Genomic DNA, 70,498 nt, shown 5'->3' with positions numbered 1-70,498 from the left:
TGTCCCTTTAACTTGAGTGCTAGCAAGAATAAGCTCACTATTGTCCATAGGCTTGGAAAGACCAAAATCACCAACTTTAGCATTTAAGCATTCATCCAGTAATATGTTAGCTGATTTTACGTCCCTGTGGATAATACGAGGCTCGACAAGCTCGTGCAAGTAGGCAAGACCTCTTGCTGCACCAAGAGCCACTTTAAGTCTCCTCCTCCAATCCAGCCAGATCCCGCTCAAACCTGCTTACATGAGAAGAGGATATATAATTGTGTAGACTTACTACAACCATAGAATGCGTGTGCTTATTTTCGGAACAAAGGCACCAAAGGGTTGTCATGGAAAACTCAATGCTTATAAGATTGAAAGGTTCCATGTGCAATACCTGATAGGCTGTCCCTGAGACTACCATTGCGAACAAACTCATATATTAGCAACTGTTCACCTCTCTCAAAGCAAAACCCAACAAGGTTTACAACATTTTTATGATGTACTCTCGATAAAACTTCTATCTCTGTGTTGAATTCAAGCCCACCTTGCACCGATCTTTGTCGACATCGTTTGATGGCAATCAGTTGTCCAGTAGGAAGCCTCCCTCTATAAACCTGTACACAAAAATGTTGAAAGATTACTTTCAAATACTCATTCTTAAGGTGTGGTATTCCATGCCAGATCAGAAGTTAGATAGTTTGAAGGCAAATTGGAACCAGCAACACCCACAAACATTGTTTATGCAAATGAAACCACCATGGCAGGACAGGAAAAGAGGGAGAGACTTGCCATTCCGTAACCCCCTGATCCAATATGATTGGCTTCCGAGAAATTATTCGTACACTTCGTAATCTCATCGAAAGAGAAGCATCTGGCTCCCTTCAACTGAGGAACGCTGTCACTGTTCTTTAAATCCAAGTATGCTGCAATTTGGCAAAATGAAGAAAAAGAAATAAACACAATTTTCTATGATGAATGGGAAAATATCAGATCTAAAACCTAGAACCTTAAAGTACCAAAATGATTCTTCTGTTCACTTGCTCTTTCTCTCCTCTTCTTCTGACGATAAGCACATACCCCTGCAAGAAGCAATAGTAGCAGGAAAGAGGCTCCTCCAGCCGCAGCCCCAATGATCCTTCCAGTGCTTGATAACTCTTTTGAGACCGTGGGTTTTCCTGCATGACAAAGAGGGAGGGAGGGAGGGAGGGAGGAGGATGTGTCATCAGAAGAAAGAAAGAACAATGCAAGCCAATCTCTCACTTGTGCATGAAATGTGTAAGTACCATCGAAGTATGGATATGCAGAACCCTTAAAATATGTAGGTCCAAAGATATCTGAATTCTCATAAGTCTGAAGGGTTAGCACAAATCCAATTTCAGAAATCGTAGCTGTGTTAAAATGATTTTGGCCCGACGGAAACATAGATAAATTTGACTCAAGATACCCAAACGAATCCTTCGCTGGAAAATTTACTTCAACTGAATCCACAGGAAGTTGATGGAGCTTGAAGGAACGCATCAGAGACTCTTCTTCCAGATGTACATAATAAGTAGAGTTTCTTGACTCTAAAAATGGAGGTTTGAAGACTAGTACTCCAGTGTATGGATACGAGCATTTGCAATTGGGACTGGAAATCTGATCTGAAATGCAGTGGATGGGAACACATTTCTCTGGTAGCCTCGTATACGAAGAATTGGCTTGAGGAACTGTGCAGTAATTTTCTGTTGCTTCTGGATGCTCACAAACTGGGTTGCCCACAAGTCTGCAAAATATAACACATCAAACACTCTTATGCAGGCAAGTTGTATAGCACATCTCCTCAGGATTTAACTTTTCCCACTACTATCGTTGTCACATTTTAACAGTCAAGTGGACAAAATTAAGGAAAAAGGAATTACAGAGACATCTCAAAAGTTTGAAGATACTTTAAAAATGCCGTTAACGTTTGATATATATTGAAGGGATGATTTTCTGTAATATCCGAGAGGGACTATTGTAATTCATCCAAAAAAAGGAGGAGAATGCCTCTTACATTACATCCACGTTATTCCTTCGTTCTAGTGTTTCTGAATAGAATGAAGAAATGAGATTGTTTCGCATATCAATGACTTTCAGTTGGCTGCTAGAGCTTGTTGCAATATCCAATGTGCCACTGAGCTGGTTGTTCCTTAGAATCCTGTAACCATTTGTGAATTTAGATATCCATCAGTTTCCATGAGATGAAAGAATCTATCAATATCCATGAAGTTGACTGCTATGGTACTGAAGAAACAAGGGGAAGGATGCTCACAAAGTCTGTAAACTAGGAAGATCGAAGAGGGTAGGAGGAATCAGACCTTCAAGTCCAGTGTTTTCCATCATTCTGTTATTCACAGGAAGGAAAGAAGGCTTCGCTATGTTGACAGCGTGAAAAATCATAAATTGTAAACTTTTATACACAGGAATGCATAGTCAATAAGAGGTTCCATGGACAAAAATGTCTCTGTCATAAAAACAATGACTGCTTCATTAACACTTACTATATACATGGAGACAATTATAATCTAGTCATGATGCCTGAGCAAAATTTTAAGGGCTAATTGCAAAGTGCGATGGTGGAAAGGGTTTGTGATTCTTGAAAGAAAACAGTCTAGTTAAGGCTTCATTGAGTTGGTCGAGTGTGTGTGATGACAGAGAGAAAAGGAGGGAGGAAGAGAGACATACAGTGTTGTCAAAGCCCGTAAGTTTAAGAATGACAACGGAAAATCTGAAGCGTCAAAACTATTATTGCTCAGGTCCCTGGAGAAAAGATTTTGGTCATAGTAGGCATTTGGAGAAAAGTCGAATTGTATTTCATACTGAGATACCTAACAGACTGGAAATCTTACAAGTAGCTGAGATAAGCCATGCCAGTGAGATTAGGAACAGGCCCAGTAAATTTATTGTTGGACAACATCCTGAAATTTATCAGCAAAAAGCACTCTTAACCGAGTGAAAATCCGCACAAAAGACTTAACAAACAAGCCAAACCATTGTGATATCTTTACTGGCAATGTCGTTTTCTGTATACTTACAACGTCGCCACATTGGTAAGATGGTTGAGGTTTGAAGGGACAGGTCCAGTTAATGAGTTCCCTTCAAAACGTCTGCAACAAAGATAAGGCATTCAATACAAACTAGATCAGTGTAGATTAATCACTTCAGTTTGTCATGTGCTTACACAGCCTCCAAAGTGTGCACAAGTCCAAGGGTAGAAGGAATGCTTCCATTGAGATTATTGTCATGCAAAAGCCTGCATAAAAGTAATGTATATAGAAATATTGTAAACCTTTATTAAAATTGATCAGATATGGATTTATTGTATTCAGGTGGATAGTCTAGCGCATGCGTAACAAAAGGTCTGATAGTGCCAAATGGCCAGTCTGATAAAAAAAATCATAACTTTCAATCTCATGTCTGATCTGAAAAGCATATACAAACTTACACATGAATGAGAGCCATGTCTGATCTGAAAAGCTCATTCGGGATTGCGCCTGAGAACCGATTCCTTCCTAGATGACTGAATAATTTTCAGACCAGCATAAACAGATATCAATAAAGCCGAAGCAAGAGAGCACACTAATCAGCACAAAGAGATTTCACATACAAGTGTTTTGCATTAACTAGCATATCAAGACCAGATGTAGTTCCACTGGAGACAAGGATGGCTCCATCGAGCAGATTATTGAATAGATCCAGCACAATGAGTTTCGAAAGGTTTCCAATTGAATGTGGAATTGATCCAGTGAATCTATTAGAATTCAGGTCTCTGCGGGAAATAGCAATAGAGAGTTTCAGAAAACAGTAAAGGTTGCCAATAGAGAACACGTTTAGTCCATAAGAAAACAGTAAAACACTCACAGAGACTCCAGCAGCTGAAGAGACCCTATCAACTCAGGGATAGGACCAGAGAAACTACAACCAGCCAACTTTCTAGAATGGAAGAAAAGAAAATTCTGTCAGATAATTAGAGGATTGGTTTCAGTTAATACTAACATCATATTATTCCCTTACAAGTTTTTTAGCTTCTTCAAATTCACAATTAATGGTGGAAGGGTACCGTTCAACCCCGTGTTGTACGATAGATCCCTATAACCAGACACTGTTAATGAGCAAGGAATCCTTGGAATGGAAAACAATCACTATGTTCACATATCAAGAAAAAGGATGGAAGCAGTTCTGGGAATGAGGCCTTTTCTCAATATGTGCCTCATGCCTTGAGATCCGGACGCTAGAGCAGCCCAGTCTAGACATCTGGAAAGCCAAAGAGTATCGTAGCACTACATCTTAATTTGAGGCTATGACTACTTGAAAGTTGGGATCATTTATTATGTGAAGTGAAAACTCAAGACTTACAGAACCTCCAATTCTGATAAGGAGGAGATGTCTCCAGACAGCTCACCCGTCAATCCCACAGCTGCCAACGTTCTGCAGTTGAAAATAGTCAGCTAATCTCGAAACTTGGAGAAGGAAGAAGGTGCGAGGCTTAATTAACATTTGAAGCTGAAAAACTGCCTATAACTTACATCGAAGTCACACGTGAATTGTAACATGAAATGCCTTCCCATTTGCCTCCACAGGGATCTGCACCCACCCAATTACGTGGTGTGTTTTCCCAGGCATCCTTGAGAATACTCATTACTGTAACTGCATCAGGAATGGGGCAGAACAATAAAAAATTTCCATGATTCAATCACCATCAGAGTTGTCTAGTTACATGGAGTATGGAGGATCCATTAAAGCTAGCAAAGATCTCTACTAAATCTAATCTAGCCTAGAACTTTAATGAGTGATTTTTGGCCCAAGTGCAGGCAATTCAGAATATTCATTCTGCAGTTCATCTATAAAGTTAAGAAGAACCTTAAGCACTTGATTCTGATTAGCATAAAAAGCTACATCCTACATGAGACATGGCTCAAAAACTCTTTGTAGTAAATGGGGAATGTTAATTTATTGAACTTACAATCATCACCATAGGTCTCTGTATAAATCTGAAAGGAAGCAACCAGCAAAAACGTGAGAACTTTGGGACACATTTCTCAACAAAATTGCAAAGCTCTTTGTTATGAATGTTGCTAACTCCAAAACCCTTTAATAGCAGAAATAATATCTAGAAGTACAACTCTTAATATGATAAAACATGGAAGGAAGATCTTTACATATCCCCATCGTTTACTTATCTCAAGATTTATCGTGAAAGGACATGAATGGGACAATTTTGTTCGTATGAATCACATACTAAATACAAAGACAATTGACCTCCCATCTCTAGTCATTTTCAAGTTTACAGTCAATAGAAGAACCCACCAAATGGTTTCTTGCATATAGTGTATAGTGATACTTGCAGAGTGAATAGTATTTCCACATTTCCTAGAACAGGGGTCATGATTGTCTGCTAAAGTCATTATTGAAGCGATGATCAATACAGAAAGTTATCAATTGTTAATGAGATGTGTAGATGATTTTACCAAGTCTACTAATTAGACAAGTAGAAAGAAATGCATGTGTGACATATGCAGTTGGAGTTTGGCTCATTTAATGATTTTGATTTTTCAACTTTGTAAAAGTTCATTATTAACCTATTTAAGGATATTAATTTGGATATTAATTAAATAGGGCCTCTGATTATTCTTAATAAAAATCAGATACAGAATATACATCAATGACTGAGCAAGCTGTTCATATGCGCAAGCTGTTCATACCTCAAGAAAAGAGAAACCGTAAAAGAAGGGTTTAAATATTTGACAGAAATAAATTTTGGTCAGTCAAGAGATAAGAGACAAAGAAAACTCCACAAAATATTCGAATTTCACTCGTGGAAAGAATGCTTGCATCAGTCCCGTGCTGATTTGCTTGACCAATCAGCACTGTAACCTGATTTGTTAGAGGAATACATCCCAGATCGACGGAGAACGTGTTGCAAATATGTTTATGGATAGACAGATAAGGCCTGGCTGGAAAAGAAGTTCTAAAGAATCATAAATGTATCAAACATGAGTGGGGTTTATTTTAAATTAGAGCATTCTACAGTCCCAGATGTTGTTATTTTTCTAGTTAATTTTAAATTTTAATTATTTTTTTTTATTTAGCTTTGGATTCTTTGGTTCAGCCAGTTTTAAACAACTACTTGAATAATTGTTGTGTTAATTTTTTTTTGTTAGATTATTATTACAAACTTTCCAAAAATATTAGAGCTTTTATCTATTTCTCTACAATTTAAAGTCTGCAACCTCAGGGTTTGGAAAGCTTAATCTTTATCTATGCAATATGATTTGTCAACCTCAACCCTAATGCAACAATAATATTGGGAAAAAAGTATTAAAAATGCCAATTTGATTATTACTTGACTTGCTGCTGCCATTGTTATCAACAAGCAGCTGGTTGCTACAAAGACAAAAACTTGTCTAGCTGACAAGAGTAGAAAATGATTCATGAAGATATCAGAATTTCTTCCAAACGAATCATTCCTTGTAATTGCAAACACATGGATGGGTCCCCTCCTCTCTATGAATGCTTACAACAAATCATTCTCTTAGACTTGACAGCGCCTGGCCTAATCTTGATCCGTGGGGAAGACGGCACTCCTCATTTTGTAATTAGGACAGTACACAAGAAAGGTAAAAAAGAAACCAGAGATTTAACTGCACTCCTCATTAACAGTATCATAAAAGGCAAACAGTATGCTACAAAGTGCAAACAACACAAGAAAAATGGCAACTCGTACTCTCAGGTAAGAAGTATCACTGAAACATTTGCCAAGCCAAGCTCATACCAAGGATTCTGAGCTCACTCATAGTGGCTCTACCTTTGAAACTGGGAAGTCCCCTCTGTAATCGAAGGCATCCCTTGCTTGCATCGTCATAGTTGTTTGCTAGTCATTGAAATTGACAGAAATAAATTTTGGTCAGTCAAGAGATTAGATATTTGAACTCAACCTCTAGCATGAAGTCAAGGCTTCTTTTGGATTAGCTTCGTTGTTTGAGTAAGCTTCGAGCCAATGAGAAACAAGTGTTATTCCTATATCTGTCCACCTTGACATGACTAATACAATTTTTTTTGGATTTATATTTTTTCCTTTTTTTTTCTAAAAACATTTTTTTTTTGTTAGCAATTCTATGTGTTTGTAAAAGGTTCATTGGTTTCTTTTATTCCTAGCTTATCATCTTATTATATAGTTCTCAATCTTGCCTCAGCTTTTCTCTTCACATGTTATTCATGTAATCTCGAATTAGACTTTTCCCAATTTTTTAATAGTTAGATTTTATACATAAATGACTAGCCATCGTCAACACTTGCACTCATCGCATCACCATACAGCTCAGCACACCAAGAAAACGAATCTTATATTTGCTCGGTTAGTATCTGTTTGTTTACGCGGCTGTGGCTACATTTTAAATAAACCACAGATTTAAACTGTTTGGTAAAGAAAAAAACGGGATTTACTATTCATAGGCCCCATTGTTTATTGCATTTGCAACGCAGGGGTAGAAGAAGCAGCTCCAAACTGCTTTTTGTTGCAAACTGTGTTACAGCACAGTAACCAGAGGCGCTCAACTTTCTTCTTCCAGTAACTAGAGGCGCGCAACTTCTTCTTCTTTTGCACTTCCATGTCTCCACTGTTCACATGAACAGTGGAGACATGGAAGTGCAGAAGAAGAAGAAGAAGAAGAAGAAGGAGAATGAGGGGCTGGGGAAAACAGGGAAAGAGTAGCTAGCTTCGTCATCCAACTCCAACCCCAAGCAGACACTAAGAGGAGAAGGAGCAGGACAGAGGAATAGCTAGAAAAGTGCTCAACTTTCATCTTCATTCCCTCCCACTTTGCTTTTATCAACATTACATTGTTCAAGTGAATTTTAATTCACTTGAACAATGTAGCAACACATGTGAATTTAGTACACGCATGTTGCTTTGCCTAGCTAGGTCATTGGCTTGGGCCAGTGACCAGGCTGAGCTGGCTGGGCTAATAGGTCAGACCGGGTCCGATCTAAACCTAAATGCATTGACCTAGGTCCGTCCCAAACCTAAATGCATTGAACCGGGTGTGACCCAGTAAAATAAAAAGAAATCAAGAAAAATTTCACAGATATTGTGTTTTATTTGAAAAATTAATGTTTAACATGATTCAATGGCACTACATAATTACATTTGAAGGAGATCATATGATGATGTAGCATTTACAGAATTTGATCGCAATCCTAATTTTGTTTTTTATGATATTTTACTTAATGTTATTGCATGCTCATGAAACTATGCATTGACCTAAATGCATTGAACCGGGTGTGACCCAGTAAAATAAAAAGAAATCCAGAAAAATTTCACAAATATTGTGTTTTATTTGAAAAATTAATGTTTAACATGATTCAATGGCACTACATAATTACATTTGAAGGAGATCATATGATGATGTAGCATTTACAGAATTTGATCGCAATCCTAATTTTGTTTTTTATGATATTTTACTTGATGTTATTGCACGCTCAGGAAACTATGGAAACTATAGTCCTTATTGGATAGATTTTATACGTGATGAAATTGCACATAGTTTAATGCAACAATAAAATATTATTTATATAAAGTAGTTAAATCGATAATAATTCAATGAAAAACCACAAATATTAATATATGTCTTTTTTAATTATTTTATAACCTTAGTTTGAAAAGTATTCTTTAACCAAACATATTAAACTACTTCTTGTTCAACCTCAATTTCAACCACAGTTTTAACCAAACATATATTTTTCCAAACCAACCTCAACTAAAAGTACTTTTTATAAAACAACTTTTTTCAAACCATAACCATAACACCTACCACAATACCAAACACAGTCAGCCACAAATGTGACCTTGGTTCATACAGCTCTGATCAACTTTCGCATTCATATCAAGGAGAAAGCTCATGTTCTCAACCTTCATTATCTTTTCATGATCATCAACATGATGAATCTGTGTTCAAGGATCTTATCAGTATGCTTGATTCAACTAACTGCTTAGTTGGGTTAATTATTTCATTAGGCTTCACAAAGATTGATAAAGCGTAACAATCCTGGATATATACAAGCTTTGATTTTTTGGTCAAAGAAGAATACCATAACCATGTATGTCTTTACATTATGTATCACTGAATATTGTTGTTGGGTTGGAATTTCATGAGTTCTAAACTGTAGACTTCAAATGTGTGGTTACTTGTTACAAAACTTTGATTTCATACATGAAAACCATAATTTCAGTTACTATTATTGGAATTCAAATGTTTGGATACTGAACTTTGAATGTTAGGTTTAGGTTGTTGAAATCAAAATTTTCAGTTGGGTTACATAATGCTGACTGGTTGGTTTAATGCATGGAAACCAAGATTGATGCTTGTTGTTATTACACTTTAAATGTTTGGATGCCTAACTTTGAATGTTAGGTTTAGGTTGTTAAACTCAAAATTTTCAATTGGTATGATACTGTTAGGTTACATGCTCTTGAAAGTCAAGTAACTGATTTGGAATATTAGTTTCATGTCAACTGTGTATTTGTATATAAATAGCAGTAAGTATGGGAAGACAATATCACTTTTATATTGTCAATTTCCAAGTAGAAACCGAATGTTATAGTACCTGAATCAGGTGTGGTGGTTTTTAACGGGTCGTATTGCTCATTGCTAGTATTTCTATAGCTGTAATATGTAAGTTGCATTTAATTTATTATTAGTTACAGCCGATTACTTTGAATGTTATGAAATTCATTATAAACAAAATACATTCTTAGGTTTGTAAATGTCTATTCATTTGCATAATTGAAAACGAAAAGGGCAACAAAGTTGATAGGCAGTCAACAATAGGAACAAGGCTTATGTTTATGGAGTTCATTGGGAGAGTGAAGGGGTAGAAATTCGTAGCCTTTATGATAGAGACCATAATAGGACTATCAACAATGAAATGCTAAAGGAAAGTCTTTGGATTTTTCTTTTTTTTTCCTTTCACCATATGGTTGAGTATAGTATAGTTTACTCCCTGTTGATGATGATTTTGAGAGTTAATTTTTCTTTTTTGAAAATCTCAGCTGCCTAATGTTAATTGCTAATTCTTTCTTAAATTCCCATTTTGATCTCTGCAAATACTATTTTTTTAGTTTGTTTTCGGCAGGTGGAATTGGAAATTATGATTAGAGATAAAAGGCATTTTTGAAAAAAAAATTACTTAAAAGCTAATAAAAGGACTGTTACGTAAACAAATATATCATCCTACAAATTGCAAGGCCAGCAAAACTACATTATACTTATAGAAATGGAACAATATTACTAGTCTTATTTACAAATCCAAGATCATTATTAATTGATTTTGATGGAAATGAACCTATGTTAAATGTTATTCATTTTTTATGCTAATGATTCTATATTTCAGGTTATATAAAAGTGATGTTGAGGGTAAGATAATATTTTACAATACAGTATTCCGGTCTCTATAATCCATTAGTTTTTGTTTTAACAAGTCTTAAGCTTTTTAATTATTCATAAAAAATTTGTATGTCATGATATGGATTCGCACTAGTTGGTAATCACAATTCTAATAATGACAACAATGACAACGACGATTCAGATGAAGAAGGTGAGTTGTTTTAAAAAAGGGAGTTTGATCGTCATAAATTGGTTCTATGCACGGTGGGTGCCCTCGCATTATATTATAATACTTATATATACAAGGAACCCTGTATGGATTCGTACAACACTGGAATACGATGGTTGAACAAAATATTACATGGATATTGGACACGCTATGTAAACATATTTAGAATGGATGCGACGACATTTCAAAGTCTTTGCTTTCAACTTGAAAACCAATATGGGTTAAAAGCATCTTGAAAAATGTGTGTTTTTGAAAAAGTTGGAATATTTCTTTATACAATAGCATTAGATGCTTCCAACAGGGAAGTTCAAGAGAGATTTCAACATTCATGAGAGAAGATTAGTAGGTACTTTAATGAAGTTCTTAAATCAGTTTGTTCGCTCGCTACAGATTTAATAAAACCTGCAGATCCCGGGTTTGTAAAGACACCGCGTGAAATTATGAACAATCCAAGGTATATGTCTCATTTCAAGGTAATGTAATTAATCGTATTTATTGATGGTGCTTCGTATTAAATAACTTTACGAAATTTATTTTTTTAGTCAACTCAAATTGATGCTTGTTGCTGGTGTCTCTTATATTAAAATTTTATAGGAGCTATCGATGGTACACAAGTGCGTGCATGTGTTTCTTTAGAAAACCAAATTTCATTTATCGAAAGAAAAGGTGTGCTGACCCAGAATGTTATAGCTGCATGTAGCTTTGACATGCAATTCACATTTGTTTGGGCGGGTTAGGAAAGTAGTGTACACGATACACGAATTTTTCTCGAGGCAATTGACAATCCACATATAAAATTTCCTAAGCCATCAAAAGGTAGTAACATGTGTATGTGTGTGTATACATATAATGATTAATGTTAATTTTATTTTTTTTGCATTTTTCAATTTAAAAAAATTATATGTATTTACAGGGAAATACTACTTGGTTGATTCGGGATATCCTAATGAATATGGATTTTTAGATCCATATAAAGGTCAGAGATATCATTTGCAAGAATTTAGGAGGCGAGGGCAACCACAAACTCGTGAAGAAATTTTTAACCGTGTGCAGTCTTCATTACGTTGTGTGATAGAACATACATTTGGAGTTTGGAAAAAAAAGTTAGTGAATCCTACAGAATATGTCATCTTGTAATTACAAGGCACAAGTTCAAATTGTTGTCGCATCCATGGCAATTCATAATTACATTAGAAGAACTTCAATGTAAGATGTGGCATTTATGGAGTTTGTCATAACTCAATTTTTGACATTTTTATTTTAATTATTTTATTTACTAAAAAAATGATGAAAAAACAAGTAAAAATAAAATAAATGAAGAATGAATTAAAATTTGGGTTAAGGGCAACATGATTGGAAGTTTTTGGGGTTTAATTAAACTTTGGAATTAATCTAATTAAGCTTGGAATTAATTTAATTAATCAAGTCAAGGGTTTAATTGAAGAATGGATAAGTTTTGAGACTTAATTAAGCTTGGAATTAATTTAATTAATCCAATTAAGGTTTTAATTGGAGAATTGATAAGTTTTGAGACTTAATTAAGCTTGGAATTAATTTAATTAATTCAATCAAGGGCTTAATTGAAGAAATAGCAAAGTTTGGGGTTAATTGGGGGCACGATTGCAACAGATTAAAGTCCAAGGATTAGTTTGTAAAAAACACCGAAATACAGGGGTCCAATTACAATTTATCCAGGGGCTTGATCACACGATTTCAGAACTTCAGTGACTGGATTGCAAATGGCCATTCCCATCACACAAACGGCACCGTTTCTAGAAATCAGTCGTCGCCTTCTTCGTCGCCTTCCACAGGAACGGTTTCTGCAGTAATGGCTTTGAAGCCGTTTCAATTGTAGAGGTGCTTGGCATTCTCTGGCTATAAAGCCAGAGAAGATGAGAGAGCGCGGGGGGGAGGAGGAAGACAAAAAAAAGACCCAGAGGCTAAAAATCCCAGACGGAAAAAAACCAAGGGAGAGGGGAAGCTAAGCCCGGACACGAAAAAGCCAGGCAGAGCCGAACTAAAAAAAAAGCAGAGGAAGAAAGGGCAGAACCGAGGGGCCAATGGAGAGCAGGAGCGAAAACAGAGAGGGGACCTAAAAACAGAGAAATAGGGAGAGAGCAAAAGGACAGCAGGCCTGCTTTGCCTTTGTTCTCAAAACGCAAGTGAAGTGCAGGGAAACTGCAAGCGTTGGTCAGCCTAATTATTCGTCTCCAGCTACACACTCCAAACCATCAGAAAGAAAACTGGAAAAAACCGAGGAAACAGAGGACAGACGAGCAAAAGAACCAGAGGAGAAAACACGAAAAAAGAAAACCATTAGAGAGAGAGAGAAGCCCAGGAAATAAATACACAAGAAAGAACCAACATTTCATCATCGTCTTCGTCCCTTCCATCTCAATAACCGGGGCGACGAGCAGAGTTAAAAGCAAAGGAAAAAGTCTAAAACAGAAAGACAGGGGAAGCAAAGGGAAAACGCAAGCAGGAGACACAGAGACCAACATCAACATCCTCATCGTCTTCATCGCCTCCAACAACGTCTGCAGATCAGGTAAGTTTGTTTTCGTTCCTTTCTCTTCCATTTTTCATTGTAAAGTTACTGTGCAGCTTGGATTTAATTAACTTTTGCACGCACGCGTGGTGCGTGCCTTTGCCCAACCGGGTCACTGGCTTGGGCCAGTGACCAGGCCGGGCTGGCTGGGTCCAGCCCAGCCCAGCCCATGTGGGCTGAGTTGGACCAGCCCAAAATAATAAAAAATAAAAATAAAAAAAAACAGAAAAGTAAAAAAGGTAGAAAAAAATAAAAAAATGTGTATGCATAAATAAAAGTAATATAAATTTATTGGTTTATTCACTGACGCCAGAGTCAGGAATAAAAATACTGGTTTAAATTTATATTATTTTTATTCATTGTATTTTATTTAGCTAGAAAATAAAAAAAATATGTGCATGCGTAAAAAATAATTTTTTGTGAATATTCACTGACGCCAGAGTCAGGAATATTATAAGCAAATTATCATAGCATAAACTAATAAACATTTAGCAATTTAAGACAAAACCAACAATGCAGTCTGCCTCAGGCAGAACGTTTAAGAGATGATAATATCTTTCCTTTTACGTAACCAATCCCGAGCCATAGAATCTCTGATGACCAGTTAGGGTTCCTAGTGACCGTAATACTAGGTGGCGACTCCTTAGACAAGACATTTTCCCTAAAAGAACTAGATGCCAGAAATCTGTTCTTTTTCCACAATCGAGAATTTATTTGTGGGCCGCCGCGATGTTGGGTGCGACAGAGTTCAATCGTCTTCTTGATTTTGTGCCCGATGATTTTCTAACTGATGTGACTCCACATTCACAAATCCAAGGACACCACAAGCCTCCACGAATGAATTACGTTCGTGATGATAAAATATTGTTTAATGATACAATTATAAAATATTGTTCTAATATGTTTAGATCTCTTTGCAATATTTTATTGGTTGTAAAATTACTTTTTATATAATTGGAAATTAATATTATAAATTAAGTCATTTTAAGTGATTATACTATAACATCAAATTGAACCACAATTTTTAACCAAACATATTATATAATTTTTTGTTCAACTTCAATTTCAACTACAGTTTTAACTAAATATATATTTTTTTCAAATCAACCTTAACTAAAAATATTTTTTATGAAACTATATTTTTCAAACCACAACCATAATAGTTACGACAATACAAAACACATATTTAACATAAGTGGGTGCTATATTAGATGAAATCAATCCATTCTCTATTCTTTACTTTACCTTAAATATCCATCTTAAAATTCCCAAATATTATGGCCCAATTCCAAATATCTTAATGCAAAAACCATTCGTCTTGCCCAATTAGGGCTCTCATTGGCCCACTACAATTGTATCAACCCAAGCCCACGAAACAAACATAAGACCCCATAAATTTGATTTATGCTCTCTTAGTATACCAGAAATCACAAATCAATTACTGCTAGAAATCGAAAGAAGGAAGAAGAAATGGCAGCAACACCAGATCATCTGTTCAGTTTGCGTAACAACTTCTACTTAGGAGCCTATCAAGCTGCCATCAACACCAGCGACCTTCCCATTTTTTCCCATGATGACTCTGTGGAGCGTGACTGCCTTGTTTATCGTTCTTACATTGCCCTTGGCAGCTACCAGGTTGGAAATTCTGTTATCTTTTTGGTTTTTGTTTTTGGATTTTCGATCTGAGTTTTTTATTTTGTTGAGGAAAGTTAAGAACTTTTTTGTGTTTGGCAGCTTGTGATTCATGAGATTGATGATTCCGCTGCTACTCCACTTCAAGCTGTGAAATTGCTCGCTTTGAATCTCTCTAGCCTGAAAGCAAGGTCCCATTTTTTTGGATCCGTTGTTCTTTAATTGAGTTGCTTAATTTTGTGATTTGTTAGGATTCTTGCATTATTGATTTATTTTTTTGTTTACTGGTGAATGAGATCTCTTTTGATTTGGTTGATTTTGGTTAAGGAAAAGGTTCTGTTTTTTATTGCACCTATGTTTTTAGGAAATTGTGAGTGGTTTAGATGGGAATTGGGTTTGAGTAAGAGTTTGATGTGTTTTTTGAGTTCTAGCGAATCGGGTTTGGATCAAACGATCATGGTTTTATTTGTTTTTCTTAGTTTGGTTCCAGTTGTTAGTCGAGTTTAATATGAGAGTTGCTAATTAGTGTGTGTAAAATGGGATCCAGGTTAAGTTTCTAGTGATTCGATAAGAATCTGAATACGTGCTAGTAATTCAAGAGTTAATGCTCTTCAAGTCCTTAGACCTGCACGTTTGAAAGAATGGAAGAAACAAATAAAATTTCCCTGCCACAAGCAACGTGATTCTCACACTCGTGTTATTACAATGGATGTTCTTATATGTTGATTCTTGTGTATTAGTGTGTTTGTGTATGCTTACTTTGATTGCACATGTAGAAATTAGAGGGGGGGCTGTGTTTTAATGGTCTGTGTATTCTTGGTTAATCAAAATTTTCCATGCCAATTGCAGTCTGGATCTTACACTCATGTTAGTACAATGTATATTCTTATATGTTGATTTTTGTGTGCTTGTTTGCATGTCTACAAATTAGAAAAAAGAAGCTGCATTTTAATGACTTGGTTTTTTGATTGCATGTAACCTAAATTAAAAGAAATAAAGCTCAAGAATATGTAAAGTCTCACCAAGTGATTGCTTGTAAATTAGACAGGAATCCACAATTTCAAGCTTAAAAGAGTGGTTGGCTGATTCAGCTATTGCAAATAATTCTATCTTGAGGTTGATTGCTGGAATCATATTAATGCAGGAGGAGGATTACAATGAGGCTCTGAAACACACTAATGCTGGAGGCACTATGGAACTGTGAGTTCAATTTAATCTAAATTTTTGAAGCATATTATGTAATTTTGGCTTATCTACACACGCATTTAAGGTTGTAGTTAATTTCATGATTTTGTAAAAGTCACTTATTTGTTTCATGTTTGAATTGAATGAAAAATAATAAGGACCAAAATGATGGGAATTTTCACTTTCTCAGACAAGTAAACTTTCATGGAATGTACTTGAGGAGCATAACATGAATTTTAGGAACTGTTATGTTCTGAGTAAATCTTTGTGACTGGGTGTGTTTGGCACTGTGGTAGCTTTTGTAGTTATATATGGTTTGAAGAAGTAGGTTTAAAAAAAGTTATAAATTATAGCTTTTTTTGTAACCAAGGTTTCAAAAGAGAATGGGAAAGCTGTTTGTTGCATTCACATGGGTAATTTTGATGAAGCTGAAACATTGTTGCTCGAGGCCCAAAACAAGGTGAGTTTGAAATATGATCCCTTTAACTTCTGCCGAGATCATGACTGGCAACTCCATGTTCAGTTTGTCTGTAACACTGACAAATACTTTCTGTTTATTAAATGGTATACTAATACACGACTGGAGTTTGTAATTCCTGTAATTGACTGGGGTCTACCTTGGTACCCATGACAGGATGCAAAGGATCCAGAGACTCTAGCCAACTTCGTTGTATGCAGTCTTCACATTGGCAAATCTTCTTCACGTTATCTCAGGTTAACTCTCTTTTTCATGCTCAATTTTAACATTATTGTATACCTTGTGTGTGCTTACAATGAATTCTTTTATGAGGTAAATCACTGTCCTAAATTCTTTGGCCAAACAAAGAATTAATGAGTAGGAAATACGGCCAGCCAGAAGGTTTGTCAACATACTAGTACTTTTGTAAGGTCAGCACGAGCCAATGGAGTTAGAAACTTTGGAGTAAAAAAAAGAACACAAAAAAAAGTTGAGCTTACCTTTGTTGTGACTTGTGATAACTTAGGGAGAGAGGGGGTGCTTAAAACTGAAATTCAGAATCAAAGCTGTTTTAATGCTGCTTTCAATTAACTGTTCGCGCAACACTGGGCATGCTATGTGTGTTTATTTCAATGATGCTTGTCTTTTCTCCATGATGAAGTAAAGAGGTATAGAGACCCATTGCCTTTTGATTCAGCTTCAAGAAGTGAGCCTTACATATATATCATCAAGGTTGCATTTTTTTCAAAATTAATTACCCAGTGCTTACACTAAAAACTTTTGCACCCTTTGGAACCATTTTCATACTTTCGACGACCAAATTTATGATTGTTGATATTGAAGGGAGAAATACAAAATGTTTTATCTCTGTATAAATTGGATTTCATCTTTCTCCAAAGCATAATAAAATTCTCTTTTATCCTGGCTTGAAAATTCTAGCTTTAACATGGTTTATGTACCAACTGTTTGAGTAGATCAAAGTTTCTTCGTCTGTTTGATCTCTCCAAGTTTCATCTCAAGATTCTCATCTAAAATCATATTAATGAATGATTACCTCATGTTCTGCAGCCAGCTGAAGCTTTCACATCCAGATCATATGCTTGTTAAACGTGCATCATCTGCCGAAAACAATTTCAGAAGAGCAGTTCAATCAGTTGCTTGATGTTTTGTTGGTTTTGGTTTTAGTTAACAAGGTGAATCCTATTGCTTCACTTTTGTCGCAATTGTTTTTAGGGGATTCCGCAAAACCCCTCTATAAGCTAGGAAATATAAAACCGAACCGAACTGGAGTATTTTTTTTGATGTAGAGCTCAGATCTAATTAGTGGCATTTCCCATGTCTTGTTGAACGTCTCCTTTTTTTTTTTTTCCTTTTTTTTTTTTTAGGTTAGATGATAGTTATCAAACTTGGCCTGGGTTCATTATGTGATCAAAACTAACACGAGCTGTGTTTGTATTTTAACATGTATAGGAATGCAGTCAAATTTGATTGGTCAATTAAGTCAATCTTTAACTTAATTAACCTGGTTAAATTTAATTAACTCTAAAAATATTTTTAATATTGTTTAAAATAACTTTGTTTTAGTGTTTTTATTTTTATAGTATAGAAATGAAAAAAATAAAACTTGAAAGTTTAAGAATAGATTGGATTGAAAGAGAAACTATAGTTTTGAAACCCGGTCCGGCCTGGCTGGTCGATCTAGGGCTGGAATCGGGCCAGGTTGAAGAAAAAAATAAGGGAAGGAAAAACCCGGTGTGATCTGGTTGACCCGGTTACTTGGTTGACCTGACAAGATCTGGTCAAAAATCCAGTTGTAATTTGTTAATTTTTTTTTAAACTAAAATGATATTGTTTTGATTTTAAAAAAAAAATTGACCCGATAACCAGTTAAAACTCAAAACTCAAACCAGACCGGACACGGGACTAGATATGAAAACCATGAGATAAATAACAACTTGGGCCCTGATGTGATAATGCCATATGTCATTCACACTGTTAATAACATGTCTCTAAAGCAAGCACCAACGAACATGGTTTATATTGTTAATGCAAATAGTCAAAACCAATCCATTTGATTATGGAAATTTCCTGCAGGAAGCAGGAAGTTTCATGTCAATCAAACTAGCAGCCTAAAAGTAAACGAACATACATAACTCCAGAACAAAAAAAATCAAGCCATCAATTTTTTCCCCACAATTCTTCTCTATTGACCAAGACAATGTTATCAAAGCTGGAACCGGAACCTGTTATTCAGACTGTTCTTCAGAAGTAGCATATTATGGACTATGATCCAAGGTGTACACATTTGAAAAATGGATTGTGTAAAATAATATTCTAAGTCAACAAAAAAATTCATACTGTAGGCACACCTCATATTAGTCCTGCAAATATGTTGAGCTTCTCGTTTTAATCCCCAACATCAGAATTTTATCCATATGGTTCCCCATCCATATACCTTTCCTCAATCAGATCTTTTTTGTTAAAATAATTGGAAATGGAGATAAACATGCATATCTTCTCTTACTGAACATAATTTCTCCAAATCTTAGGTAAGAGCATACCAAACCATAGCTTGTAATTAAAGATAAGTTGGGACCAAGTAACTACGCATGTTCATGCTCATGCTGAATGGAGGGAAAATTGGATATTTTCACATCTAAGACTTGGAAAAATCAGGGTCAGTTAGAAAAAAATAAAAATCGGAGTTGGATTGTGAAAATGTGCATAGATAGAGGGCCTAATTTATAAAATTGATAGTTAGATGACTCGATCAAGAAATAGTATATATATCATGTGGGACTAATCTAGCTAGGGTTTTCCCATGAACTATTCATGTATAGATTAAGCTGGCACGCGGTTTTTGATTTACACACTTGAATTGTTATTACAATAGCCAATCCTTGCAAGAAGCTTCTTGTGAATCAAACAAGCCGCCTAACCACAGAAAGTTTTTTTTTATTTTTTAATAATCCAATAAGTTTTATTGATGAATCCAGAATCCCATTAAATCAATGGAATTCTAGTAGAAAATAAAAAAGAAATTGACATCATACAAATAAAATAATCAAACTATAGCAACCTAACCATATGAAATTTGCATTGTACTATCGATAAGTATGCCACTCATGCATGCCTTAAAAAAAAAAGCTGCAAGTCCATTAAGATATCATGCATGATAGAATTGCTAAGAATGTGTTTGTCTACTCTTTTGTTTTTGGATTTTAAACTGTGGTTCGAAATCAAAAACTTGATTTTAACTGCTTTTCATTTGAACAACAATTTGAAATGTACAAAAAACGTAAATAAACGGGTTCTAAGAGCACATTATGAATAGTCATACATTACTCAAACTATACGTGTTTATATTCGCCATGTTTTTCTAGTTTTTGACATTTTTGCTAGATATACATAATTTTCAAGGAGTGACGAGTCTAGCTTCGATAAGATTGTACAATTTGGAATGGGAAAAGCATGCATGCTTTGATTAACATTGATAGAATATGGTTTGGATTACTTGCCCCAAAAGAAACATAACTTATCTCTCTCCCATTTCATCTATAAATACAGCCATGAATTCGAGGTATAGCAACGCCTAGCTCTGAAACGTTGCATGAAAATGAAGGTTTCAATGTCTATAATTCTCTCAGTATTTTCAGCTCTTCTTTTGTCAGTATCATTGGCAACTTCTGATTCAAGTCTTGAAAAATTTCTACAATGCCTTCCTAACAATAGTCTTCCCTCTTACCCCATCTCCGAAGCCATCTATACAACTGCGAATTCCTCTTTCGAGTCTGTTCTGCAGACATATATCAACAACAAAAGATTTTTGACCCCAACAACACCGAAACCAATTGCCATCGTTACGGCCCTGCATGAATCCCATGTCCAAGCAACAGTCATTTGTGCAAAGGCTAGTGGGTTGCAGGTTAGAATCCGGAGCGGTGGACATGATTACGAAGGTCTTTCTTACGTATCCGAGGTCCCATTCGTCATCCTCGACATGTTCAACCTCCGATCCATCGACGTAGATATCGCCAACGAAACGGCATGGGTTCAAGCTGGGGCAACTCTTGGTGAAATTTACTACAACATTGCGAACAATAGTAATGTGCATGCCTTTCCAGCTGGTGTTTGCCCTACTGTTGGTGCAGGTGGTCATATTAGCGGAGGAGGGTACGGGACTCTGATGAGGAAATATGGTCTTTCCGTCGATAATATAATTGACGCGAAAGTAGTAGATGTCAATGGTAATATCCTCGATCGGGAGACAATGGGGGAAGATCTGTTTTGGGCCATCCGAGGAGGTGGTGGAGCAAGCTTTGCAGTGGTTCTTTCTTGGAAGATGAATCTGGTTCGAGTTCCGGAGAAAGTGACTGTTTTCAAGGTTGATAGGACCTTGGAGGAAGGTGCAACTGATATTTTCTATCAGTGGCAACAAGTTTCTACTGAGCTAGACAAAGACCTTTTCATCCGAGCAATGCCACAAGTTGCCAATGGAAGCCAAGAGGGTACTAAGACAATCAGCATCTCTTTCTATGCCCTCTTTCTAGGACAAAGTGAGGCCCTTCTTTCCATGATGAACAAGAGCTTCCCTAAATTAGGTTTGCAGCAAAAAGACTGTATTGAAATGAGATGGATAGAGTCAACACTTTTCTGGTTTGATTTGCCGATTGGTACATCCATCGATGTTTTACTCAATAGGCCTCAAGGAGCGCAAAGCTTTTACAAGAACAAATCTGATTACGTGAACCAAATTGTTCCAAAGGAAGCTTTGGAACGCATATGGAAAATGATGATCAAGGCCGACCCAATGTGGATGCAATGGAATCCTTACGGAGGAAGAATGAGTGAGATTCCAGATACCGCAACTCCATTCCCTCACAGAGCCGGATACCTATTCAAACTCCAGTACTCCATAAACTGGGATGAAGAAGGGACTGAGGTCACTGAGCGCTATATAAGTTTGATAAGAGAAATGCATGATGCGATGGCTCCATACGTCACCAGTTACCCAAGGGAAGCATTCCAAAACTATAGAGATCTTGATATCGGTAGCAATCCGAGCAATCAGACCGACTTCGAGAGAGCTAAAGTTTATGGCCTCAAGTACTTCAAGGGTAACTTTCTAAGATTGGTGAAAATCAAGGGGAAGGTAGATCCAGATAATTTCTTCAAGCATGAACAAAGCATTCCACCACGTTGGATATAGAAAAAGTCCGAAGAAAACAGGAGGATGTCTATACAAGTAGTATATATTGTTTAAAGATTGTTTAATAATGTGCACTGTGTGGTTTATGTTTGTGCACAATCTGTTGACTGATGTATTTGTTCCCCTAATAAAACTGTATTACACCGATTTCTTTAATCCGATTATCATTTTCCCAATTGTCTCCATGGCGTGCCTGTGATCGCAATCTCTTTGTCCAGCACCAAACTTATTTCTATAATCAGATTGAGAAAGTTAATGGTCAAGGAAATTCGATGATCACTGCAAAAATCTTGCATTACTAATTAATGTAGATGTAGATGTGCAACTAAGAATTCAGAGATCAAGTATCATTTCATTCCTGTAAGAGTACTAATGCTTGAATCCATGAAGCTAGAGAAGTACTTGATGGATGAATCCAAGCCCTTCTTGATTAGAGAGTGATCTTTACTTATTTTCCTTCAGCATATATACTCCTCATCACCTAATGGTCATTCTCAGGTCATACATAATACTTTAGGTTCATCGGCCGGTCGGTGTGATGACAGCTTCTATGATTACGAAAGTTGTGGGGTTCTTAAGAACCCGTTGTTATTTATCTGCCGGCCGGAGGAAGGTTTATTTTAGTAATCAATGAAGAAACTCGAGCAACAGTTGTTTCATCATAATTTTCCTTTATCTTTCACCATTGTGTCTTGTAAATTCTGCTCTTTCATCCAACTTTGGTATACCTGTAAATCTAACTTAAATTCCCTAATAATATTAACCAAGCTTGATGCAGCAACACACATCCTCTAAAGAGAAGAAGTCGATACTTTATTGATCCTATTCAATCAGGGTTTTATTACATACTAAAGATGTACATTCAAGCCATTGTACCGTGGAATGAATGTAATTTTAAAGTTAAAACTATTGAGTACAGTGGACAATGGATAGCAGTTTTTAGCTTCCATGTTAAAATGAATTTTTCCTGTGTAGTTATAGGTGTTTATGCAGGGAGTTTAGTTAGTGAGAGGCGTATATTGTGGGAGGAGATTATTACTTTAGAAACATCTTTTGGAGTTCTTCTGTTCATCCTAGGGGATTTTAATGAAACATTGCACCATACTTGGCACTATTTTGTTGCCCTAGGGGATTGTCGGACCACTTTCAAATGCTCTTAGGGATACACAAGAAATATTGGGGGTGTAAACCATTTCAATTTCATAATTGTTAGGTTGATCAGCCGCTATTTAAAGAGAAGCTTAAAGGTTTTTGGGCTGTATGTTGCAGCAAGCACATGGGAAGATAGTTTAGCAATGGTGCTTAGGGTTATGGAATGATAGTCATGTGAGATGGTTTAGCAATGATGCTTAGGGTTTGGAAGGTGGTCTGCTTGCTATGTGGAATAACTCTAAATTTGAAGTTTCTAATAGTGAATATGGCTACAGTTGGATAGGTCTGTATGGCAAAAACATGCGGCAGTGATTTTCACTGTTATGTTATTGGCATATATGCTCCTTGTAATTTACAGGATAGACAACAGATATGGGATGATCTTTGTCTTCTTAAAAGTGCTTTTGAGGTTCCCTGGATAGTACCAGAGGATTTTAATAAGACTCTCTCTCGTAGAGACAAAAGTAGTGGAATTTGTCATCAAGCAGGTTCAGCTTCTTTTAGCAGATTTATAGGCTCCTGTGAGCTCGTCGAATACCCTTTATCATGTTGGAAATAAAAGCGGAAACAAAGAAGGAGGAATTGAGAGGATAAATGGTAGAGCTGCAGCAGCAATCTTAGTTATATATTTTTTTTTTGTTCTGCTCACTTTTTATAGTACAAGGATGAGTAAAAAAAACTACAAAGCGTAATTAATGAAGAAGTAAAAACACTTTCTCTTAAAAAAAAACCATAAAAGCTAATAAAAGACATTGAACGTTACAAATTATATTTAACACCCCCTCTTAATTTATAATCTTTAAGAATTCCTTGAATTGCTAAAACTTCTCAGCTGGAACAGCTTTGGTGAGGACATCTGCAGGTTGATCATAAGTGTTGATAAACTCTAGTTAGATCTTCTTTTTGTGGATCATCTCTCTAATGAAATGATGCCTTAACTCTACATGTTTTGATCTTGCATGAAAAATAGGATTCTTGGTCATAGCAATGGCTGGCATATTATCACCGAAAATAATGGTAAGATCAAGAATATTTTGCTACAAATCACAAAGGATTCTTCTCAACCAAACTGACTGACAAACTGACTGACAAACAACTTCATTTGCTGCAATATACTCTACCTCTACAGAAGATAAGGCTATAGAACTCTACTTTCTTGAACACCGAGAGATTATATTTGTTCCAAGACAAAACACATATCCATATGTACTTTTCCTATCATCATAGCTTCCTGCCCAATCACTGTCAGAATAGCCAATCAACCTATTTTCATCTTGTTGTTGATACAGGATTCCATGATTCTTGGTTCCTTGAAAATATCTCAAGATCCTCTTAGTTGCTACAAGGTGAAGTTTGTTGGGATTCTCCATAAATTTGGAGATAATGCTGACAGAATAAAGTATATCAGGTCTTGAATTTGTGAGGTAGATTAAGGACCCAACGAGGCTTCTGAAATACTTTGAATCAATCTTTGGTGCACCATCATCTTGCAATAATTTCTCATTTGCTACCATTAGAGATGCTACTAGTTTACACCCTGACATGTTGAATTTTTTTAAGAGATCTGTTACATATTTTTCTTGTGAAATAAGGATTTTTCCTGGAAATTGCTTCACTTGAATGCCAAGAAAATATCTCATTAAGCCAAGATCTGACATCTCAAATTCTTTCATCATAGAAGTCTTGAATTCTACAACCATATCCTTTCTTGTTCCTGCATAAATCAGATCATCAATATAGAGACAAACCATTAGAAAATCTTCTCCCTTCTTATTTATATAGAGTGATGGTTCGGATTGACTTCTGCTGAAACCATTTTGATGAAGATAAAGATCAATTTTATGATTCCACGCTCTTGGAGCCTGTTTTAATCTATATAGGGCTTTATAAAGTTTGTAGACTTTATTTTCTTCTCCCTTTAATTCATATCCAGGAGGCTGCTGAACATAGACTTCCTCTTGCAATTCACCATTAAGAAACGCTGATTTAACATTAAGCTAAAACACCTACAACTAAAGTTGTGCATATAAGGCAAGAACGATTTTGATAGTTTCCATCCTTGCAATAGGTGCAAAGGTCTCTGTAAAATCAACTCCAGGCTGCTGAGAATAGCCTTTAGCAACAATTCTAGCATTCTGAATGTTCGATACTTATCATCTCTTCATTCATAGCTTTCCTCCATTCTTTCTTTTTTATTGCTTCTTCAAAATTTTAAGGTTCACTTGAAAAGAAAGCAATATGACAAGAGTTGTATATGTCAATTAATGAACAAACTCTTATGGGAGGAGTTTCTAAGTCTGATTCATCAATAGAACTTGATGAGCTTCCTCCATTCTATGAAATTAAACTAGTTATGATTTGAGAATTGGAAACATCAGGCTGCTTTGAAACTTGAGGCAACTCCAGAATTGTTATTTCAGGATTGACAGAATCTTCCTATTTCCAAGTAGTAGTTTCATCAAAGATAACATCTCTGGACAACAGTAACTGATCCTTTTTAGGATTAAAAAGTCAAAAACCTTTTGACTCAATGAAGATAAGCTTCTCCCCTTTCTCATCAAACTTGTCTCTACTTTGAGAAGAAATAAGAGCATAAGCAATGGTCCCAAAAACTTTAAGGTGGCTGACATCAGGCTTTCTCTTGTGCCATGCTTCAAATAGAGTTTGATTTCTGACTGCCTTTGTTGGAGAGCGATTGAGAATATAAGCTGTAGTATTAACAACTTCTACCTAAAAATTGTTAGGAAGTCCTTTCCCTTTTAGCATGCTTCTTGCCATTTCTTTAATAGTTATGCTCTTTCTCTCTGCAACTCCATTCTGTTGAGGTGTATATCTGAATGTAAGTTACCTTTGAATGCCATTCTTTTTGCAATAATCAAGAAAAGGCTTGTAAATGAACTCTCCTTCATGGTATGTCCTTAGAGTCTTCATTTAGCACCCACTTTACTTTTCTGCAAGAGCTTTGAATTGCAGAAAGACAGGGAAAGCATTTGATTTGTTGTTAAGAAAATAGGAAATTCATACACACATAGGACCACAAATAGAAATATCTCTTATTATTTAGAGATGGTGTACATGTAGGACCACAAATGTCTGCATGAACCAATTCAAGTGGTGTTTTGGCTCTCCAGGCTATTTTTGGAAAGGGAAACCGATGCATTTTTCCATACACACATCCTCACAAATCCCAACTTGATTCTGGATATAAGGCAAATCAGAGACTAGATCCTTCTTCTTTAATAACTGCAAGTCATTGTAATTTAAGTGCCTATATCTTAAGTGCTAAAGTTGAGAATCATCAAGATGTTCACTCCTCATAGCAACATGATGAAGCGATTTCATGTTAAAAGGAAAGATATTATTGGAACTCATCTTGACCATAACTATTTTTTTATTTGTGTTCTTATTATAAATCTCACACTGAGCATCATCAAAAACCAGTCTATAACCTCTTCTCATCATTTGAACCACACTCAACAAATTCTGACCAATGCTAGAAGAGTAAAACACATCATGAATGCATTTTTTATTACCTTCATTTGAGTGGATTGCAACATCACCTCTTCCTTTGATCTCCACCCTTTTATTGTCACCAAGTTCAACATGAGAAGAAAACTCTTCATCAAGAGTATGAAAGCTTGAGCGATGACCAGTAATATGATGACTACAACCACTATCAAGATACCAGACTTCTTCTTCTTTGTGTTCTACATTCATGCAGGAATAGAACAACTGATCTTCTTCCTTTGAAAAATTTATCGTATTGTTCTCTCTATAGCCATCTTCCTTATCTTTGAGCCAATAGTTTCTGACAGAGTGAGTGGAATTTTTACATCTGGTACACTTGAAGAAACAATCTTGAGTTTCATGACCATTTCTTACAAATAGAGCAATAGGAATTGCTGCCTACTCTTGGTTGAAAATTTGTTATTCCTCTTCCTCTGTTCATGCTTCTGCCTCTGCTGTGATTCTGACTTTCTCCTGCTCTTCCATATGAGTCTCTTCTGTAAAACAATCTTTCTCCTCTCTAATGATGAAAACTTGCTCCCCTCCTAAATTAGCTTTGATTTGAAAAGCCTGCTCCATTGGTTGCTTGCTATATTGGTTAACCCTTTGTTCATGCGCTTCTAAAGATCCCATCAATTCATGAATTGAAAGTCTTGATAGATCTTTTGTTTCTTTATTAACAACAACTATATGTTCAATTTTTTATGGCAAACTTCTGAGAATCTTCTCTGCAATTCTTTTATCTGAAACATTGTCTCCACAACTTTTGATTTGATTGATAATTTTAGTGGTTCTAGAAGAGAAGTCTTTAACCAACTCACTATCCTTCATTATAATATTTTCAAACTCTCTCCATAAATTCTGTAGCTGAATAGAAATGGCTTTCTAAGAGCCTTAAAATTCATTTCTCAATATCTTCCGTCCTTCTCTTGCCTTCTTAATAGAGAAGATCCCGGGATAGATGGATTTGCTTACTCATTGCTGTATTATTCTCAAAGCAGTTGCATTTCTCTGCACATTCTCCTTATAATCTTTTGCATCTTCTTCAGACCAGGAAGTAGAAGATCCTTCCTGGGGTGGTTCTGCTTTGCCCTTCATCAACTAATGTCCATAAGTCTTGTGAAATAAAGATAGTCTCCATTTGAGAACTCCAGTATTCGTAATGATCTCCATCGAAGATAGGAATCTGCGTAGTTGTATAGGAGAAGGTAGAAATGCTAGATGAAGAAGCTATAGAAGAAACCAAATGCCTCTAATACCAAATCTATTGGAAATAAAAGCGAAAACAAAGGAGGATTTGAGAGGATAAATGGTAAAGCTGCAGCTCAATACCAGAAGCAATCTTAGTTATATTTTCTTGTTGTTCTTGTTGAAGTTTGGTACCTAAGCTAGAACAGGATTACTTAGCAGTAATCTACTACATGATTATCTAGTTGTTAGCTGAGATTACTATCTAGATTAGGATATGTTTTTTGAATTCTTTTGTTAAGTTTATCTAGGATTAAACTAACTTGTAAACATCTCCTTAAAATAAAGGAGAAGTTGGCTGGTATGTTTCTAGAGTTTGTTTTTCTTTGTAATTCTGTTTTCTTTTCCTATAAATAAAAGGGCATGGGATGGCAGTAACCAACAACTCAATTCTGCTCTTTGTTCTTTATACTTAAATACTAAGCTCTGTGTTCTTTCTGTTTTGTTCTTTCCATCATGGACTTAGTTCTTTGTTCTTTTCTCTTTTATCAGCAAACATAAGGTTGTTCTTTATATTACTACAATTGGTATCAGAGCATCCTTAGGATCTTTGAAGGCTTTTTTATGAGTGAGAAACACGAGAGTACGGTGAGGATAAATCAAAGTCTTTACTTTGAGGGTTGGTGAGTGAAAAACACGAGAGAATAAAGTGAGTTTTTTTTTTAATGGATTCTGCAAACTTTTTACCAAAAACACCATTGTTCTCAAAATGGAAACCTATCTCAAAGCTCTTGATTTATGGGAGATAGTGGAAAGTGATAAGCAACCTACTCCTTTAGGTAACAATCCCACAATTGCACAGATGAAGTTCTTTAATGAAGAAAAGGCAAAGAGATTCAAAGCTCTTTCTTGTCTTCATAGTGCTATAAGTGAAGACATCTTCACAAGGATCATGGCATACAAATCTGCCAAGGAAACATGGGATAAATTAAAAGCAGAGTTCCATGGTGATGAGAAGTCAAGAAGGATGCAGATTCTGAATCTGAGAAGACAATTTGAAGGTCTGAAGATGAAAGAAAATGAGAGCATCAAAGATTTCTCTTCTCAAATTTCAAAACTTGTGAATCAAGTAAGACTTTTGGGAGAAGATTTTCCAGACTCTAGAATTGTAGAGAAAGTCCTGGTGAGTCTGCCAGAAAAGTTTGAACATAAAATCTGTTCTTTAGAAGATTCTAAAGATTTTTCTGAAATGAGCTTGCAAGAACTGGTAAATGCATTGCAAGCTGTGGAGCAAAGGCAAGCATATAGACAAGAAGGATCAAGTGAAGGAGCTCTTGTAGCAGTTTACAAGGATAAAAGTCGGGCTAAGAACATTTTCAGAAATAATCAAGAAGGAAAAAGAGCAAAAGGGAGAAGCTGGAAATCTGCTAACTGGCAACAGAACATCAATAACAGCTTCATGAGGGGGAAAGAGAAGAAAGAGCATTTTCCTGCTTACAAATACTGTCAGAAAACTAATCATCTTGAAGCCTGGTGTTGGCTCAAGAATGCTCAATGCCGAAACTGCAAGCAATTTGGGCACATCCAAAGATTTTGCAAAAATAAAACAAAAGCTGAACAACAAGCTCAAGTAGCCGATTGTTCAGAAGTCAAAGAAGATCTTTTATTCATGGTCACAATTCAGGACATGTGTAATTCAGCAGAGCTAAAGGACTCATCATAGCTCATTGATAGCGGCTGCACTAACCATATGACAACAGACTTAAGCTTATTCAAAGACTTGGATAAAAGCTACCTATCTAAAGTCAGAATTGGCAATTGAGACTTTGTGAAGGTTGAAGGAAAAGGAGCAATTGCAGTAGAAACATTGTCAGGTATAAAAATTCTTAAAAATTGTCGCACGTCAAAATCCGTGCGGCGTCCGCTGGCGATTTTTATTTTTGTTATTTTTTGTGTTTCGCTTGGTTTGTTGGAGTCGCCACCTAGTATTATGGTCACTAGGAACCTATGGTCTGCGAGAGTCTGAGTAAGGGACTGGTTGTGCAAGGGGAAGACGCATCACCCCCAGTGCACCCTACCTAAGGTAAGCTGCATTGTTGTTTGATTGTTTTTCTAGGTCGAGTTTCTATTCGTTGGTCTTTTCTAAGGTTCAAGGCAGATCTCCCTTCATGAGGGAGTCTCTACCTTATTGGGTTCAATCCTAACCATTCTAAAGTCTGAATTTTAAAATTGCTTTTATTTACACCTTGTATCTTTAATACCCGAGGGTGTACTTTATCGTGTAATTTTACACCCCACAAATATTAAAGTCTACATCTGGATCCTAGAAAAAAAAGTTGAAATAAAAGTTTTTGACATTTTGGCCAAACCCTAACGGATGATCATAAACTAGTTATGATATCCATTTTTTGGATTTTTAAAACATGAGAAAGATGCAATTTTTTTTTTATTTTGTTTTTGAAAACAAACATGCTTGGAAAATTATTTAGGACTTGGCCATATGCAATAAAATATTTTTTTTCTTTTTGAAATTGTTCTCTTTTTTTTTTGAAATATTTCGGAGAAAACCGGGTATTTAAATACCGAACTTGTATCTTACAATGTAAGTATACGAACCAATATTAAGCAAACTTGGTGGAAAAATATTTGAGAAAACCACAAAATTTTTTAAATGATTTTTTTTTGAATATTTTTGAAAAAAAATTTTCTACAACGTGAACAGTGACGGCGAAGAAGAAAGGGAAAGGGTGCGGACCACCTGGCGTGGCGGCGATGGCTGGCTGGAGGAGGAGGACCTGAAGCTGGTGGTGGAGACGACGGTGGAGTTGGCCGGAGCGGCTGCAGCCGGAAGAGGAAGAAAAGAAAAAAATCTGCAGCAGGAAAAGGGAGGAAGGCTGGTTTTTTGGCTTACTTTGGACCCGATTTCCTCCTCCTACTGAGCATGAAATTGGCTCCTATTTATAGGGCTGGAAAGAGCGTAATCTTGTCTTCAAAGGGGAAAAAGTCTCAGGCCTTGATTCGACTCGAGGAATCCAAGCCGTTGGTTCAAAGTGTGCACCTCGAATTGCCAAATTTTGGCAATCCAAGGCTGCAGACTGAACCACTTTGGGCCAATAAACGAAGCCGTTTCAAAGTTTTTCGACCCGACCGGACCATTCTCGAGGATAAAGGGGTTTCAGGTGGACATTTTGGTGCATGCGTTGTCGGATTTGGAGGCCAAACGAGGTAGAAAATGCGCCTGCAAAGCTGCTTCTCGGGCAGTTTCGTGGGGAAGAAGATGAACAGTGACCCTTTTTTTTTTTTTTTTTTGCAAAAACTTGGTAAAAATTAAATTTGGTCTTTCAAAATTCTGATTTTTCAATTAAGTCCAAATTAAGCTCCCAAACTTAATTTTGACCCGCTTAAAGTATAATTAAGTCCTTGCACTTAATTAACTCCTTCAATTGGACCTAAATTAATTCTTAAACATAATTAAAATTCAATTTGGCCCATGATTAAATCAAATTGGCCCATTAAAAATTTAATTATGTCATTGGACTTAATTTTTATGCAAATTCGTCCAATACTCATTTAATTTGACCTTTGAATTTGCATTTTTCTATTTTTGGGCATAACAGCGTACACTTGGGCCTTGAAATTCTTCCGAAAATTGCAGCTTGATTTTCACCTATTTTTGCAGCCTTTCTTGGTCGGCTTTCTCCGCATTGCCAGCCTCTATTTTATTTTTTTGATTTTGATTTTTTGATTTTTTTGATTTTTTTGGAAAAAATGAATTTTGAGGAATCACCCAAAATTGGGTGATGACAAAAATGATCTTTATGTGCCTAAGATCAACCAAAATCTAGTTAGTGTGGGTTAATTGATTGAATCTGGCTATTCAATAGTCTTTAATGATGGAGTGTGTGACATTAAAGATAAAAATGGAGTACTTTTACTTTCTGTAAAAATGATGAACCGAAGTTTTAATGTTAACTGGAAGGAAGTATGTTTGAGTGCCAATACCTATGAGAACAATGAATCTGTTCTTTGGCACAAAAGGTTGGGACACTTCAATTATGCAACTCTAAAAAGAATGGTTGACCAGTAGATGACTCACGGGTTACCAGATATTCAAGAACAGCAAATTATTTATGAAGCTTGTCAGCTGGGAAAACAAACCAGAACTGTGTTTCCTGACAATGCATATAGGGCAGTGTCAAAACTCCAGCTTGTACACACAGATGTGTGTGGACCTATGCACAATCAATCATTAAATGGTTCAAAGTATTTTCTTCTATTTATTGATGATTTTAGTAGGTACTGTTGGGTTTACTTTCTAAAATCCAAAGCTGATGTGTTTGCTGAGTTTGTTAAGTTCAAGGCAGCAATTGAACTAGAAACAGGAAACAAATTGAAGATATTGAGATCTGACAATGGAGGAGAGTATACCTCTCGACAATTTAAAGCATACCTTGCTAAAGAAGGGATTAAACACCAGCTCACTATTCCCTACACACCACAGCAAAATGGTGTAAGTGAAAGAAGAAACCGAACATTGATGGAGATGGCAAGATGTTTGTTATATGAGAAGAAGCTGCCATTGAATTTCTGGGCAGAAGCAGTAAACACATCATCATATCTTATAAACCGAATGGCTTCAAGAGTTTTAGCAGATAAAACTCCTTATGAACTCTGGTATGGTTTTAAACCTGGTATTGATCATTTAAAGGTGTTTGGTAGTATTTGTTATGTTCTGAAACCTGAAGTTAGAAGAAGAAAACTTGATCAAAAGGCTGATATAGGGATCTTTATAGGCTATAGTACAACATCTAAGGCTTATAAAATTTATGATCTGAATTTTAACAAAGTTGTGGTTGCTAGAAATGTCAAAGTTGTAGAAAATGCTACTTGGGATTGGAAAAATTCATCAGGTGAAGGATCAAAACAGATACAAGAAGATGAGTTGGATGCTACAAACATGATTGATCAACAAACAGATGTTGCTGGGAATATTGAGCAACAAACTGAGTGGAATGCTGCAGAGAATATTGATGATCAACCAGTAAAGGGGACAAGATCTCTATCAGATATCTATAGCAGGTGCAATGTAGCTGAGGCAGAACCTGTAGATGTTGAAGAAGCTATGAATTCTCAAGTTTGGATAGCAGCAATAAAGGAGGAGCTTGCAATGATAGACAAAAATCAAACATGGATGCTAGTTGACAGACCAACTCATAAGAAGGTAATTGGAGTGAAATGGATTTTCAAAACAAAATTAAATGCAGATGGTAAGATCAACAAGCATAAAGCCAGACTTGTAGTGAAAGGATATTCACAAGAGGCAGGGATCGACTTCACAAAAACTTTTGCTCCAGTTTCCAGACATGAAACAATGAAGCTCCTGCTTGCTCTAACAGCACAAAACGGTTGGTATATATTTCAATTGGATGTTAAATCTGCATTTTTGAATGGTGTGCTAAATGAAGAGATTTATGTTGAGCAACCTGCTGGTTTTGAAAAATCAAATTCAACAAAAAAAGTTTATTTACTGAAGAAGGCATTATATGGATTGAAACAAGCTCCTAGAGCTTGGTATAGCAGGTTGGATAATCATCTTTTAAGCCTGGGATTTAACAGGAGCATGAATGAGGTAACTTTATATATGAAGCATGTTGATGGACATAAACTCATTGTATCAGTTTATGTTGATGATTTGCTAATCACAGGGGACAAGGAGCAACTTGTAGAGGAATTCAAAACCAATATGAAAGACATGTTTGAGATGAATGAACGTGGTTTGTTGACATATTTTTTAGGAATTGAAGTAACTCAATCTGATCAAGGTTACTTTCTTTGTCAAAAACGTTTTTCCTTGAAAATACTGGACAATTTTGCAATGAGCAAATGCAAGCCAGTAAGCACACCTATGATACAGGGGCAGAAGCTAATGAAAGAAGATGGATCTCCAAAAGCTGATGGGAAAGTCTACAGGAGTCTAATTGGGAGTTTGCTATATTTAACAGCCACACGACCTGACATTCAATTTGCTGTGAATTATCTTTCCAGGTTCATGCAAGAGCCAAGTAAAAACCACTTTGTCGCAGCTAAGAGAGTATTAAGATATTTGAGAGGGACTGCAGGTTTTGGCATACATTTTGTGAAGTCCAGCTCAATCAATCTTATTGGATTTTCAGACAGTGACTGAGGAGGAAGTGATTAAGGAATGATGAGTACTTCAGGCTACTGTTTTGCTGTGGGAAAGAGTGTGTTTTGCTGGAATTCAAAGAAACAATCGGTGGTGGAACATTCTATAGCAGAGGCTGAATATATAGCTGCTTATGTAGCAGCAAAACAACTTATATGGCTGAGAAAGATGCTAAGTGACTTAGATTGCAATCAACAAAATCCCACAACATTGTTTTGTGACAACACATCAGCTATAGCCATTTCTAAAAATTTTATTTTTCATGATAGAACCAAGCACATGAAAATCAAATTTCATGCAATCAGGCAGTTTCAGCAAGAAGGAGAACTGGAACTATGCTACTACACTTCTGAAGATCAACTAGCAGATTTTTTCACCAAACCGTTGGCTAAAACCAGGTTTGAAGATCTGAGGGCAAGAATTAGAATGACTAGCTTTGGAACCAAGGAGGAGTGTTGAAGTTTGGTACCTAAGCTAGAACAGGATTACTTAGCAGTAATCTACTACATGATTATCTAGTTATTAGCTGAGATTACTATCTAGATTAGGATATGTTTTTTGAATTCTTTTGTTAAGTTTATCTAGGATTAAACTAACTTGTAAACATCTCCTTAAAATAAAGGAGAAGTTGGATGGTACGTTTCTAGAGTTTGTTTTTCTTTGTAATTCTGTTTTCTTTTCCTATAAATAAAAGGGCATGGGATGGCAGTAACCAACAACTCAATTCTGCTCTTTGTTCTTTATACTTAAATACTAAGCTCTGTGTTCTTTCTGTTTTGTTCTTTCCATCGTGGACTTAGTTCTTTGTTCTTTTCTCTTTTATCAGCAAACATAAGGTTGTTCTTTATATTACTACAGTTCTGCTCACCTTTTATAGTACAAGGAAGAGTAAAAAAAACTACAAAGCTTAATTAATGAAGAAGTAGAAACACTTCCTCTTAATAAAAGAATATAAAAACTAATAAAAAACCATAAAAGCTAATAAAAGGCATTGAACGTTACAAATTATATTTAACATATCAGATGGTTTCTTTACTTGGTTCAGAGGAGGATCCATGAGTAAATTGGACCGTATGTTTACAAGCTCATCCTATAATCTCAAATTCTGCCTGACTTCCCCAGCTCATCCCAGGTTATCTCTTCGAAGACTTCCAAGAAATTTCTCAGACCATTGCCCTTTAATTCTGCCTAACTTCCCCTGGGAATATGGGTGGTATGGCGTCCATTCTATTTTCTTAATTGTTGGCTACAATTCCCAAATTTCAAGAACATCATTGAGAACTTTTGGAAGGATGCTTGCCTTCTTCACCCAGACCATTTCAAATTTCTAAAAAAACTTAATCATCTATCAGTCAAATTAAGGCAATGGAATAAACTAGAGTTTAGGCATCAAGAAACTGCTCTTTAAAGGATTCTTTCTACAATTAATGTTTTGGAGAACAAACGTGAAGAAGAAGGTATTACCTGTTCGGAATAGGAATATTTAGACACTTTATTGAAAGACCGTTGGGTTAATTTGTAACAAGCTTATTGAATCTATTTAGAGACAAAAGTCAAGGCAAATATGGTGTAAGTTGGGTGACCACAATAACAAGTTCTTTCACTTAATTGCTAATTTCAGGAAGGTTAAAACATGTATCTCGAAAATCCAACATAATAACGACACTATTAAATTTATGCATGGTATTAAAGAGGTTGTTGTCAATTATTTTTTAGAGTTGTATGATTCCTCTTCTGAAAGAAGGCCTCAATTGGGTCCTTTGGGTTTCAAATGCCTTTCTAAAGAATCTTCTGAATGGCTTGAGCAGGAAATTACAATGGAAGAAGTGAAATGTAGTGCATGGGATTGTGATGGTTCAAAAAGTCCAGGACCAAACGCCTACAACTTTAAATTCTACAAGCTAGCTTGGGAATTTATTGCTCAAGATATCTTGGATAGTGTTTTGAATTTCTTCAGGATAGGAAGGCTGCCTAAAGGAGTCGATACAACCTACATGACCCTGATTCCCATGAAAGCAGATCCTTCTGAGTTTAAAGATTATAGGCCTATCAGTATGATTCATGGTACCTACAAAATCATTGTTAAAATTCTTGCGTTCAGATTGAAGTCAGTTATGCATGACCTCATTAGCATCAATCAATCAGTATTAATAACAAACCACTAGATAGTAGATGGCTTCATGGTAGCCAATGAACTGGTTTGTGATTTGAAAAAACAAAAAGGTTCAGGTCTAATTTTCAAGATTGATTTCCATAAGGCTTTCGACTCAGTCTCTTGGGATTACTTGGATGATATCATGGGCTATATGGGGTTTGGTAGGGAATGGAGGACCATGATTTATGAATGTTTATCTTCCTCAAAACTCTCAATTCTTATCAACGGGTCTCCTTCAAAGGAGTTCTCAGTTCTACGAGGACTACATCAAGGAGACCCTATATTCCCTTTTCTTTTTTATTTAGCTGATGAAGGTCTCTTGGTTCTTTTCCACAAGGCATCCATGAAAAATATTTTCAGAGGTTTACAGTTTGAATCAGGAGCTTTCCTTAGTCATCTGTAATATGTAGATATATTGCAGATGACACATTAATATTCATCTTGGTAGAGATTGATCAATTACTTCAAGTTAAAAAAATTCTGAGATAGTTCGCTCTAAGTTTAAGTCTTCACATTAACTTCCATAAAAGATCTATTTTTGGTGTCAATGTAGAAGATTGTTTCTATTTGAGTTTGGCTTCAACTATTTTCTGCAAGACTGATTCTCTTCCATTCAATTATCTTGGTATGCCACTGGGTGCAAATCCATCTCACATCTCCACTTGGAAACCAGTTATAGACAAATTCCATAGAAGACTTAATCAGTGGAAGGGTAGGCTGTTAAGCATAGCTGGGTGGCTATGCCTCATCAAAAGTGTTATCAACTCGTTACCTATCCAAGACTTTGAGATTAATGAGATTCATATCTTTAACAAGCATCCCTCTAAAATCTAGAGGGATATTATGAGCACTCTTCAAACTGATGAACATTATGCTTTCACAAAACACTACAAGTTTTTTATAGGAAATGGCAGGTTAACATCCTTTTTGCTGGATAATTGGATTAGAGATATTCCTTTAAAAACAGCCTTCCTCAAGTTATTTCTTTTGTCATCTTCTAAATCTTTTGTGGTTGCTAATATGGGTAACTGGATCAATGGCATCTGGATATAGTCTCTACAATGGCGTCGCTCTTTGTTTCAATTTGAATAAGAGCAGTTATCTATTTTGCCATCTTTATTGGAATCAAAGATCATGCTTTACTTCAGGTTGAACAGGAAGATCTAGACGCTCAATACAGATGGTCTTTTTATAGTAAAATCTTGTTCTCATTTGTTAGATTGTTTGCTTTATGGTGATGCCCAACCTTTTCAGTCTTCAGTTTGGACAAAAATGTGCCCCACCAAAGGTGCAATTGTTTCCCTGGCTTCTTGTCCAAGACAAAGTCTCCACTGAAGATTTCTTGTTTCAACATGACTTCTTCACCCTTCATCAAGCAAGATGTGTGTTTTGTAAAAGAAGCCTTGAATCTACAAGCCATCTCTTCATCCACTATGATTTTGCCTGGAATCTATGGATGAAATTCCTTTCTCAGTAGGGTATTAGTAGTTGTTTCCCAAATTCTATTGATGATATGTGTTACCAATGCGCAGATACCAGCATCTTTCATGGCAGCTTCTCTTCTCTTGTATTGTGTGGAATATGTGGCTTCATTAGAATGATGTTATCTTCAATGGTGCAGCTCCAAACCTTCAAAGTTTTTTTTCCTTGATCCTCCATAGTTTTTCCTTATGGTTGAAGCTTGATAACTTATCTTCAGACTCTACTGATGTGAATGTAGGTATCAACAATGGTATCATTTTTTTCAGAGAAGAGAGAAGCTGACTCTCTTGTATGTTTTTTTTTTTTTTTTTGCCTGGTTGTCTTCTCCCCTTGTTTCAAACTATTCTCCCATTTGCTTTTTCTTAAATTGATCAATCATCAAATCATAATAAATACCCTAGACACTTCTTTAAATCCATCAACTATCAAATACCTAATAAAAAATAGCAAAAAAGGTAGTAAGAGTACTTGTTTGCTTCTTTAACCATTCTTAAAACCCAAAAGCTAAAGTTTAGATAGAGCTGAATCTTTAGTATATTTGAGAGAAAAGTTACTATAAGGGAGGGAGAAGAGAAGAAAGGCAAAACAAATTCTCCAAAAAAATCTTTTTTATATACATAAGTTAAATTGGGTTTATGGGTTTGGGCTAAACTTGAGTTTGGGTCTAATAGGCCAAGAATGTAGGTCTTGGGTCAATGGAGCATTTGACACGTAGGATAGCGTGATGCATGACTTTTTTTAGAAAAATAAATATTTTTCTTAGCTAAGTTTATTTCTTCCTACTTTTATTTTTCTCTTCTTTACTATGATACTTTTCTAGTTTTTTTCTTATTTGAATAGAATATTTTTTACTAGTTTATTCTTTTATATTCAATATTATTAGGGTTTTTTAGTTTTTTTCCTAAATAAAAAGTTGTGCTAGCTTTTTAACAAGTGGAGACATGAATAAATACAATTAAGTATTTTGAGAACCTCCATATACTTGTGATGTTTTTGGTTTTAAAGGGTTTTAATATACAATAAAACTCTTTGTCTTTGCTCATGTCAAAGCGCCTTCATTGTCATGGCCTTTACCATTGATTTTGATTTGCAAGCCATTAGACTTCACACAAATAATCTACTTGCTTTTACATATGATCACAAACTAGGTTCGAAAGAGAAATTAAAAGTTTTGAAAACGGCACTAAAGATAAAGAAAGAAGGATGACTATGACTAGAAAGGCATTATAGGAAATTGTTAAGAGGTGTTTCTTATGATGCTAAGAACCATAGAACTGAAAATATTGATACTTTTAGAGACATTGTAAGACCCAAACTTTTATCCCAAACACAAGCCTAATCCCAACCTAAGTTAACATAGGTAAGGAAAAAATTACAAGAAAATTGTTTTTCTCTCTTCTAATTTTTATGGCTGTTATGACCCCTCCTCTCATCAAATGAAGGATTTTAGTTTTTGATCTTGAGTTCTGGGTTCAAGAAAGGTGGAAGTAATAAGTGATTTCCTTTTATGTTACTTTTGATTATAGTTTGTTTATGGAAGGATTAAAAAAGAGATTAGGGTTTATAAAGATTTGAAGCTTATGTTGTTAAGATTGATTCATGATTACTATAGGTTTAAGGTTAAGTTATTGAGTTTGAGTGTGTTGATAGAAATAAGGATTTTGTGAACTGATTTGTTTAATTAATTTGTTATGGGTTAAGAAATTCATTTCAACTTTGTTGGAAAATATGGATAGAACAAAGGTTGACCATTATAATCTAACCCCTAAATATATTTTGGGATTCTGGGAAGTATTATTATGAGGTTAAGGATTATGAATCTCATTTTGATAATTGATTTGTAATATTTTCAGTTTGGTCCTTTAATTTTGAGAATTTTCATTTTAGTCCTTAAACTTTTAAAACAATTACAGTTCGGTCCCTGATTTGTTTTTGGACAGAATTGAAGATGGTTTATGGATGAAATTTCAGTATGGTTATGTGTTTATAGTTTGGTCCTCCATTTTTAATGAAATTACGTTTTGGTCCCTGTTTTTGGAAAGTTGTAGTTTTTGGTCCCTAAAGTTAGGAGACTAAACTTGGTTTTCTTTTATGCATTAGAATCTTTTATTTGTGTTGTTTTGGGTTTTGTTTTAGTATATTATGTATATTTATTGTAGGTTCTCCTAACGATCCTCAATAGGATTTTCAGGTTTTTCATTTGATATTCCTTTTAGTTTTATATTTGTTGGGTGAGTGTGATAATCTTTAATGTGCATTTAATATAAATAAATAAATATGTGTGTTGATTATATGATGAGTATGACTAGTTAATTTCTTGAATATTTATATTTGTTGCTTTATATTCCAAGTACTCCTCTATTCTTGAATTTACACATACATTCTGTTGAACTAAATTTTATTCGATATGATATACATTGCTTTGATAATTATGCGAATATCTATTATACATTGATATAGAATTTGTCAATAACTCTATGTTAATAGAGAGTAGTTAACCAATATGTATATTGTATTCTGTATACCTAGCTGGTGAGAGAAACATCAGCATGTAGCAACTAATCCTTCTATAGTGGTCATCTTTGGGTATCATCTGGTCATCTTCGGATGTCATCTAATCTCTAACATGTATTCCAATACTTTATGATAATATGGTTAGCATGTATATGTATATTAAGATAAATCGACTTACAAACTATTAAAATTTAAAATGTATATTAAATATTATTTCCTCGTTGAGTTGATTGAACTCACCCCTTATTTTTAATATTATTCCCGGTTTTTAGTTTCTGTTAGCAGGTGGACTTTGTTGAATGTTCTTGTTTTTTCAGTTTTGGTTGATATGCCTTGCTTGTTTTGCGAGGCTATCATTTTAGTTTTGATTCGATATCTTAAATGCTTCACTGTTATCCTATTTTAATTAAATTTAGATTTAATAATGTAATAAATATTATAAATTATTGTTTTTGCTTTAATAAAAAAGAACTAAGAACAAAGAGTTAAAGACAGTGAAGGCTCGATCATTTTGAGGAAAATGCTTCAGTTCGAGGCTACCTGTACAGACAGATTTCATGCATGGCTGTTCTAATTATATAATGAGAATGGAGAGGGAGCTGTTCTAATTTAAAAAAAATGCTTCATTTTTTTTATTCAAAGTTTTCTAGATAATGTTGAAAACCTTGTATGGTTGAATTTTCTACACTACAAATGTATATTAAAGTAAAAGCTGGTCCTAATTCCTACAGTGACTGCTTGCACGATTTTTGCTTAGATAAACTTGCAATCATATGACCTCAGACTTCGAATATTAAATAATATCTTAGTTGAACATTTTTCATAGTCATGAGTGGCGTGCTTTTAATGTTGATCACAAATTCCCAATACACACATTAGTCATATAAGATATATTTTAGGACAAGCTGAATATCTTGCTGATATCGGTTAGATTTATTTTTTTCAATTAAAATTTATTTTTTAAGGTAATAATGAGGTTTTAAATCTACGAACACAAAAATAAATCTATTTTAGCTGTTAAAAATAGTCTAAATAATGATCTTTTCTCTCATCATCAGAATCCAACGACTTTTTTATCTCTTTTCTCTCTATTCCATCTCGTTCTATTCCTTCTCTTTTTATAATTCAGAAACTAAAAAATAATATAAATAAATATATATATCAAAAAATACATGGTGCCATCCATAGTATTTTATATGTGTGTGAACAATGCTGCTCCATATTACCTCCCAACACATTTTAGATTATAAGTAATATATATATATATATTGCAATCATGTGGGTATATATGATATTGTGGATCTTGGAATATTTCTTTGAAATGCCTTGCATCGCGTGACATATACATGAGGTATATACATAGAATATTTTGCATAAGATATTGGAATTCTTATAGTTGAGATGTTTTTAAAAAACTTTCAATTAGTTTATTTTTACGTTAATGTTCATCAATATTTTTATCAAATTTTCTTCAAGTTGATGTTATTTTAGTGCAAAGAATATCACACAACTAGACTTAAACTATTAAAAGAAATTAATAAAAAAACACAAGTAAGAAATGTAGAAAACTTTTGGAACCGAATTGATAAAAATTATAAATTTTAGATGCAACTGAGAATAAATATATAGATTTTGAGAATAAATTGATATTTTCTTTATATTTTATTATCATTACTTGTTATTAATATTAATTTAGTCAAAGAAATGTAAATATAACTCGTAGCATTCTACTTCATGACATATATAATCAAGAAAACAAATTATTATGACTAACAAAATTCATATATTCAAAGCACATTATTAAATTAATGGATGACAATGATCTTCTAACCATGAAGTCAAAAAACTCCACTCAAAAATATGCATTAGTTATTTATAACTTATCTGAAAAGAAAATTTAAAAAAAAATATTTATTTAATGGGTCAAACTAAAAGCCCTTAAGAAATAACAATTCAATGACACAACGACACCCCCAACACATCTTTTGGATATCTATACATGTTATATCCTAATTGTTATTAACTTGATTAACTCAATTGACTCAAAGGTTAAATAAAAAAATCTAGAATATATAGTTTAACACATCCTTAAAAAAGAATTGAAGAAAAAGAGATTTAGATTGCCTTATTTTGAAACAACTTCTAGATAAAAATAATTAATCTCAACAAAACAAATTACCAATATTATTTGTTAACTTCCATCAAATGAAAAAAAAAAAGACTCGGATGGTAAAGAGCTCGAGAAGCTATAGATCTATCCGATTTTCTTTTGAGCTTCTTTTATATTTACAAGAATCAAATGTAACTTAGTTCTGGAAGATGGGTACACAATATGTGGATATGAATCTAGTTCGGATGGAACTATAGCATATTTTTCAGCTGAAATTGCTCATGACGTGGGGCTTGGTATAAGGAGAAAATGAAATCTTTTTCAAATTATGAAGAGGCGGCAACTACTAAACCACATCTAGCTGGTGATCCAGGTTATAGGAAGGCTACCTATTCGGTTCCAACTAGTCTCCAAGACCACAGCTCTCTTGTCATCATAAATGTACTGCAACAACTAGGGGGGTAAGTTCACTTCCCAACAATGTCTACAGATCTTTTCCCTGAAATTTTAGGATATACTCAAAACTTAAATCATCACTTCAGCACCACTAGCAACAATACTGTAGATGTTAGCAAGGTGCAAGACTCTAACGTTCAAAAAGCAATATAGATTTTTTTTTCTTCCATTTTTTTTTTTTGAAGGATGTGTTAAATTAAATATTCTAGATTTTATAGTTTAACCTTCTAGTCAACCGAGTTAACCAAGTTAACGATAATTAAGATATAACATGTATAGAGATCCAAAAATGATGTGTTGGGGGTGTCATTTTTCTAATAGTTGTGTCATTAAATTGTTATTTCTTAAGGTCTCGACCTATTTCATAGATAATATTTTTTTATTTTATTTTGGATAAGTTATAGATAACTAATTCATTTTTTGAGTGGATTTTTTTGTACTTCATGGTTGGAAGATCATTGTCATCTGCTTTGAATATATGCTTTTTTTACTCATAATAATTTGTTTTTCTGGTTATATATGCCATGAAGTAGAATGCTACTAGTTATATTTACATTTCTTTGACTAAATTAATATTAATATACGTAATGATAATAAAATATAAAGAAAATCTCAATTTAGTCTCAAAATCTATACATTTATTCTCAGTTGCATCTAAAATTTATAAATTTTATCAATACGGTTCCAAAAGTTTTCTACATTTCTCACTTGTGTTGTTTTATTAATTTCTTTTAATAGTTTAAGTCTAATTGTGTGATATTCTTTGCACTAAAATAACATCAACTTGAAGAAAATTTGATAAAAATATTGATGAATATTAACATAAAAATAAACTAATTGAAAGTTTTTAAAAACATCTAGTATCTAATTAATAAAATTTATAGGTTCGAAATCAAATGAAGGTCTCCTCTCAACTATAAGAATATCTTATGCAAAATATTATATGTATATACCTCTTGTATATGTCACGCGATGCAGGGCATTTCAAAGAAATATTATAAGATCCACAATATCATATATATATATATATATATATATCCGCATTATTGCAATATATATATTACTTAATTATTCCTATAATTAAAATGAATTTTTTTTTAATGTTTATAAATTTCATAAGATGAAAAGGGTTTGAAAGTATTTGTTTGAAAACTCAATAGATCTAATTCTGACCACCTTGCCTTAAAAAATATCTCACGTGTATTGAGAATTTGTGTTCAGCATTAAAAGCACGCCACTCGTGACTATGAAAAATGTTCAACTAAGAGATTATTTAATATTCGAAGTCTGAGATCTATGATTGCATGTTTATCTAAGCAAAAATCGTGCTAGGAGTCACTGTAGGAATTAGGACCAGCTTTTACTTTAATATAAAATTGTGGAGTAGCGGCCCCCTTCAGATTATCAATAGAAATTCCAACCATACAAGGTTTCCAACATTATCTAGAAAACTTTGAATAAATAAAAAACTTTGGACAGCTCCCTCTCCATTCTCATTATATAATTACGACAGCCATGCATGAAGTCTGTCTGTACAGGTAGCCTGGAACTGAAGCATTTTCCTCAAAATGATCAAGGCTTCAATGTCTCTAACACTCTCTATGTTCTTAGTTCTTTTTTTATTCGTATCATTGGCAACTTGTGATACATCTCTTGACAATTTTCTACAGTGCCTTCCTAGTCATAGTCATCCCTCTTACCCTGTCTCCAGAGCCATTTACAGGAGAAGCAGTTCCTCTTTCGAACCAACTTTGCGAGCATATGCCAAAGCCAGCAGATTTTTGACCTCAGCAACCCCAAAACCGCTTGCTATAATTGCTGCCACGCATGAATCCCATGTCCAAGCAACTGTTATTTGTGCAAAGTGCACTGGCTTGCAAATCAGAATCCGTAGTGGTGGCCATGACTATGAAGGGCTATCGTACGTATCTAATGTTCCATTTGTCATTCTTGACATGTTCAATCTCCGCTCCATCGACATCGATATTGTGAGAAAGACAGCTTGGATTCAATCTGGGGCAACAATTGGTGAACTTTACTATAATATTGCCAAGAAGAGCAATGTGTTTGCCTTTCCAGCTGGTGTTTGCTTTACTCTTGGAGCTGGAGGACACATTAGTGGTGGAGGTTATGGGAATATGATGAGAAAATATGGTCTTTCGATTGATAATATCGTGGATGCGAAACTAGTTGATGTCAATGGCAAAATCCTTGATAGAAAGTCCATGGGAGAAGATTTGTTTTGGGCAATTAGAGGAAGTGGTGGTGCAAGCTTTGGTGTCATTCTTTCTTGGAAGATTAATTTGGTTCAGGTTCCTCCCAAAGTGACAACATTTAATGTCGCTAAGACCTTGAAGGAAGGTGCGACAGATCTTGTTTACCGGTGGCAAGAAGTTGCTAGTAAACTAGACCAAGAACTTTTCATAAGAGCCTCGCCACAAGTAGTCAATGGAGGCTCCGGCGGAAGCAAGACAATTAGTGTTTCATTCATTGGCCAATTTCTTGGACCAAGCAGCAAACTTCTTCCCTTGATGAAAAGGAGATTCCCTGAATTGGGTCTGCAACAAAAAGACTGCAATGAAATGAGTTGGGTAGAATCCACACTTTACTGGTTCGGTCGAAGCGGAAGATCTCTTGATGTTCTACTTGATAGGCCTACCGAAACAAGCTTTTTCAAAAGAAAATCTGATTATGTAAAAAATGTGATTCCAAAGGAAGGTTTGGAGAACATATGGAAGATGATGATCAAGGTGGAGCCAGTATGGATGCAATGGAATCCTTATGGAGGAAGAATGGATGAGATTCCGGCTACGGCAACTCCATTCCCTCACAGAGCTGGAAATCTATTCAAGATTCAGTACTCCACAGACTGGGGTGATCAAGAAGGAAGTGAGGCCACCAACCGTCATATAAATTTGTTAAGACAAATGTATGAGGCATTGACTCCATATGTGAGCAAAGATCCAAGGGAAGCATTTCTCAACTATAGAGATATTGATATTGGTAGCAATCCTAGCAATCAGACCAACTTCGAGAATGCTAAGGTTTATGGCAGCAAGTTGTTCAAGGACAATTTTATGAGATTGGTGAAAGTGAAGTCAAAGGTTGATCCTGATAACTTTTTCAAGAATGAACAGAGTATTCCACTTGGAATGGCTTGAGTAATTTATGACAACATGATACATCGATCATATGATTCAGATGCAGCTACATCTTATATTGATTCTATACCTTTTTTCTACTTTTTTTTTTAAAAAAAATCCACAATTATGTTCAATAAAATATCTCGATGTTTGATAAATTTCATGTAAACTCTCGTGTCTATTAATCTTAAAATTTGAACTCAAGAAATCAATAAAGGAGACAAATCTTCGGTTTACCAATGCTACTTCATAGTTTTTTTTTTTTAATTTAACGTGGATGTCTATACATATCTCGATTAATTTTACAGATATTAAAATTAATTATAATTATTTTTTATTTGCTTTATTCCCAACAATCTTGCTAATTAAACTAGGGCGCGGTTCCATCAATTAAATTCTTAACAACTTCCTTTTATTTTTCTGTCTCAATCTTAATAAAAGGAGCTTTAAACTTCTTATAACATTAAAATGCTCCACCACAGCGAAATTCAAAAGTCTTCTCATGATATTTTTTCTTAAGAAGCCCACTAGAGTTTCAACCTTTATATCAACACGTCTACAAGCTCGAGACCACACGCCAAAGTACCCACACTTGACAACACCATTGATTGCAAGTTGTAAAGGCAAAATCTTTCCCAAGTTAATTATTTCTTCCGAGCATTGACTTCTTGAATGCATTTATCATGTGTACAAAATATTCAAAGTTTTGGCATACATGATATAAAAAACATTGAATATTGGTGAATTAATGATAATGGTGTACAGTTACTTTGAACTAATATAGTTGCCTTCCTCTCTCGTATCCAAACAATCATAAAAGGTGTCTGCATATGAAGTTCTGTCGGTTGTTCCTACAATCAAAACATGTTTTTATCTATTAAATTCTAAAATGCTAACCAAACACAACTTAAGAATATCAATATTTTGGGTTCTTTTGGTTCTTAGCATCACAAGAAACTTCTGATACATCTCTTAACAATTACAATGCCTTCCTAGTCATAGCATCCCTCCTTCCCCATCTTTAGTGCCCCCTTTTTTTTAAGAATAATTGGTCCTCTCATTCTACTTGATTACTCAAAACCTTAGTCATCGTCTTAATTCATGTCATATAAAAACATTTGTTTAATTAAAAGAAATATAAAAAAAAACATTTGTTTTTTATTAATTAAAAGAACTATAGAATAAATGACTTCCAAGATGCACAAAATGTTATGTAAGTCATGCATGTGGAAAAAAAAATTAATTACAAAATAAAAAAATAAAATAAAAAGTCCAAGAAGCACAAAATATTGTTTAAGAACACGACTTTTTACTTTTTGTCCGTTTGAACTCTCTACTTTTAATTGAATCAAATCAATCTCATCATTCCCAATCAAAGGTGATTTGACCTTTATCCAGTTCATTATTCATTAAACGACCAAAATAGTTTATCATATCATGATTTAATAAAAATAGAGGATCATAAATTATCTTTAAATGAAAATAAATAAATAAATGAGTTGGTTTGATGCTATTTGAAATTAACTAAATATCCCTTTAACTAATTGGAAATATGGGGTTCGATTAAATGACGATGCATTTGATATTTACCCAAAAAATATATATATTACACTAATGGGATATGATCTTGAAAATTTATGTTATTGGTGGGTGGCAAAAATGCACTAAGTTTGAATTGATGAGTGATATTCACATTTCTATTACGTCCACAAATAATTTTTATATTTTATCATTATATCATTTGATGTGTTAATTGATGAGATAAGATTTTTTGAGCTAGTATATATATTTTAAATAAATATCTTCAACATTAATTATTTTAACACATTCAAAAATAAATTTTCATGCATATTAATTTTAAAATTTGAACTCAAGAAATCAACAAAGGAACAATACTTCGGATTACCTTTAGTGTTAATTGAAGTAGTGTTTTATGTAAATTAAAAGGCTTCTATAAAATGGTAGCCACCTTTCTATAGATATGATTAAGGCAACATGTATCTAATATTGTGAAACATACTATACAAGATAAATCTATACAAGAAAAGTAAAATATTTCCTATAATATAACACATTCCATAATACTCACTCTCAAAATAAAGTTGGATTGTCCACATGAAGCTTGGACCGTAAATAAGCAAAGGCACAGTGAGGGAGTGGCTTAGTAAAAAATCAGTTAATTGATCCTTAGAGGATATAAAATGAATCTAAATCTCCTTTTTAGCCACTCTATCACAAACAAAGTGATAATCAACCTCAGCATGATTTGTATGAGCATGAAAAATCAAATTAGCAAACAGATAAGTAGCATCCAAATTATCAAACCAAATAGTGGTGACAAAACTAGGAGAGAAGCAGAGGTCGAAGCATCAATAGGTTTGTATGAAGACATACCAGTATGATAAAGGATATCAAGAACATATTTGTGTTGACTAAGCATGAGACCCATACTGATAATATTGACTTCAATTCCTAAAAAATAATGAACATTACCCAAATCACGAAGTTTAAACTCTGAGCTCAGCAAAGTAATGAGATGTTAAACCAAAACAGAGTTATTACCAGTGAGTAAAATATCATCAACATAGATAACAGATATCATAATCCATAGACAAAATAAAGAAGAAGGTATCAACCTTGGAAGCCCGAAAGCCAATAGAAAGAAAAAAGTCATTCAATCATGTGTACCAAGACTGTGGGGCTTGTTTTAAGTCATAAAAAGATTTATGAAAGCGACAGACATGAGTAGGCAAAATAGGGTCTACAAAACTCGTGGGTTGTTCTATATAAACAACCTTTATATACTTGAATAAATACAAGAGTTGTATATAAACAACTTTTAGATACAACAATAGTGAGAATTAACTAAACAGTAGTCGGTTCGACCACAGGATTAAAGGTTTCTAAGTAATCAATTCTTTCTTACTGAGTGAACCCTCGGGCAACCAAACAAGCTTTGTAGCAGTCAATACCACCATCAGCTCAGCGCTTGATTTTATACACCCATCAACATCCAATCATATTCATAGAGGGCTCAAACGGGACTAAGGACCAAGTACCATTATCATGTAAAATAGTAATTTCAAACTTTATTGTATTATGCCAACACAGAAACATATCAGCTTTCTTAAAATTTAGAGGTTCAAGGTCAGGAGAAGATGTTACCCAAGAGTCTAAAGAAAATGGAGTGGCAAAAACCAAACTCATGTTGGTAGACTTGTGCTTTCGTGAACGCAACACCATATGGTGCTATCGTGGTGCCAAAGGGATAGGAGACATGATAGGTTGGGTCTACTGTGGAAGAGAATAGCTAGAGAGATCAACAGAGGTCCAAACCTAACAAAGACTTATTAGAGGGACTAGGTGGATTAGAAAGACTCGATGAGGAGGCTAGAGATGCAGCAGCAATGGGTGAATCAGATAGAGACACAGCTAGCACGGCAGAACCTGAACCTGTAGAATAATCAAGAGACATGGTGATAAAGGAACCGAATGGAAGGTGGGGAAAGTCTGTGGGCCTCAGAAGTTTGGTATTGGAAAGGTAGTAAGGGAAGGAAGATTAGAAATGAGTGCATGTGTAAACACAAAGTGAGCAGAGGTAGAGACTCAATCAAACTCTAGAAAAGAAAAATATTGTTCATGAAAACAGAGATGACGAGATATATAAATATGATTAGAGGACAAGTCAAGACAACAATATCCTAGGTGAGATGAGTTATAGCCTAAAAACACACATAAAGTAGAATGATAGTCTAACTTATAAGCATTATAAAGATGAAGAAAAGGAAAATAGAGACACTTGAAAGTACACTAAAAGGTATAATCAGGTGGTTGATAAAACAAACATTCAAAAGGAGATTTATTAAGTAAGATAGGTGTTGGCATGCAATTAATGAGATACACAGAGGTTTCAAAAAATAACTCCAAAATTTTAGATGTGCCTTATAGTGACCAAGAAGAGTAAGACCAGTTTCGAGCATATGGTGATGATGATGCTCAACAACGTCATTTTGTCCATGTGTATGACGGCATATTAAGCGATGATGAATACCAATGGTATTGAAAAAAGAAATTAATTTATGATAATTATCACTCCAATCAGTTTGAACAGATTTGATTTTATGAGAAAACTGTCGTTCAATAAAAACTTGAAATTGGTGAAACACATTGAATACAACAAACTTGATGATAATAAGATAAAACCAAATAAATTTCAAGTGCACATCTATAAAAATGACAAAATATCAAGTACCATCAAAAGATAAAATAAAAGCAAGACCCCAAACATCATTAAAAATTAGCTCACAAAGAGCAAATATTTTGTGACCTGTAAGTCCTAATGAAATATATGATGATTTTCCTAACAGAAACGCTTGATATTGAAAATTTAAATGACAAGAATTACAAACAATCTTTTTATTTGATGTTAAAAGACTTAGAACACATGAGCTTGGGTGACCGAGTTGACAATGTCAAACATCAGCAGAAGTAAACAAACTAGCAGACCAAAAGGCTTGAGGCATAAATGTGGCAGAAGACTCTAAAAAGACATAGAAACTATCTTTACTCTAATCGAAAAGAAGAACTTTCTTGGTTATGAGATCCTGACATAGAAAATAGAGGAGTAAAATTCAAAAATGACATAATTTTCATGACAAAATTGTTGAAAAAAATAGGAGTTGTTGAACAGATAACATGTTTTGTATTTGTCATACTTGCAATGTCTAAAGTAACATGTTAATTTGCATTTGTGTCAGCAAACTAAGTGACAGAGTTTGTTGTTAAAGCATCATTAAAAGAGAAGTTAGTTGAGGCTTGATTTTCATAGTTCACTAGCTGTGAACATTGTTGTGCCAAGTGAGCAAAAATGTTGCATAACTAGCATTGAACTTGTCATGTATGAGGCCATTGATTTGGTGAAGATGTTTGATTGGACTATTATTTCCAATTGCCCCTATAGCCACATTGTTGCTACCAAGAAGAACCACCATTATTGCCATGGTAATTTTGACCATCAAACTGGTTAACGGAGCTACGACTATTTGTCCAGCCACCAATGATAACCATGTTTTCCTCTGCCCTAATGATGAGAGGAACCATTGCAGTTAAAAACAGAAAAACCACACTGAGCAGCAAAAACAGATGGAGACTATGTAAAGGTAGGCAATACCAGCACAATAGTAGCAATTGATTGAAGAGAGCTATTATATAAAAACTCATGGGTAAATAGGTAATTATGCAACTCGAAAAAGGGAAGAGGCTCAGCCTTGGTCGACAGACTTGTAACCAAATCATGAAATTCACTACGAAGGCCTCGAAAAACTTATAAATTGAAATCAGTAAGAGAGATAGGTTTGTCTCCTGCTGATAATTCATCAAATAATCCCTTAGCTTTCTACAAATAAATTGTGATAATATCATCACTTTAACAAAGATCTTGAAGAAGGCCATCTAATTGCATAATCTGATAGTTGAATGGTGAAGCAAGGACATGTTCTAATGTGCTCCAAACACTAGTAGAAGTCAAAAAAAACAATCATAAGATGGAGGACATCCATAGAAAGAGAAGAGATAAGAACATTGAGGATGAGCTGATCTTGTTGTTTTCATGTCAAAAAAGCTTGATTAATACTATAACTGAAGGTAATAGAGGCGGCAGAAGTGTCACTTGGTAGGATGTGGGGAGAAGGACAAGGAAATGAGCCATCAATAAATAAGAAAACACTTTAACCAATCAGATATTATTTCATCTGCATATGTCAATATAGATAGTTCATGTTGGTAAGCTTGAGATTAATTACTTGTTGCGTGTTGGAGAGGGGAATAATGGCTGCTAAGGAACTAACAACTGTTTTTGCAGCAGATACAAGCATGGCTGCAGCAGCTGTAAATGAGAGCACAAACGTTGATGCTACCAAAAAAGATGAAGCAGGAGAAGAAGAATTGGCATTGATTCCTGTCAAAGAACCATCTCAACCTAATAGCTTAAGCTATTAGATGAGGTTCCAAGATATGATTTATATTATTCTCTAACACACCCCCTCAAGTGAAAGACCTTTGGGCTTGAAACTTGCACAAGCTCACATTACCTTGTGCTTAATTTTTATCAAATAAATGGGGATGGTGAGATTCGAACTCGTGACCGCTTGGTCATCAGGGCTCTGATACCATGTCAAAGAACCATCTCAACCTAATAGCTTAAGCTATTAGGTGAGGTTCCAAGATATGATTTATATTTTTCTCTAACAATTCCAACAGCAGCAGTAATGGAGGGATCCATAGATGAAGGAAATTTAGCAGGTTCTTTGGCAACAAAGAAAGAATAAATAAATCTGCACTGGGTTCAGCAATAAAGAAACCAACAATTACAGAGGAAGAAGAAATAAATCTGTTAAGATAGACAAGCTCTGATACCAAATTAAAATAGTGTTTTGTGTAAATTAGGAGGCTTACATAATGTGGTAGTCACCTCTCTATGTATATGACTAGGGCAACATATATATGATTTTGTGGAACATACTACACAAGATAGATTTATACAAGGAAAGTACAATAATTCCTATAATATAACACATTTCATAATAGTGCTCATTCATAGTTTTTTTTTCTTGATTTAATCCCAATAATTTAGTAAATTAATGGTCCATCAATTAAATGAGTAATATTTTATTATTTCATTTAATTATTTTTTTAATAATCAAAGTTTTATTGAAGTTGCAAAAAACCATTAAGCTAATAGGATTATAAGATAGAATCCTATACAATGAATAGAATAAGTAGAATAATATGTTTTGTTTCATTCTAGCCAAATACCCCTATAAGATTCCATAGGATAGCATCGTTAAAGCTTTCCTTTGAAATCTCCCTTTAACCATTGCACTCCATTCCCAAACTAACTCCCTCATTGTTCCAAGCATACACCAACTCAAGACAAGACATTGAATATCACACTGCCAAAACCTCCATGAATGATGACAATGAAGAAATAAGTGTACTATATGTTCAACCTATAAATAAAGCAACATTGGAGAACCAAAGCATGTGAAGCTAAAATGAGAGAAACACAAGAGTGAAAAAGAGAAATCCTATAAATTTTTTGAAGTATTTGTGAGAGAGTGTGTGAGGTGTTTATTCCTATTAGTAGAGAGATTTTCAATTGTTCTCCTACCAATAGAGAATGTTTGTAATTTTCATTACTTAATAAAATCCTTCTATACATGCTAGTGGATGTAGCTAAATTTAGGTGAACCATGTAAATTCTTATCTCTTACTTCTTATTTTATCATATTCTATTGAGATGTGTTTTATTACTTTGCATGCTAGGATCCTAACAGTGGTATCAGAGCAATCTGGTTGGTTTTATTCACATATGACATCGTTCACAGTACTCTTCAAATATATATATATATATATATATATATCATTATCCACATATACAAAAAGTCATAACAGTAAATAAATACAGTTTAAGAAGTTTTGTCTAAGGAGATTGGGTTTTAAACGAGACTGTTTATGATTACTTAGTATAAGTATTATTCATATGATACTTTTTCTGTGTATGTTACAATTCTTAATTGAAATAATAATAGTTGAACAGATCATGATAAGTAAAATGGCAACAAAGTACAAGATTAAGAGGTTCAAGGGGAACAATTTGTCACTGTAAAAAATTAAAAATAAAGGCAATTTTAAGGAAAGATAATTGCCTAACAACAATTAGAGAAAGGCCCGCGGAGATCATTGAAGTTAATAGGAAATTGGGTTAAAATTGGCTTATAATCTTGTATGTTGAAGCGTCACAAGCTTTTCTTCAAATAATTCTTTTGTGATTTTTACTTCTATCTCGATGAATTTGCAACCCTGGAATCCTGTTTGTTAGTCCTAGATCTTAAGTATTTTCCATTTGAACTATTGTAGTTTCCTTTAAAGTGCTATCATTTTTTTCCATTTGTATTTTATCTTCCATAAATATTACATCTTTGCTAATGACTATCTTCTAGGCAGTGGGATCCCATAAGCGATACTCCTTTAACATATTTATCCTCAAACACTTGATCTTCTTCTTAGCTTCAAGTTCTACATATGCTTTAAAGGTTTTAAATACTAAGAGCACATTTGTCTTACTTTTGATTAGATACACCTAAGAACTTCTAAAGAAGTCATATATGAATTATACAAAGTTTCTTCTCCTCCCATCAATATAATGAGCACGCCAAACATCAAAAGAAATCAAGTCTATGATGCATTTATTTTTAGTCGTTGATATGTCAAACTTTAACCTATGTTGTTAACTTATAATACAATCCTCATAAAAAGGTAAAGAAACCTTTGTAAGCCCATAAAGTAACTTTGATAAGAGAGAATTTTCAAGTTTTTCTCTGGCATGTGGCTTAGCTTTGGATTTCACATAATTGTCTTTTATTTTGTAGAACTGGTTGATGCAATTGATGCCTCTACCTTATGATATATTTCTCTTATTAACAAAAATAAGTTTACATTTGTTTATCTTACCTTTTAGATAATCACAAACCAAATCCCCCCAATTACATAACGTACAACATAAAAATCTGACTTGAAACTTCCTCGTGGGATCGACCCCTTGCTTGCTCTATACTATCTTGTGTGTTTTAAGCTAGGGTAATTAATTTGTGCGACCGCGACATTGCAACAAAAAGAGAGGAGAGTCATGCTCTGTGAGCAATTCTGAGGTGGCTGCACAGAGACCGCCCCAACCACCTTATCCTATCTCATGAATGGACAGAGGTAAGGCCCCCTGGGCCATGATTGGATAGGATGGTTCCCCCCTACCCCTTATAAATACCAGGGGAGGACCAAGAGAGAGGGGGATGAAAAAAGATAGGGAGATTATAGAGAGGAGGGAACGAACAGACAAAAAAAAAAGAGAGAGAATAGAAAGAGGACTAGAAGGATGACAAAAAAAATTCAGAGAACATTGAGGAGATTTGAGGGAAAGGAGAACGAAGAAAAATAGAGAGAAACATAGGGGGGAAAGCAGAAGGAAACAGAGGAGAACTAAGGGGAAAGAAGGAGGGAAAAGATAGAAGTAGAAACAAGAACAAGGAAACCAGGGATAAAGGAAATAGGGGAAAGTAAGCGAAAAACAAAAGAAGAGAAAAGGAACAGAGAAGCAAAAACAAAGAAAAACATAGAAGAAAAAGGAAGAGGAAACAGGGGAAGAACAACTGCAGCAACCACCATTTTTCCACCGCCAACGACAGCAACCATGCTCCCTCACTCCAGGTAATCTTTTCCCCTTCTTTGTTCCCTCTTACTTGTTTGTTTTGTTTGCATGCAGAACGTGAACAATTCACGTTCTGCAGCAAATGAAATATAATTAGCATAGTAACCAGCTAATTGTAATTAACTGATTATTATGCTCAGCATAGTAACCGGCCAATTGTTTTCAGTCCAGCCCACATGACTGGGCTGAGTCCAGCCTTGTAGAAAAAAGGTCTTCCTCTTAGGCTAGTTTCAGCCCAGTTTACTTTGGGCCTGTATCAGCCCAGTTTCCTTTAGGGCCAGACTCTGCCCAATCAGGTGGGGCTCAGTCCATATGATTAGGCTAAGCCCAATCCAATATAAAATAATAATATTATATTATATATTTTACAAAAACAATTCTAGAAATCCTAAAAAAAATTTTGATTTTTTTATGTATTTTTCTATAAATTTTGATTAATATTGGTTTGTATTTTTATACTATAAAGATACAAATTCGGTATTAAAATACCCAGTTTTCTCTGAAATATTTTTTTAAAATATATATATTTTTTTTTCATGTATACAGCCAAGTCTCTCAAAATATAAAAAAAATCATATCATATTTTCATATAACAAAAAAAAATTAAAAAAATATATATATTAGCATGTATTTTTTAACTTTAATAACCAGTTTATTAAAGTCATGAGAATTAGGTTAATATTTAAAAAATATCAAAAAAAATTTATTTTGTTTTCTTTTAATATCTGGAATTACAAACTTATACATAAAACGTATTTCTAAAATTAAATAATAGTTAGTTCTTTTTGTTTGTTGACGTTAGAGCGAATAAGATTTACCTAATAAAATAAGAATCTTCTTACTAATGAGGATTTTTCTTAGACTTTAGAGGACCAATTTCTAGCAAAATTGAACCCTAAATTTACAATTCCTCCCTAATTGATCCTCAAAAACTTCCCATTTGTGATGTCTTGACCCAAATCTCAATATTTCTTCATTCATTCCAATTCTTCCATTTCATTTTCTTTTTATTTTATAAAAATCAAAATCAAAAACAAAAATTAAATTATGATAACAATCACTCTCTATGAATAGGAAAATAATTGAAAATCTCGCTACTAATAGAAATAAACATCTCATATATTCTCTTCCAAATACTTCAAAAAATTTATGGGATTCCTCTCTTTCACTCTTGTGTTTCTCTCCTCTTGGCTTGACATGCTTTGGCTCTTTCTATTTAGAGTTTGTTTGGGATTGTGGTAGCGATTATAGTTTAAAGTGTTTTTTTGCTTAAAAATGCATTAAAATAATATTTTTTATTTTTTAAAAAAAATATTATTTTTAAGATCACCACATCAAAATAATTTGAAAATATAAAAAAAATTAATTAAAAAAATTAAAATTTGAGGTAACGCTTTCAAAACAGGAAGTTTGATTGGGAGGTGTAATTGATGTTTTTTCAGTGGGATCCATATAAAAATATATACTTATATAAAAATATATAATTGACGCTTTCAACCGTTGTTTCTGCAACCATTTAATGGTCTTTCAGCTGCCAAAACCCTACCCATCATAAATGGTGTCGTGAGTGTTGCCATTTGTTTCAACTCTCAACATATTCTTCTTCTTAATCTGTTCATAAAACAACAGTACCAAAGCCTGAACTAAAAAGAAGAGAAGAAAATGTCTCAAAACTCAGCTGACCTCCCATGGAAGGTAAGGCTCTTTACATCCCTCTTCTCCTTCACCTTTAAAGTCATGATTCGTCGCTCTGATGGATCTCTGAACCGCCTCTTGCTCAACTTTCTCGACTATAAAACCTCTCCATCGCCTGACAAGCCCATAGATGGTGTCACAACCACTGATTTCACTATTGATGAAGACCGCAGCCTTTGGTTCCGCCTCTACAACCCCGTCTTCAGAACTTCAACCACCGACAATGAAGTTAAAATCCCAGTTATTTTCTACTTCCACGGGAGTGGGTTCGTCTGCTTGGCGGCCAATTCAAAGCTGTTTGATGATTTATGCTACAGGCTCGCCCGCCTGCTACCTGCAGTCATCATCTCTGTAAACTACAGGCTGGCTCCTGAGCATAGGTATCCATGCCAATATGAAGACGGTTTTGATGTTATAAAATTTATTGATAAATCATACCTTGAAGTCCTTCCAAACCATGCGAATCTCAAGCACAGTTTTGTTGCTGGAGACAGTGCTGGTGGCAATCTAGCTCATCACATGGCACTAAAGGCTTGCAAATCTGAACTTTCCAATATAAAACTGACTGGAGTTATAGCCATACAGCCATTCTTTGGAGGAGAAGAGCGTACAGGATCTGAAATCAAGCTTTCTAGAGATCCCTTTGTTCCAATGGATACTACAGACTGGATGTGGAGATCGTTTCTGCCAGAGGGTTCGAATCGGGACCATCAGGCGTCGAATGTTTTTGGGCCTAACTCTGTTGACATTTCAGAGCTTAAATTCCCTGCAGTTCTTGTTATTATTGGGGGGTTGGATCCTCTCCAGGACTGGCAAAAGAGGTACTACGAGGGACTGAAGAAAAGTGGAAAAGAAGTGTATTTAGTTGAGTATGTCAACGCATTCCATTCATTTCACCTTTTTCCTTGTGTGCCTGAGTTTTCTTTGTTTATCAAGGAAGTGAAAGATTTTATGCAAAAACAAATGTCCAGATGAAGAAATTAACAACTTTCTTCTGCTTAGGTGTTTATGTTATCAGCTTGAATTATCTATTTGTTCTGCTTTATTATTTTTTTCTCTTATGAATATGGTAATATCATGGCCCTTTTAGTTCAAGATTTGTTTTTTAAATAGCACTTTCTCATTAAAAAAATAAACTAAAAAAACAGTATTTGAAAAATAATACGTTGTAACTATATAAATTACGCGGTTTCCAACGATTCAATTCAATTTTTTAATTATCTAAATTTACTTGAATAAACTTAATTTAAATCTAATCATGTCAACCCTAAAAAACAAGAATAAAATGCATTTGTTTTAATAAAAATAATCGATCTGCTGATTTACAGGGTAATCTAATAACTTACAGGTTGACCTAATAAACCAATGATTTAAGTCTTTTTCCATGTGCATCTCAGCATTTTGGGGTGGTGGATAGTACGAAATAGAAACCAAATTAATCAACTTGGAGGAATGTCCACCCCCAGATATGATACCGTCTGATGCTTTTTTAACTACTACCATTCAGGCTTTTACTCGTGCAAAATTAACTGGGATGCTTTGTTCATTCTTGAAGAAATTATCAGGATCCACCCTTGATTTCACTGTCACCAGCCTAGGAAAATTGTCCTTAAAATACTTGCTCCCATAAACTTTAGCTTCCTCAAAGATGGTCTGGTTGCTAGGATTGCTACCGATATCAAGATCCCTGTAGTTGAGAAATGCTTCTCTTGGATACTTGCTGACATAAGGAGCCATTGCATCATGCAGTTGTCTTAACAAACTTGTATGGTGATTGGTGGCCTCAATTCCTTCTTCGATCCAGGTTGTGGAGTACTCGATTTTGAACAGGTTTCCAGCTCTATGAGGGAATGGAGTTGCGGTTGCCGAAATCTCATCCATTCTTCCTCCATAAGGATTCCATTGCATCCATATTGGCTCTACCTTGATCATCACCTTCCATATGCTTTCCAAAGCATTCTTTGGAATGACATATTTCACAAAATCAGATTTCTTTTTGAATAAGCTTGCTTGTTTTGGCCTGTTGAGTAGAACATCAGTTGATGTTGCATTTGGAAGGTTTGCCCAGAAAACTACAGACTCTATCCATCTCATTTCCTTGCAGTCTTTTTGCTGCAAACCTAACTCGGGGAAGCTCTTGCTCAGCAAGGAAAGGAGTGCTCCACTTTGTCCTAGAAAGAGGCCAATGAAAGAGATGCTAATTCTTTTAGAACCCCCACTGCTTCCTTTGACAACTTGTGACATTGCTCTAATGAAAAGATCCTTGTCTAGTTTGCTAGCAACTAGTTGCCACTTGTAAAACACATCAGTTGCTCCTTCCTCCAAGGTCCTAGCAACCCTGAATGCAGTCACTGCGGGAGGAACTTGAACCAAACTGATCTTCCAAGAAAGAATGACTCCAAAGCTTGCTCCACCTCCTCTAATTGCCCAAAAGAGATCCTCCCCCATTGTCTTCCTATTAAGGATATTGCCATTGACATCTACTAATTGTGCATCAATGATGTTATCCACAGAAAGGCCATATTTTCTCATCATGGTCCCAAAGCCCCCTCCACTAAAGTGACCACCTATACCAACAGTAGGGCAAACACCAGCTGGAAAGCCATGAATGTTACTCTTGCTGGCAATATTGTAGTAAAGTTCACCAAGAGTTGCCCCAGATTGAACCCATGCTGTCTCACTCGCTATGTCTATGTCGATGGATCGAAGATTGAACATGTCGAGGATGATGAATGGGACTGCAGATACATAAGAAAGGCCCTCATAATCATGGCCACCACTCCGGATTCTAATTTGCAAGCCATTAGACTTTGCGCAAATAACTGTTGCTTGGACATGGGATTCATGGACGGCTGCGATGATCGCAAGTGGTTTTGGGGTTGCAGGAGTCAAAAATCTACGGTTTTTTATCAGTGCTTGCAAGATAGACTCAAAAGAGGGATTTGTGTTACTATAGATTGCTTTAGAGATTGGGTGAGAAGGATGGCTATGGCTAGGAAGACACTGTAGAAACCTGTCAAGAACTGTATCAGAAGCTGCCAATGACACTAGCAACAGGAGGGCTGAAACTACAGAGAGTGTTGCAGACATTGAAGCTTTCATTTTCAGGATGATTTCTCAGTCCCAGGCTGCATGATCAAACAAATTTGGTAGCTGTATTTTGGAAAGGAAAAGACAACTGTATCGGTGCAAAATTATTGCAGAGCACTGCTAGCAGCATTCTAAAATGTTTCCAGATCATGTTATGATGATATAATATCTTGCTTGTCTTCCTATTTCTTTCAATAATTTGAAGAGGGCTACTATTATACATAAAAAATATTGTATCTAGCTGGTTCACACATGATCAAAAACCTCAATCACAGAATATATTGTCTCAGACATAACAAACTCTCGGTATCATAGTTGTTTTATGGAAATCCAATTTAAGAACCAATCCAAGATTCACCGAGTCAACTGTTTTTTTTTAAATTGCATTGCCTTGTTTTTTTTTTTTAATAAAAATAAAAATCCAGCGTTGATCATGCCTAGCCTGGATGAATCAACCAGACACTAAACACTTGGCCGGATTAACTTGTGAGGCCAGGTTCATCAGGTATACTTGGCATGATTCTGGTTTTACAGTTGTCAACAAAACCATCACCAATTATGCATTGAAGCCTTGTGGCTTCAGATATATCGAACAGTGATTTCAATCACCAATTTTCAATGTCTAGTGGGTGTTTTTTAATACCCATAGAAGATTTTTAAATCTCCATGCTGCACATAAGAAAAGGACTTGATAACATCAAGACCAGCAAGAGACAAATTAAGCAAGAGACATAAATGCACACAGCTGACAATGATCTTCCATAAGCTGTAATCATACTTCAAACAATAAAAGAGAAGAGAGAGATAGAGTGAGAATGAGAGATAACCTTTAATGAATATGGATTGTTATCAGCAAGCATAATGGACTAGATAAGCTTGCTTTTCCTGACAAGTTGCCATCAGCATATGGTGGAAAACTTGAGGTGTGCCAACTGACATAGCTAGCTCTCAAAACACCAATCCGCTTGCTGCAATTTACAAGTTTTGAAATAAACAAAAAGCTGGGATTGAGAGAAATTGATAATTTGGAATTGATTGAATGGCCTGCAGAAGCAAAGAATCTTGGTTGGTATCTACTGTTAGACACACCAAAAAGTGGAAATCCTTAGCGTATTTATACATGTCAAACAAGTGCTAGATATTTTGATCTACATTACTTTTTATGTGTACATTTTCCAACCACTAGTTGGGATTTTTATCCATTGTAGACCATAGCTTTCTTTCATGGCTGCTTGACTTTTTTCAGGTCAGTCTTCTAGGTTTTTCAATGGATTTTTATACAGAGACCATAGCTTTCCTTCATGGCTGCTTGACATTTTTCAAGTCAGTCTTCTAGGTTTTTCTATTGAACGATGGCCTTGATTTCCTGTAAAACTTGCTTTGACTATTTCCATTAATCTTCTACAACTTTCGTACAGGGTAAATTATAGTTTAGTCCTTGTTTTGATGATAATTCTAAGATAGTACATCTAGTCTTGAAAATCACAAGTCAGTCACTTGACCAAAGGTGACTGAATTCTTTTTGAGATTTCTTGCTTATCCTTCTAATTTTGTTTATAGAAGGTGAGATTGGAAATTTTGACTAGAAATGAAGGATATTTAGTAAAAAAACTGAATTTTCATGCAAAAAAAACAATAGAAGGACTAAACTACAAACATATGATAATACAGGGACTCAATATTGGCTTATTAAAATCAAATTTTCACTAAAAACACAGGATCAAAGAACAATTCACTCTTTCCTCTTCAAAGATTGCGTTGACATCTGACAGACAAGTTTTGCATATATTATGTGATTGCAGTGACAACATAGTACCATCATTTTCGGAGCTAGATGGACCAGTCTATTCAACTAGGGCAACTTGCCAATTCAGTCAGACAATCTTATAAGCTAGAACCTTGTAACCCTAGCAGTTTCAATGATCTCCTTTGGTGAAACTGAGGTTAACTTGGCTAAATGAAACGATTCTGGAGGCAAACTATCCAGTGTCCATTCTCAGAGAAAGAACTTCGAAAAATGATGGGTATAACCAAGAGGGTAGAATCAATAGAAGCTATACCTGCACCAAGGCATCATGTTATTGAGATATTATCTGTTCGAATACATGTAATGAATTGGCCGCTCCTAACACTATATTTTAGGTGAATAAATGATCTTTCATCTGAAACCCCTCTTCTATGAGAGAATAGAAACACAGCTGAGGTCAGTGCTGCGTGGGGTCTATGAACCGAGTTAATTTCTGCTACGGACTCTTCCCTAAATGTTCAAGAAGCCATCACCAAAGGGGATCCATACCCATTTTGATGTGATTTTTGCCATCTCCAAGCAACCTGTAAACTCTTTTGGAGATCAGTGTATTGTGCTGTCCAGTTCAGCTCACGGTTAATTTTTGATGGGTCACTAAACACTTCAGCATAGTCACCAGGCCGGCGAGGTAAATAGTCTACTTTGATATCTACACCGGTTGCCTTTTTACATGCATGTACAAACTCGTTGACTGATCTACCTGATGAAAAAAAAAAATTCTTGAGAACACAAGACCAATGAAAAGCAGCTCAGTGAACAGGGGAACTGGTTACCCACCCATTCCAGTGCCAACATTGTAGATTCCAACTTTCCCAGGCATTGCCTTTTCAAGTGCTTTAACATGAGCATCGACAAGATCAGTAACATCGATATAATCTCTTATACAAGTTCCATCGTGTGTCTTATAGTCCGTTCCTTTAACCTGCAAAGTGAAAACACCAACATTCTGAGAATTTCATTCATCATAACATAAGAACGACGACAGAGCAGGGAGCATGTTTTTTTGTCTAAATGGCACAACACAGAGGGAAGCAAGCAGATAACAACACAGCCTCTAGGTGTAAAACCTCAATAAATGTCCCAGCAACCTGATTCTAAGACTCCCAAACTGTCTAAATTTTCAGCAACCAAGGAAATCGGGCACCTAAAACTAAACCAACCAGGTTCTGAAAATCAAAGTAATATCAATAACCAAGCAGGAAGACATCGTGTACATTTGTTTTCCATAAGATCGAATGAAGAAAATCTCTTTTTTACCAACTGCAGCACAGCCTTGAAATAACTCAACAGTGAAGTTGCAATTTTGATCTAAAAGGGAAAAATTCAAGGTCAAATAAAAATCCAAATACCTTTAGTCCAGCAACAATACCACGAGCAGCATCAAAACAAGCACCAGAAATTCGTCCGTGCTCACGCAGTTCAGGTCTAGGAGCCTCACCTAACCTTCCATCTGGATCTGATCCAATCACATTGAAGTATCTGAAATTTGGTCAGAAAAGCATTTGTCAATTCATACCTTTAAGAGTGAGATATTCTTATTATTAAACTTTCATTTCAGGACAGGGATGTTGCTTTAAGTTATCAATTGAATTCAAAGCCTAATCTTCTGCAGTGAGTTCAAAAACTGAAAAAAGGGCATTTGAGAAATACTTCAAAAACAACAAAAACTAGAGATCAACTAGTAAATTGAATGACAAGCATTTGAGAAATACTTTCAAAATAACAAAAAAAATTGATCAATTATTGGAAAGTCAACACTTTCAAGAAAAGGGACAAGGGAACTCAATACCAACCTCAATATCATAATTGCCATGTCTGAATTTTTAGAGAAGTCAAGGATGATATCTTCTGCCATCTTCTTAGCTTTTCCATATGGATTAATGGGTACCTGAGTTGGGGGGGAAATATAAATCAGTCACCTAGCATGTAACCTGGTGTGAAGTAAAACGAGTCGTAGCATATCATTCTTGTGCTCTCTTGTCCTTAATTAAGCTTAGACTGGATAGACAGATGAATAAAAAATGCTGGTTAAAAAGTTTTTAAATCAAACCTGTGGAGTGTCTTCAGTAATAGGCATCTTTTCAGGCTCCCCATATGTTGCACATGTGCTTGAATATATCAAAGTCTTTACATCATTTGCAGCCATTGACTCCAACACTACCAAGGTATTTGATGTAATGTTGTGATAGTACCTGCACAGCAAGAACAAACATATCATCATTAAGGACACATACGATCAAGGGTATTAATTTTGATATCAATAGAGAATATTGGATTATAGTTAAGAGGTGATCCATACATCTGTATAAAAATGAAATATTTGATAAAAGAAAATTCAAGTCTCCAACTTGATTTACATTATATCAGTTTCCAAAAGCAATTTTCTTTACTCTATAGCTGCCAGCGGGTTTTCTTATGATTATTGAACTGAGAAACAAAATATGCAGATACAATCAAAGTTCCTACCAAACATGGCTTTCCTAATCTATTATGCAGTATGTTTGTACAATGCCATGTATATTTTGAAAACAAGCTCTGAAGGAAAGGCTGTCAAACAACACAACTTTTTCTATGCCCTGTACTATCAATGACAAAAATAATCTTAACTTTCAAAGAAAGGGATTTTGCTTATGGCTAAAAGTTCACCTAATTCTTTCCTTTCTGCTATCTAGCACATTCACTTCCCCTCTTGTTCCCTTACAGAAGAAAAAACATAGAAGTGATTCAGGTACAAGGTTATGCTTTAAGTTTTGAATCCAAATATCACTCATTACCAGCATTAGAAGATAATTTCTTCCATTCTCTTAATGTTTGTTCACTTCATTAAAGAGAAGCTCGTTTGCCTCTAATTTTATCAAAATAAGGGCATGAATCTGCTACCCTGCTATAATTTAAAGACATTATAATGTCATCTAATCTTGCAATTCTCGAATGCAAACCATATTGTTAAGTTATCAAAGAAATCCCTTATGCCAAAAGAAGTTTCAGCAAAGCCTTTTATTCTTGTTACTACCATTGCCACATGGAAAAAAAATATTTAAACCTGTCATCACCCAAAAAATAATTGAAGCAAGTTCAATAGAAACAGGAAAGGTTTAATTCAGACCACATAGAAAACTTACTTAAGGGGGTACACGGTGCTTTCCCCAACATATGCAACTGCTGCAAAATGCATCACAGCATCAAATGCATTTTGTGAAAAGATGCTGTTAACCTGAAAATTTGGTAAAGGAAACAAGTTGCAATATCCAAGTTCAACTGTCTTTAAAAACAACCTAAAATAGGCTATATATATTATATATCAAATAATAAGGATACAGTTTTAGGCTCTCCCAAGTCAGCATATATAAACTGAAGCCTCCCAGGCTCAGGAAATAACTCATGTAAAACCTTAACTGCACCTAAGTTTCCTCGAGAAAGGTTGTCCTGTTAACAATATGAAAATCTTAAACTTAAAAGACCAAGAAAAAATTAAATATCACAAGCAATAAGAGATCTCAAAAGGATGCTACTACATTTCTTGTGATGAACATACCACTATGGTTACTCGGTAACCATCCTTCAAAAGTCGCAATGCTGCATGGGAACCAATGTAGCCAGCACCACCTGTCACAAGGACATGGATCACCCCATCTTCACGCAAAGAGAACTGAAATAAACAAACCAACAAATCAGAAAGCACATTAAGAAAATATCATAAGCTCAAATCATAACTCAATGGCTGAACTTATTTAAATGCATGAAGTTTTTAAATGCTATTTCTGCGGCTTCAAGGGAAAAACCAGGTATGTTTGGTACTAAATTAAAAATTAACAGAAAGAGAATGAACAAAGGAACATGGAGTTACCGGGCTTGGAGAATTAAAGGTTGGAGATTGTTTCAGCATAATTATACATACAGCTGTTAGGGAAGCGGCCAAAAGAATCTTTCCTACAACATTATTTTTTCTTTTTGGATCTGAAAAATCCATGCCTGCAACACAGAGTGAGAAAAAGAAATTAAACTGAACACCAAGGGAGTTAAGAGGGTGCATTTCAAAATCAAAATGGTGAGCCATAAAACTGACCTCCAAGGGACATAGATCTATTGGACCTTGGCTGAGTTCTGGTCCTGCCAAAACTTAGCATTTGGAGTCCTACGAGATCAAATCCCTTTATCCGTCAAGACTAAGCTTCTGTAACAGTGGCTTTCTGCTCCAGTCTGCTGCAATGAAATCAAATAACAATTAGCAATGATGGAGTTTGAAACAGAAGAAACCAAGAGAGGAAAAGGTACAATCAGAACAAAAGGAAGACCAGCTGGGCCCTATACAAGTATTTGAAACCAAAACAAAACAAAGAAAGTGAAAGGTTAAATACTAAAAGCAGAACAAATTTTACTATGCAAATGTGGAATAACAAAAAACCAGAAAAATTCACCACTCAAATTCAAATCTTTACAATCTAAAACCAGTAAAAAGAGAGAGAAAGGTGGAGAGTTCCAAGATCCAAATGGACCAGTAAAAAGAAGAAAATACTTTCAAACTCCATTCTTCATGTAGAAAAATGGGAATAATAATTAAAGACAAAAACATTGCAATTGTTTGTCAGGGCATGTCTGATACCAGAAATTTAGAGAGAGAAAATTCTGATATCAGAATCTCCACCGTAGAGAACCAAGAAACACAAATGATCGTGTTTCTAACAAAGAGGGAAAAAAAACCATTTTACAGATAGAAGAACAAACCAAATCCCAATATTCAAATTCCCCAAGATCCAAGAACACCAATCAATCAAAACCCATCTCAAAAAACACAGAAAAAATCCTAAATATCACACCTTTATAAAAAAAAAAAAAAAGGAGGGCCAGTCAGTCAAAAAAGGGAAAAATAGCTCAAATATTTGAAAGCAACAATTTACTCAAACAAAAACTCTTTTTAACATCAAAATAGCACCTGGAAACAGCAATAACAATTACAAACTTCCCAAGAACACAAAAGGGTCTATATATACCATACACAAATATACAATTAAAAGGGAAGAAAAGGCTTGAAATCTAAGGACATGCAGTCACGAGAGAAATGAAAAGAACCCACCAAAAGATGATCAAGAAAACGTAAGAAAGATAAAGAGAACTAAATACAAAAATTAATTAAAGATTTTTAAAAAGAGAGAGAAAAGAATTGCCAAAAAATTAGAGGGAGAGAAGGAGAGAAACGTACGAGAAGCGAAAAGTTAAGAGGAGAGACAGGAGTTTCGGTTGTTAAGGTACGTTTGAATGCGAAAGAGAAGAGTTTTGTAGTAATAGGCGTAGAAATCTCTGTGTTTTCCATGTTGTCGAATTTTTTATTATTTTTTTAAAAAATATTTATTATAAAAAATTTTAAAAAGAAATAATGAATTAAAAGTTATATTTTAACTAGATTAATAAATTATCGGATAAATCCAGATTTTTATTAGGATACATTTATTATGAAATTAAAAAAATAGTTATAAAAATTCACTATAAGATTATTTCATAGACATTTAATATATGTTTTCATTTCTATCTCTTTGATTAAATATTTTTTTTTTATCTATTTTGTATGTTTGATTCTTCTAGTATACTAATTAGACATAACATTAAAAAAAAAACATTACCGAATAATAAGAGGATTTTGTTGTACATTCAATTTTTTTAATTAATTTTTATAAATATTCTTCTTTAATTAATTCTTAAGTAAATTGTATATATTTTATTTGATACTTTTATAAAAGTTTTTTTATAGATAAACTCTGAATAATACCTTGAGAGTAAACTCACATGTCACCTATGTAATGATAATATCACATTCACAATATTCATCCTATATTTTTATTTTATTAACATAAATGTTCAAGTCAGTTTGTGTGCACCTCAACTAATTCCACGGGTCTTGAAGTTAACGATCATGCAAGTCTTCAATGGTCTTAAGGTTTGTGGGACTCGAACTAGTGATCTCTAAAAAACAAATCTAAAATCTGATTAGTTGAGTTATACTTCTCATAGTTTCATTCAATATTTCTTAGCTAATGATAATAGTGTTTCATTTAGGTTTTTCCAATATAAGTTGTTCATCGGACACATCTTACCAAAAGATACAAATCATCGTATAGTAACCAACCTAACTAGTGGAGTAACTATCTTTTTTTGTATAATAAAAAAAATTAACTAGTCTTAAATATGGTGTTCATACTTGAATAGATGTATTGATGAGGAATAATTTTTTTATAATCTTTTGTGAAATTTAAATAAGTGATAATAATATAAGAAATATATTCATTTATAAATTAAATAGAGAGTGTTTGTTTTTATGGTTTAATATGTTTTTTAAAGCGATTTTCAAATTTCTTCTCTGCCTAAAATAATATCAAATTAATATTTATTTAGGAATTTTTTGGTTGTGATATACCAATAAAAAAATATTATCTTAATATATTTTCAATTAAAAAAATATATACCGCCTTATAAAATACACACTTGATCTAAAAATATATTTTTTATATCGACAAACAAACATATTAAAAGATTCCAAGCTCTTGAACACACGATAAAAAGAAAAGGAAAAAAGTAAATATTGGGAGACTAAAAGTGCGATTTTATATGAAGAGAATCATTTCGTACAAAAATGAAAATGTCCCTTAAAAAGGGGGAGATTTTTCAAGCTCTAGAGGTGTCTCCCCGGCCCTACCAACTCTAGGCTCCCTTTACAAATTTTATCACGACTACTAGTTATTTTAATTGATAACCATAACAAACAGGGAATTGGTGAGCAGAAAAACTTAGAAAAAAAAATTAGAATTCGTATTTTTTTTTTGTTTTAAGGATTGAGATTGATATTAATTCAATAAAAATTCTTTTTGTCAGGATAAAATAACATAAAATCTGGAATTTAAAACAAATCTAAAAAGATTTAAAAAAAATAACAAAATTAACTCAATTCATATCTTCAAAGCTTAATTCAAGGGTATTTTAGAGTCCAACTAATCTAAGTTAATTGAGTTTTTTATATAACTGAACTTGTAGAATAATTTAAAGAATTTTGAGTCTATACAGTAATAATCAGATTGAAAATTATATTTTTTATTATTAAATTATAGTTTGAGAAAAAAAAAAGTTAATTAAATGATGTTTGAAATTTAAAATGATGTAGATCAAGTAAGATTGAATTATGGTTAAGGTAAATATGTTAATTTTCCAAATAATTTGGTAACAAAATACAAAAAAAGTTAATTATATAGTAGATGGTTTAGTAGTAAGAATTTAAGATTAAAGGATTTGCTTATTCTATAGTCTCATGTTTAAGTCATATAATTGTTAATATGATGGTTATTAAAGATTTATATAATTATTAATTTTAAAATTCATAAAATTAATTAATTAAATGATGTACAAACTGGTTCAGACATCACAATAATAAAATAAAAAAAAACTGCATTATGAAAAGATGTGTTCATTAAAATTAAATGTCGCGTCCTTTGAAAAGCACCCTCTCAATCATGCCCATGAATGTTCTTTTAACGTCTTACCAGTGGTAAAAAACTAATTTTGTTCTAGAAAAAAACTGTCGGTTGTCTAAAGAACAAGTACTATCTCTTTAGTCAAGGTGAGAAGAATTCACTTGTTTTTCTCGTGATTATCTAACTTTATTTAAAGACTTATCTCAAAAAGATTTTGGATTATTAAATTATTAAAAATTAAATAGGTTTTCTCAAGCTTATATTTTATCAGATTTAATTAATAATTCAACTCGGATTAAATTTGGATTCCAGATTTCTTAGATCAATATCCCAAATCAGGCATGGTTTTTCCTCTACCTAATACCAACGCCAAGCAAGTATAATTAATATACTCTTTTTCCTTCTATCCCTCCTAGCAATGGGATCCAATATATAATACCATGTTTGTATTTATATTTTAAAAGTATTTAAAAAAAATATTTTTTTATTTTTTTATATTTTAAATTAATTAGATATCAAAAATAATTTTTTAAAAAACAACTTCAATTACATTCTCATTCTCAGACACCCTCTGAATATTCTAAGAATGGCCAACAAATAATTAATAATCTCATATACAATAATAACAACAAATAATTAATAATAGTAAGTCCGCCTGCTCTACATAAATAAAACATTACTTCAATTCATTTTTGTCATGGATGGACAAGAGAGATGCAATTGTCACTTGGCTTGATTTAGAGAGTGATTTTCAGTATCATAATAGTTGTTTTTCAAATAATTTTTCGTGCTGAAATGCATATCAATGATATTTTTTTATTTTTTAAAAATCATTTTTAATATCAGCACATCAAAACGATCCAGAATATATAAATCATATTAAATTTTAATAAAAAAATTTAAATTTTTTAAAAACCTATTTACATTGCGTTTCCAAATATATTTTTAGAAAAAAAAAAGGACTAATTGCCCATGAATGAACATTATTTGGCATTACACCTTTGAACTTACTTGTAAGTGGGAAATTGTCAGCTTGTAGCTTGAAAGAGTGTCACATTGACACATAGCATCCAGACAGGTAAAGCCGCCATGAAAAGGGACAAAACTCCAATTACTTTTGCAAGCTTCCTCGTTCTCGTGTGCTTTACTTTTTTTTGTTTGTCTTTGGCATTGGATTCATAAAGGAAAGATTCAAACTCGAAATCATAGCACAATAATCTTGGTCCAAGATTAGCTTTGAGCAATATAGGAATATTGCATTTAGCTCATGATAGGAAGACTCGTAGATACTAATCTTACAAATGCCAAAAAATTGAAAAAATATATAAACGCATTTAATTGGGAAAACAGAGATATAAATATAAAATTTATTTTATTATATTTAAATATGGTATTCGTTCTTTAAAGGGATGTTTAAGAATATTAAAACGGTTGTTTTTTAGAGTGATTTTTACTTGGAAATATGTTAAAATAAATTTTTTTTATTTTTTAATATTAATACATCAAAACAATCCAAAAATATAAAAAATAAATTTAAAATAAAAAAAAAAATTAAATTTAACTCGAGATCTAGCTTTTGTTAATTGATATTAAGAGAATGGGCATCAATGTAATAAATCCCTAACGAATAGAATGATGCGCAAATGACACCCTT

At 34.3% G+C, this 70,498-nt stretch overlaps 8 protein-coding genes and 1 long non-coding RNA gene across 12 annotated transcripts in view; 6 read left to right on the top strand and 3 right to left on the bottom strand.

Annotated features, from left to right (window-relative positions):
- LOC133697876 (leucine-rich repeat receptor protein kinase HPCA1-like) overlaps positions 1–5,204 on the bottom strand; it is a 6,012-nt gene extending 808 nt beyond the window's left edge. The window contains exons 1-18 of one of the 2 annotated variants that reach the window (XM_062120692.1): positions 4,964–5,204; positions 4,527–4,647; positions 4,357–4,428; positions 4,015–4,089; positions 3,862–3,933; positions 3,608–3,769; positions 3,446–3,520; positions 3,182–3,253; positions 3,036–3,107; positions 2,850–2,918; positions 2,686–2,760; positions 2,273–2,344; positions 2,015–2,158; positions 1,266–1,744; positions 999–1,157; positions 772–905; positions 377–596; positions 1–233 (exon numbers count right to left, since the gene is read on the bottom strand). The exon at positions 1–233 is cut by the window's left edge and continues 3 nt beyond it. In XM_062120692.1, coding sequence (XP_061976676.1) covers positions 1–233; positions 377–596; positions 772–905; positions 999–1,157; positions 1,266–1,744; positions 2,015–2,158; positions 2,273–2,344; positions 2,686–2,760; positions 2,850–2,918; positions 3,036–3,107; positions 3,182–3,253; positions 3,446–3,520; positions 3,608–3,769; positions 3,862–3,933; positions 4,015–4,089; positions 4,357–4,428; positions 4,527–4,647; positions 4,964–5,036 — 2,379 coding nt within the window. In that variant the 5' untranslated portion in view covers positions 5,037–5,204. The remainder of the gene's footprint in view (positions 234–376; positions 597–771; positions 906–998; positions 1,158–1,265; positions 1,745–2,014; positions 2,159–2,272; positions 2,345–2,685; positions 2,761–2,849; positions 2,919–3,035; positions 3,108–3,181; positions 3,254–3,445; positions 3,521–3,607; positions 3,770–3,861; positions 3,934–4,014; positions 4,090–4,356; positions 4,429–4,526; positions 4,648–4,963) is intronic. The other variant, XM_062120700.1, reaches the window with a different exon arrangement.
- A 9,173-nt stretch (positions 5,205–14,377) lies between these two features.
- On the top strand, positions 14,378–17,781 carry LOC133670861 (coatomer subunit epsilon-1-like). Its single transcript, XM_062091455.1, has 7 exons — positions 14,378–14,794; positions 14,894–14,982; positions 15,836–15,991; positions 16,217–16,233; positions 16,330–16,436; positions 16,611–16,690; positions 17,502–17,781. Exons 1-7 carry the CDS (start codon positions 14,630–14,632, stop codon positions 17,593–17,595), a joined length of 708 nt encoding a protein of 235 aa, XP_061947439.1. The 5' UTR covers positions 14,378–14,629; the 3' UTR covers positions 17,596–17,781.
- LOC133685095 (uncharacterized) lies at positions 16,697–17,129 on the top strand. The gene is made up of 2 exons (XR_009838566.1): positions 16,697–16,864; positions 16,960–17,129. It is a non-coding gene; the product is annotated as an uncharacterized LOC133685095 (long non-coding RNA).
- Positions 17,782–20,036: 2,255 nt separating the features above from the next.
- Positions 20,037–21,798, top strand: LOC133690369 (berberine bridge enzyme-like 17). The gene has a single exon (XM_062110672.1). The coding sequence runs from the start codon at positions 20,044–20,046 to the stop codon at positions 21,640–21,642; it is 1,599 nt and encodes a 532-aa protein (XP_061966656.1). The 5' UTR covers positions 20,037–20,043; the 3' UTR covers positions 21,643–21,798.
- A 6,460-nt stretch (positions 21,799–28,258) lies between these two features.
- On the top strand, positions 28,259–29,212 carry LOC133670787 (uncharacterized). The gene is made up of 2 exons (XM_062091399.1): positions 28,259–28,550; positions 28,647–29,212. The coding sequence occupies exons 1-2, from the start codon at positions 28,259–28,261 to the stop codon at positions 29,210–29,212; spliced, it is 858 nt and encodes a 285-aa protein (XP_061947383.1).
- A 14,672-nt stretch (positions 29,213–43,884) lies between these two features.
- LOC133697746 (berberine bridge enzyme-like 4) lies at positions 43,885–45,769 on the top strand. The gene has a single exon (XM_062120502.1). The coding sequence runs from the start codon at positions 43,959–43,961 to the stop codon at positions 45,549–45,551; it is 1,593 nt and encodes a 530-aa protein (XP_061976486.1). The 5' UTR covers positions 43,885–43,958; the 3' UTR covers positions 45,552–45,769.
- Positions 45,770–56,305: 10,536 nt separating this feature from the next.
- Positions 56,306–57,538, top strand: LOC133689934 (probable carboxylesterase 18). The gene has a single exon (XM_062110051.1). The coding sequence runs from the start codon at positions 56,458–56,460 to the stop codon at positions 57,463–57,465; it is 1,008 nt and encodes a 335-aa protein (XP_061966035.1). The 5' UTR covers positions 56,306–56,457; the 3' UTR covers positions 57,466–57,538.
- A 225-nt stretch (positions 57,539–57,763) lies between these two features.
- LOC133689922 (berberine bridge enzyme-like 4) lies at positions 57,764–60,721 on the bottom strand. 2 transcript variants are annotated; one of them, XM_062110039.1, is made up of 2 exons: positions 60,408–60,721; positions 57,764–59,643 (listed from the first exon to the last, which is right to left on the bottom strand). In XM_062110039.1, the coding sequence occupies exon 2, from the start codon at positions 59,590–59,592 to the stop codon at positions 57,994–57,996; it is 1,599 nt and encodes a 532-aa protein (XP_061966023.1). In that variant the 5' UTR covers positions 59,593–59,643; positions 60,408–60,721; the 3' UTR covers positions 57,764–57,993. The 2 variants fall into 2 exon arrangements, with proteins under 2 accessions (XP_061966023.1, XP_061966015.1); XM_062110031.1 differs by having other exon boundaries at positions 57,764–59,618.
- Positions 60,722–61,619: 898 nt separating this feature from the next.
- LOC133683242 (UDP-arabinose 4-epimerase 1-like) lies at positions 61,620–66,686 on the bottom strand. 2 transcript variants are annotated; one of them, XM_062106763.1, is made up of 11 exons: positions 66,588–66,686; positions 65,454–65,590; positions 65,235–65,359; positions 64,923–65,036; positions 64,706–64,813; positions 64,510–64,601; positions 63,438–63,579; positions 63,181–63,275; positions 62,737–62,866; positions 62,165–62,309; positions 61,620–62,087 (listed from the first exon to the last, which is right to left on the bottom strand). In XM_062106763.1, the coding sequence occupies exons 2-11, from the start codon at positions 65,512–65,514 to the stop codon at positions 61,846–61,848; spliced, it is 1,254 nt and encodes a 417-aa protein (XP_061962747.1). In that variant the 5' UTR covers positions 65,515–65,590; positions 66,588–66,686; the 3' UTR covers positions 61,620–61,845. The 2 variants fall into 2 exon arrangements, with proteins under 2 accessions (XP_061962747.1, XP_061962746.1); XM_062106762.1 differs by having other exon boundaries at positions 65,454–65,587; positions 66,588–66,664.
- Positions 66,687–70,498: the final 3,812 nt, after the last annotated feature.

The sequence above is a fragment of the Populus nigra genome, chromosome 1, assembly GCF_951802175.1.
Source record: "Populus nigra chromosome 1, ddPopNigr1.1, whole genome shotgun sequence".
Lineage (NCBI taxonomy): Eukaryota > Viridiplantae > Streptophyta > Magnoliopsida > Malpighiales > Salicaceae > Populus > Populus nigra.
This window is presented reverse-complemented; position numbering and strand designations above follow the sequence as displayed.

What these genes read in the sequence shown, in the direction of transcription:
- LOC133670861 (XM_062091455.1), top strand. Translation starts at nt 14,630, where the DNA reads ATGGCAGCAACACCAGATCATCTGTTCAGTTTGCGTAACAACTTCTAC. An exon ending in TTGCCCTTGGCAGCTACCAG is followed by an intron (nt 14,795 to 14,893) that starts GTTGGAAATTCT and finishes TGTGTTTGGCAG; the next exon opens with CTTGTGATTCATGAGATTGA. An exon ending in TGCTCGAGGCCCAAAACAAG is followed by an intron (nt 16,437 to 16,610) that starts GTGAGTTTGAAA and finishes TACCCATGACAG; the next exon opens with GATGCAAAGGATCCAGAGAC.
- LOC133690369 (XM_062110672.1), top strand. Translation starts at nt 20,044, where the DNA reads ATGAAAATGAAGGTTTCAATGTCTATAATTCTCTCAGTATTTTCAGCT.
- LOC133670787 (XM_062091399.1), top strand. Translation starts at nt 28,259, where the DNA reads ATGGAAACCTATCTCAAAGCTCTTGATTTATGGGAGATAGTGGAAAGT. An exon ending in TCTGAGAAGACAATTTGAAG is followed by an intron (nt 28,551 to 28,646) that starts GTCTGAAGATGA and finishes AAGATTTTCCAG; the next exon opens with ACTCTAGAATTGTAGAGAAA.
- LOC133697746 (XM_062120502.1), top strand. Translation starts at nt 43,959, where the DNA reads ATGATCAAGGCTTCAATGTCTCTAACACTCTCTATGTTCTTAGTTCTT.
- LOC133689934 (XM_062110051.1), top strand. Translation starts at nt 56,458, where the DNA reads ATGTCTCAAAACTCAGCTGACCTCCCATGGAAGGTAAGGCTCTTTACA.
- LOC133689922 (XM_062110039.1), bottom strand. Translation starts at nt 59,592, where the DNA reads ATGAAAGCTTCAATGTCTGCAACACTCTCTGTAGTTTCAGCCCTCCTG.
- LOC133683242 (XM_062106763.1), bottom strand. Translation starts at nt 65,514, where the DNA reads ATGCTAAGTTTTGGCAGGACCAGAACTCAGCCAAGGTCCAATAGATCT. An exon ending in TAGATCTATGTCCCTTGGAG is followed by an intron (nt 65,360 to 65,453) that starts GTCAGTTTTATG and finishes TCTGTGTTGCAG; the next exon opens with GCATGGATTTTTCAGATCCA. An exon ending in CAATGTTGGCACTGGAATGG is followed by an intron (nt 62,088 to 62,164) that starts GTGGGTAACCAG and finishes TTTTTTCATCAG; the next exon opens with GTAGATCAGTCAACGAGTTT.